The sequence below is a fragment of the Prionailurus bengalensis genome, chromosome B2, assembly GCF_016509475.1.
Source record: "Prionailurus bengalensis isolate Pbe53 chromosome B2, Fcat_Pben_1.1_paternal_pri, whole genome shotgun sequence".
NCBI lineage: Eukaryota > Metazoa > Chordata > Mammalia > Carnivora > Felidae > Prionailurus > Prionailurus bengalensis.
Genome location: NC_057349.1, coordinates 604,229 through 676,317, shown reverse-complemented (window position 1 = coordinate 676,317; position 72,089 = coordinate 604,229). Strand labels below are relative to the sequence as shown.

At 40.8% G+C, this 72,089-nt stretch overlaps 5 protein-coding genes across 5 annotated transcripts; 3 read left to right on the top strand and 2 right to left on the bottom strand.

The window, feature by feature from the left end:
- Positions 1-1,347: 1,347 nt before the first annotated feature.
- Positions 1,348-2,421, bottom strand: LOC122490567 (olfactory receptor 2W1-like). Its single transcript, XM_043593214.1, has one exon. The coding sequence runs from the start codon at positions 2,419-2,421 to the stop codon at positions 1,474-1,476; it is 948 nt and encodes a 315-aa protein (XP_043449149.1). The 3' UTR covers positions 1,348-1,473.
- Positions 2,422-27,379: 24,958 nt separating this feature from the next.
- LOC122490566 (putative olfactory receptor 2B8) lies at positions 27,380-28,568 on the top strand. The gene has a single exon (XM_043593213.1). It carries the CDS (start codon positions 27,473-27,475, stop codon positions 28,430-28,432), a length of 960 nt encoding a protein of 319 aa, XP_043449148.1. The 5' UTR covers positions 27,380-27,472; the 3' UTR covers positions 28,433-28,568.
- Positions 28,569-35,872: 7,304 nt separating this feature from the next.
- Positions 35,873-49,095, top strand: LOC122489064 (ferritin heavy chain-like). The gene is made up of 3 exons (XM_043590564.1): positions 35,873-35,879; positions 38,409-38,415; positions 48,187-49,095. The coding sequence occupies exon 3, from the start codon at positions 48,383-48,385 to the stop codon at positions 48,932-48,934; it is 552 nt and encodes a 183-aa protein (XP_043446499.1). The 5' UTR covers positions 35,873-35,879; positions 38,409-38,415; positions 48,187-48,382; the 3' UTR covers positions 48,935-49,095.
- LOC122490241 (olfactory receptor 10C1-like) lies at positions 44,337-45,296 on the top strand. The gene has a single exon (XM_043592839.1). It carries the CDS (start codon positions 44,337-44,339, stop codon positions 45,294-45,296), a length of 960 nt encoding a protein of 319 aa, XP_043448774.1.
- Positions 49,096-53,277: 4,182 nt separating the features above from the next.
- On the bottom strand, positions 53,278-57,832 carry LOC122489063 (olfactory receptor 2G3-like). The gene has a single exon (XM_043590563.1). The coding sequence runs from the start codon at positions 55,696-55,698 to the stop codon at positions 54,754-54,756; it is 945 nt and encodes a 314-aa protein (XP_043446498.1). The 5' UTR covers positions 55,699-57,832; the 3' UTR covers positions 53,278-54,753.
- Between the last annotated feature and the right edge of the window lie 14,257 nt (positions 57,833-72,089).

Below are 72,089 nucleotides of genomic sequence, written 5' to 3'. Positions count from 1 at the left end.
TATACTATATTCCTGGGAGATGCATACCTAGGTAAATCATCCATAAAACAAAGGAAGACATTGGAATTCACACATTGAGAATCATGGTTCTTCCAGGGGAGGAGGGCAGGATTATAGGCAGGTATTAGACATGGAATGAATTGTTATAGCCATCTTTTTTAACCTCTTTGGTGTGAATGGGATTTTGTGACAGATGTGAGGACCCTGACATGATCGGAAATGGAGCCAGAGGAAGTGATATTGGATACTGAACCAGAAATAAAGAGGAAGTCATCAAAAAGTCTTAGCCTCAAGCTTCAGTCTGATAATACAGCTCTCAACGGTCTCTACATATCAATATTTATCTTTCTTCTTAAATATGGAAAGGATTACAGTTTGACCAAAATGATGGAGAAAAAACTAAAAAACAAACAACATTGTAGCAAAAGGCAAATATGAGAGGTCACTTCAGTGGCCATGAATCACCTTCCCATGTGCTAGTTTTTCCCCAAGTTGAGAAAAGAGTATTTCTACTCTGCACACAGAGTAGGGAGTTAGTACAGTTCAAACAGGTGCTGTGGTAAGATCTCCATGCTGGCCCTAAAAATAATCAGTAAAAAAGACCAAGTGGGAAAGAGAAAAGTAATATCTTAACAACAGTCACTGGAATGTGACATAACATGTTTTTCTTTTTGTGCTCAAAGAATTGGGTTGTTTGTTGAGTAATTATATAGACAGAGGAAGATGTCAGAGGAAAGACATTTTCGGTGTAATTAGCATCACCTCACTTTTAAGATAAGTGGTAGCTGGAACTCATGGTCTTCTTGGTTTATTAGTGGTCTCACAGTTGTCCTCACACTGGAGATCACCCTATGTGGAGATATTCCTAGAATGCTGGAGGTGAAGACATCCCAAACATGGGGTGTGACGAGAACAGCTTTTAGCCCCCTTGACATCCTGACAATATTTACTTAGCATAATGAAGGGAGAAGATTAGAGTTAAATTGATGAATGTCAATATAGTTGGGACATGTGTCCTCTGAAAGAATCAGTGCATAATTTAAGCAATCTCTAGTGTTGGCATCTCAGTTTAAGAATTTATTTTAAATATGGACTTTGGGGGCAACTGGGTGGCTCAGTCAGTGAAGCAACGTACTCTGGATTTCAGGTTGGGTCATGATCCCAGGGTCATGAGATTGAGCCCTGCATCAGGCTCAGTGCTAACAGTGCAGATCCTGCTTGGGAGTCTCTTTCTCTCTCCCTCTCTCTGCCCCTACCCTGCTCATGCCTGTGCACATGCACACTCACTCTCTCTCAAAATAAACATTTTAACATAAATAAATATGGATTTCTGTACATTGGATTTTATCATAATTATTATCGTATGTATTTAGAGTACCCTCTGTCTCTCAGCTGATGACTACAAAATATCTTGTCTACATTTAATGGATGTCAGGTGAACATTTCCATATTGGAAATTGCTGGGAGTAAGAATCATTGTCCTGTTGTTTCCAAGGAACGTTTTTCTTTTCCAATCAGCCTCTTCATGGCCCCCTTGAACTCCTTATTCCTTAGTGTGTAGATCAGGGGGTTCAAGCTGGGAGTAACAATGGAATAAAAGATACTGAGAAGTTTACCTTCATCCTGAGATGGACTGTTTCCTGGCTGGATGTACATGTAGATAACAGTCCCATAGAAGATGGACACCACAATGAGGTGGGAGGAACAGGTCCCAAATGCTTTCTGTCTCCCTGCTGCAGATTTGATCTTCAACACAGCTATAGCAATGAAGCCATAAGAAACCAGAATGAGAAGAAGGGGAACAAGAACTATAATCAGGCACATAGCAAATGTGGTTTCCTCCATGGCTGTGGTGTCCACACACGCAATCTTGATCATTGCAGACATTTCACAAAAAAAGTGATCCAAATGGTGGTTCCCACATCGGGGAAGACTCATGGCATAGGGTGAAAGTATCATGCAGTTAGTAACACCAACTCCCCAGGTCATGGCCACCAGGGTTCGACAGAGTTGGGGGTTCATAATGGTCATGTAGTGCAGAGGCTTGCAGACAGCATTGAATCGGTCATAAGACATCACAGCCAGAAGGATACATTCCACTGAGCACAGTACCATATCAATGAAAAGTTGAAGGACACAGCCACCAAACGTAATTCTCTTGTCTTTGCCCCAGATATTGGCCAACATCTGTGGGACTATATTTGTGGTATAACAGAGATCCAAGATGGCCAAATTCCTAAGGAAGAAGTACATGGGGGTCTGGAGATGGTCATCTAGGAAAGAAAGCAGGACGATGGCCATATTTCCCATCAAGGCAATGGTGTAGAAGAGAAAGACAACCCCAGAGATGATCATCTCCAGCTGTGGCTGCCCCTGGAATCCAAGGAGTGTAAATCCACCAAAGTGGCTGTCATTGACCATTGTTTTCTTTTTTGTCAATAGCAATTCTAAAGATGGAATAATCAATAATGAGTATATTCAAAACCCTTATAGCCAGATTCAAATCAGGCATTACATTGATGATATGGATAAACGTTTTATTATAAAACATATCATTTTCATTGCTTCAGATAATGTAAATTTTTATTGGTTCAGATAATGTAAATTTTAAGCTCTGATGGACAATTGTATGGGCTATTGTATAGTTTTCTTTTTTGAACATCAAACAAAATTTCCAAATGTGAATTATAATACAAAAATTTACTGATAAAACTAGTAATCTGTATCTCTACCACTAGAGTATATAAAAGAGAACTTTGTTTGATTTAATGTCATTAAATGTCTTTTAATGTGGCTAGTTCTTTACTGGAGGAATTTTCTTTGTGTCAATAATAGCAGCAGTGTAACTGAAGAATTTAAATCAGTAACTTTATGTTTAATCCTTTAAAATAAAATTATTTTAATTTTGATTCCAGTAAGGAACAAAATCACATGAATATCAAATAGAACAGTAATTTCCAACCCTGTCTAAACAAAAAAGAATTTTTGGAGATATTTTCAAATAAAGAGATTCCTTGATGCAGTCACTATGGAAAATAGGATGGAAGTTCCTCAAAAAATTAAAAAAGAAAACAACAACCATACGATCCAGCAATTCCACTTTTGTGTATTTATCCAAAGTAAATGAAAATGCTCACTCATTCACTGCAGCACTATTCACAATAGTCAAGTCATAGAAGCAAACTAAGTGTCCATTGATGGAGGAATGGATAAAGACACTGGTGTATAGATGCAATGGAGTAAGTCAGTCCTAGAGAGGTAAGCATGGTGACTATAGTCCATAATGCTACACTGTATACTTGAAAATTGCTGAGAGAGTAGATCTTTAAAGTTCTCATCACAAGAAAAATACATAAAATACATTCTGTACAGAGATCTAATACTATTGGAAAAAATTCATAATCATCGACAGAGCCCTCCAGGTATTTGACTGTGGGTCTTGTTTGAGAATTGTATTTATCCTAGCATTAATTCTAAGTGGTCATATAATAACTAAACATTTATGATATTGGTTATGCCTTTAGTATGTCACAATTCTTATGGAGTCTGACATGAGAATTTTAAATTATAAATGCTTGAAATGAAAAAAAAAAAAGTGCCCAGGCACTGCCCAAAGTCCCATGTGGGGTAAGTTTCCCGAGTGGAGAACCATTGGTCTAACCTGTGGCTGGTGTGAGCCTGAATCCCCCTCTGTCTTCCCAGATTTTTATTCTCAAATTCTGCCATTTTCTTGTAAGAGTCAAATTTATCCCTTTGATTCAAATTTCTCTGTATTGCCACCTATCTTCTACCACTTATTTTTTCTCAGATCCAGAAATTGATTTATTTTATTATAAAAATTATTTGACCTCCTGTAGTATTGATTCCATTATTTACAGTCTCCTAAAGTCTGGTTATTCATACTTTTATGTCTTTCTTGATTTTATACAGGTTTTCTACCACTCACTTATACTTGGCTTTCGTCCATACAATGACTCACTCCTGGCACACTTCCAGTCAGAATTTTGAGCCACATGAAGCTGTGTTATTTCATAGCTGTATTCTCAGTGACTAACCCCAGGTTTAGGCACAGAGACTGGCAATACATAAAAGCCATAGTAACAGCAAATCTGTGTTCCTCACCCTTTGCCTTTATTAAACTCTGAAAGAGAAGTTTCTTCTTAAAATTACAAGCACAAACTTTCAAAAAAGCAATCTGGCTTCTCTCATATACCATATATTAAAAATATCATCTTAAAGACAAAGTGGCCCTAATTTTTTTAATGTTTCTTTATTTTTGAGAGAGTGAAACAGAGCGGGAGCCGGGGAGCAGCAGAGAGAGAGGGGGACACAGAATCCAAATCAAGCTCCAGGCTTTGAGCTGTCAGCACAGAGCCTGACATGGGCTCAAACCCACGAACTGGGAGATCATGACCTAAGCCAAAGTCTGAAACTTAATTGACTGAGCCACCCAGGCACCCACCAAAGTGGCCCTAATTTCTAAAACCAGTGTCTTTTCTCAATTATCTTAGCCACTTGGGTTTACCTTTGCCCTACAAAAACAGTAACCAAAACTTAACTTCTAAAATAACTCTACTCTCCTCCAAGATAGTACAACCCCTTTTCTTACCATTATCACTTTATCACTCTCTTTACCTCTTCCTCTCACTTCGTCTTCTCATCCATTTCTCCTTCCCTCCACCTGTGTTCACACCATCTTCTGCTTCTCTCCTGTTTCATGGATCTTCACTCCTGAGGTTTCACTTTCTCACTGGGGACTGATGATCGGCCATGGGTCTCTGCTTGCCCAGCTCCCCCCAGCAGCATCTGGACCACAGCCATACACAGGTTCACGTCATCACCAGGAGCAAATGTACAGCTAATGCCATGCATCATGGTTCTAACTGAGATCTTCATTTTCACTCTCCAACAAATCCACTGCCCCTTTCACTGCGGCACACACTTAGTTTATTAGACGTATGATCCCTAAGGTGCACCTAGTAGGCTCTTAATACATGCTTGTTAACATAGAAGGTGGTGTACAGACACAGGAGTAGAGAGGTAAAACCATTTCCACTTAACAGATAGTGACCTAGAGATTATTAGATGTCCTACATGGTAGAGAAAACTAGAACTAAAAGGTTCTATGCAAATTATTTTGATGTTGAGGAACTTCTAGTAACACTACCCAAGACAACCTAATTTCTTGCCCACTTACCCTAATTCAGTTGAGTAAACTTTTCAGTGCTGGTAATTCAGGCAAGAAAAACTCAGAAGAGAAACTTTCTTTTTCTGAAGTACAAGATGAATATTCTTCTTTATAACTAAATAGAGCAGATATATCCCTAGACTATCTCCACTTTTGCCCAATTATCACCATGACTTTTGTGCTGGAGGAAGGAGGCTGTGTTGCCTCTCACCACCCCATTCACTGGCCCATTAATGAGGCACGTTCATGTCCTCCTGTGGAAAAGAACCCAGCAAGGAGACACAGCTGTGCTATGAATGATAACTAAGTAGTTTTCCCCTAAGAGCAATGGTGTGACACCTGGGGATACTGAGTCTCTCCTAAGCAATTTGTATTGATAATTGCTCAGAAACACAAAGCCAAAACAAAAACAATTCTCCCTGAAGGGAAGTTATCAATGTCCAAATTCAGCTACTTTTCTTAATTTTAGACTGAGATTAAAATCATCATTACTATTATTTGTATTATATATGAGGCTAATATGAGTGAAAATAATTATAAGAGTTTTGTATTGTGCTTTGTTGTACACAATCTGTAATACGATATACTTCAATATACAATATACAACACATTTTTGTATATTACGTCTTAGTGATCCTTAAGGCCTTGAGTGGACATTATTACTCTTTTTATGTGGCTGCAAACTGCATATCATAGAAGTCTTGTGACAAGCCCAGAATGACGAGTAATAAACAAAACAGTGTGGTCTGCATCTTCTGACTCTACAATTTTTTTTAAAATTTATTTTTGGGACAGAGAGAGACAGAGCATGAACGGGGGAGGGGCAGAGAGAGAGGGAGACACAGAATCGGAAATAGGCTCCAGGCTCTGAGCCATCAGCCCAGAGCTCCACACGGGGCTCGAACTCACGGACCGCGAGATCGTGACCTGGCTGAAGTCGGACGCCCAACTGACTGCGCCACCCAGGCGCCCCTCTACAATTTTTAATTGAACATATCTTCTTATAAATGATCTCAAGTTTTGAAATAAATTTAATTGGCAAATGCATTTATAATTTCAGCATGGAACATAAGTTAATGCCCCCTCAGCCATCTACCAAAAGAGTAAGAGGAGAAAGAAATGTAATGGGTATAAAAGTAACATGGAGAGATGCCTGGGTGGCTTAGTTGGTTAAGCATCCAAGTTCAGCTCAGGTCATGATCTCACAGTTTGTGGGTTCAAGCCCCACATCAGGCTCTGTGCTGACGGCTCAGAGCCTGGAGCCTGCTTTGGATTCTGTGCCTCTTTCTTCCCCTCCCTGCTCGTGCTCTGTCTCTCTCAAAAATAAATAAAAGTTAAAAAAATTTTGTAACTAAATCCCAGCAGTAATGACTTGATAGATGTAAACCTAGAAACATAGCTTAGAGTTTAGAAATGTTGCCTCTTGATGCCTCTTGCACTGTTGGTGGGAATGCAAACTGGTGCAGCCGCTCTGGGGAAGAGTATGGAGGTTCCTCAAAAAGTTAAAAATAGAACTTCCCTAGGATCCAGCAATTGCACTACTAGGTATTCATAGAAAAGGATAGAAAAATGCTGATTCATAGGGGCACCTGCACCTCAATGTTTATAGCAGCACTATCAATAATCAAAATATGGAAAGAGCCCAAATGTCCATCGGCTGATGAATGGATAAAAAAAATGTGGTATACACATATATGCACGCGCATGCGCACACACACACACACACACACACACACACACACACACACACACTGGAATATTACTCAGTGATCAAAAAGAGTGAAATCTTGCCATTTGCAATGATGTGGATGAAGCTAGAGAGTATAATGCTAAGTGAAATAAGTCAGTCAGAGAAAGACAAATGCCATACAATTTCACTCATGTGGAATTTAAGAAACACAACAGATGAGTATATAGGAAGGGAGAAAAGAGAGAGGGAAATAAACCAAGACAGACTCTTAATGACAGATAACAGAGTTGATGGAGGGTGGGGGATGGGCTAGATGGGTGATGAGTATTAAGGAGGACACTTGTTGGGATGAGCACTGGGTGTTGTAGGTAAGTGACAAATTACTGTATTCTACTCCTGAATCCAATATTGCACAATACGTTAACCAAAATTTAAATAAAAGTTTGAAAATAAAAGGAAAAATAAATGTTGCAATTCATGTTATATAATGTAACCCCTTGTAACTACCACTAGACATGGGTTACAAAAAATATTTTGGCTAGTTTCCCTTGCTGGGAGATTTATTTTATAGGAACATAGAGCATCAGTCCAGTAATGATCTTGGAGATTGATCATCAATGACAGCAAACATTTCAATGTTCTTATGGTTGAATAAAATGCCTTCCCTGTTCCCCTCTCAGAAAGAGAGCCAAAACTAATAAGGAGAACAGAAGCACAATGATCTAAAATATACCTGAAAACCAGAACCATTAAATAATGGTCCCAGACACGAGAAGGACCAAAGCAAGGGCTTAAGATAGAGTATGTCCATCACTGCTGAGTTCAAAATGGACTGAAAAAGCCAGCTTCCTCCAAACAAGTGGCCGGCTTGAAGAAAAGACAGCCTCTTGTTTCAACAACAGGAATGGGGAATGAAGGTGGGCAATGTTAATCGTCCTGGATCTCTGTGTGGAGTCTCAGAACAGCAGAAATAGGAATCATGGAGATAGCTTACTTTTGATTCTACAAAGTACATTGCATAAAAAAATTAGGAGCCTGACTCTACAACAAGATAAACAGAGGCTTCCTTTTTTGTTATATTTTGAATTTTTAAATTCAGCATATCAATTTCTTAAAAAAAAACTTGCTGAGATTTTCATTATAAATTAGTATAAAAATCATGGACATCTTAACATCAAGTCTTCCAATAATGAGTATGGTAGGTCTTACCTTTTAGCCTTTGTCACTTTCCCTCCCCATCCCTTGTGGTCGTCAGTGTAGGGGTCTGTGGCTGGTCGAAAGGCAGTCCCCCAAGAACACTCACTGAGAACCTGCGAATGTGATCTTGGAGAGGGTGTCTTAGTGCGCCAGGGCTGCCATAAGAAAACACCACACACTGGATGGTTTAGACAACAGAAATGCACTTTCTCACGGCTCTGGAGGCTGGGGGTCCAAGACCAGGGTGCCAGGGGGTGGGGGGGTCAGTTTCTGATGGGAGTTCTCTTCCTGGCTTGCAGAGGGCCTCCTTCTCCCAGGGAGAGAGCTAACACTCTGGTGTTTCCTATAAAGACAAGAATCCTATGGAATCGGGGCCCCACCCTTATGACCTCATTTAACCTTGATTACCTCTGTAAAGGCTCTGTCTTCAAATACACTGGGGATTAGGGCGTCAGCATCTGACTTTGAGAGTGGAAATGATCACAAACATTCATTCCATAACTAAAGGGTTTTGCAGGTGTAATTATGCCAAGGGTCTAGAAATAAAATCGTCCTGGAATATCTGGGTGGGTCCTAAATCTGATGACAAGTGTCCTCATAAGAGAAAGGCACAGGGAGATTTGAGACCTGGAAGAGAAGGCCACGTGGAAAGGCAGGTGGAGAGACTTCTCTGTCGCAGCTGGGTCTGCCTGGGACAATGTGAGGGTCGTAGGGGAAGGAAGTGTTCTCCCCCTGCCTCAGAAGGAACATGGCCTATCAACACCTCAGTTTTGGACTTCTGGCCTCCCAAACTGTAAGAGAATACATTTCCGTTGGTTCAAGCCAGTAGATTTGTGGTAATTGTTTGGCAACCACAGAAACTCACATGGGGCCATGCACACCTTTCATTAGATATTTTTTGAGGAATTTGATCTTCTAGATAGTATTTAAGAAAGTTTCGTTTTCAGTGGTTCATTACGAACATATAGAAATACAGCTAACTTACATTAACTTGCATCCTGTGACTTTACTAGTTTCATTTTAAGTAAGACTTGTACTCTTTCCTTTCCAATCTTCATGGTTTATTTTTCTTTCCTTCTTACAAAATGCTAGGTGTAGGCTTTTCATGAATGCCATGTATCAGATAGAAGAAGTTTCCACCTGTCTCTACTTTTCAAGGATTTTGTTTGTTTTCAATCATAAAAAAATTTGCCTTTTCTGTAATTATTGAGATGCTCATCTGAATTTTTCTCCTTCATTCTGCTAATATGGTGTATTATAGTGATTTTCAAATAATAAACCAATCCTTCTTGTATTTCTGGGATGAACCCTACTTAATCATGGTCTATCACCCTCTTTAATCTGCAAGTAATGTATTTATTGATGTATAGTTGACACACAATGTGATGTTGGCTTCAGGCATACAACATAGGATTCAACAATTCTACACATGCAATGCTCACCATGGCAAGTTAATCACTGTCTGTCACCATACAACATTATTACAATATTATTCACTATGTTCTCTATGCTTCACTTTTCATTCCTGTGACTTATTTATTTTATAACTGGAAGTTTGTGCCTTTTAATATTCTTCACCTATTTTTCCCACCCCCGTCCCTACTCTTTTGGCAATTACCAGTTTTTTTCTCTGTATTTATGAGTCTGTTTCTGGTGGTAATGTTGTTGGTTCATTTGCTTTGTTTTGTTGTGTCTAGATTCCACATGTGAGTGAAATCATATGGTATTTGTCTTTCTCTGACTGACATATTTCACTTCGTATACACCTTCTAGGCCCATCCATGTTGTCATTAATGGCAAGAGCTCATCTGTGTTTATAGCTGAGTAATATTCCATTGTGTATCTATACCACATTTTTATCCACTCAATCTGTTAATATTTTGATGAGGATTTTGGCATTTGTGTTCATGAAAGACGCTGGTCTGTAATTTTCTTTTCATTGTATGTCACTGTCATGTTCTTCTATCAGGATTCTATTGACCTCACTAAATGAGTTAGCAAGCACTGTCTCTCTATATTTTTAAACAGCTTATTTGAGATTGGTATTATTTCCTTTATAATGTTTGGTGGGATTTACTGATGAAATCATCTGGGCTTGGAGGTTTCTTTGAGAAAGTTCATGGTGGACACTGTGATGATGTCCCTTGAGGAACAAAGGACTTATTTCTTCAGAGTCTGAGGATGTTTTCAGCTGTTATGTCTCAGCCTGCCCCACCAAGGGCTGCCTTAGCTGAAAACCTGCCTTCTCGGGGCCACATGCTCCTAGTGACTGGTTGGCTGGGGATAAAGCCCCTGCCCACCTGAGCCATCTCCGGAGAGTTCTGCAGACCAAGACTGTCTCCAGAACCTTCTGCAACGCCATGAAGGCCCCCTTTGACTCTGAGTCCTGGCTGTACTTCTTGCTGTCCCCAATCCCGCTTCCTTCCTTTCTGTTCCGTGGACATTGACCCCAAGGGCACTCTCTTCACAACCTGTAGCTCGTGTTCTTGTCTCATTGGCTTCCTGGAAAATCCAACCAGAGCAAGGTTTTGGGTAACAATTTCATTCCTTAGTATACACAGGGCTATTTAAACCTTGCTATTTCTTCTTAGGTGAATTCTGATAGTATTTTTTTTTAATGTTTTTTTGTTTGTTTGTTTGGAGAGAGCACAAGCAGGGGATGGGCAGAGAGGAAGATATATATATCTAGATATAGATAGATAGATAGATAGATAGATAGAGATATATTTCAATTAGTTCAAGTTGATGGACAGTGGTTTTCAGATACATTTTATACCATTATGATTTTTTTGTCTAGTTCTATTCATTATTGAGAGAGATGTGTTGATATATCCACCTGTGTTTGCACATTTTTCTATTTGCCCTTTAAGATGTCCAACTTTTGCTTCGTGAATTTGAGGCTCTGTTATCAGTTGCACACACATTTATGACTATTGTGGATTCATGTTTTGGTAGTTTAATCTCTGTGTAACGTCCCACATGTAGGACTTCTTGTCTTGAGATCTGCTTTGTCTGACGTCAATATCAGGCCAGCTTTCTGTCCTGTGTTTGCCAACACTTTTACTTTCCATTTATCTGTGACTTTATATTTAATGTGCATTTCTCTGAAAACAGGATATAGATGGGTCTGGTTCTTTATTAAACATAACAATCTCTTCCTTTAGTTTGGGGTGATTTTCCATTTAAAATTTTTTTTTCAACGTTTATTTATTTTTGGGACAGAGAGAGACAGAGCATGAACGGGGGAGGGGCAGAGAGAGAGGGAGACACAGAATCGGAAACAGGCTCCAGGCTCTGAGCCATCAGCCCAGAGCCTGACGCGGGGCTCAAACTCACGGACCGCAAGATCGTGACCTGGCTGAAGTCGGACGCTTAACCGACTGCGCCACCCAGACGCCCCTGATTTTCCATTTTAATATAAAGTAACTTACAGTGTGATTGGGTTTGAGCCTACAGTTTTATTGTTTTCTCTTTGCCCTGTCTATTCTGCTTTTGTTCAGTTCATCCTTTGCTGCCTTCTTTAACACTTCTTCTCCTTTACTAACTTCTTAAACTACTCTGTATGTTTTTTTTTGAAGTTGTTTTAGTAGTTAAAAGACATTTTAATCTATCAGAGGACATCATCAAACAATTTTTTTAACCAGAAACAAGGTAAGAAACCTACAGCAATAAATTCCATCTGTCCTGCTCCTTGCTGGCCCCTTACTGTCATTCAATACCAGCTGAACACTACACAACACACTCCCATTATTTTTGTTTTAAACAATCATCTTTGAGTCTGGAAGGCTTATTGAACTTTTCTTGTGGTGGTCTTCTCCCGTGGATGAATTTTTAATTTTAAAATATCTGAAACACCCTTAAATTCCCTTCACCTTGAAGAATATTTTCACTGAATATAATACTGTAGGTCGATAGCTTTTTCTATCATCTGAAAGACGATATTTTATTGTCAGTGTTTCTCATGGTAAAGTCACTCATCGTCATTATGACTACTACTCTCTACTCAGTGTTTACTTTTGCCTGGTTTCTTCTAGGCTTTTCTAATTGCCTTTGGTTTACCATCAATATGGTGGCTACATGTGATTTTATTTTTATTCATCTTGCTTTGGGTTTGGTGAGTTTTGTTTTTTTCTTCAGTTTGTGATGCTGTTGTTCATCAATTTTGTAAAAGTCCAAGATAATGGACTAAATCAAACAATCTCTCCAGCCCTTTACTTCTCTTGGCACATTTGGGGCTTCAATTATTCATATGCTGGAAGAGTTAGTACCCTATGGAATATGTATGCTCTGCTTTATGTTTTTTGATATTGCATTTTTCATATCTAACATTTTCACTTGCTTCTTTTGCATAATGCTTATCTCTCTGCTGAAGCTTCTCATTTGTTCATGGTCTTCCTTTACCACAAAAATTTTGAATGTAATCATTATAGCTTTTTAAAAGCCCATGTCTGATCATTCTAATGGCAAGGACATCTGTGGGTGTGCCTCTTTTGGGTGGTTCCCCTGATTACTTTTCTTGCTTGCTAATGTGACTTATAATTTGAAACTTTATTTTATGCTGGGCATTATGTCAGCTTGGGATACTATCACAAAATACTACATAATGGGTGGCTTAAACAACAAACATTTATTTCTAGAGGTTTTGGGGACTGGGAAGCCGAAGATCAGGGTCCTGGCAGATTCAGTGCCTGCCTCCTGGCTTGGGGCGGCTGTCTTCTGCTGTGTCCTCACATGGCAGAGAGAGAGGGCTGTAGACTTCGCTTCTTACAAGGACACTAATGCCGTCATGGGGCCTCACCCTCAGGACCTTATCTAAAGCTAATTACCCCCCCCCCACACACACACACACACTTCCTAATACAATCCCTTTGGGGGTTAGAATTTTAGTTAACAGCCAATTAACAGGCCCAGAGGTCATTGGATGAAAAAAACCTCAGTCTCCTTGAGGAAAGACTAGAGACATTATCATAATTATGTATACAACTCTACCTTTAGCCTTGGCATTTTACAGGATACAATGGGAAAAGGGAAACATACTCATCGAATATAGACTATTGCAGAAAGAGAGGTAAGAGGTAAGAGGTGCCCCCTCTCCACCACTTCTAAATAATAAACTGAAGCTCCAGGGCAATCACAGACATTGCTACCATTAAAGGTTGGAAAATTCAGACAGTAATTCCTATCACATTACCATTCAATCCACCTTTTCCATTTCTTACAGCTTCCTTCAGTTTGTTTTTCATCAATATCTTAATGTTTTTCCATGCACAGACCTTTCATCTCTTTGGTTGAATTTATTCCTAAATATTTTACTGTTTGTGGGGCTGTTGTAAGTGGGATTGCTCTGTTAATTTCTCTCTCATATAGTTCTTGTTAGTGTTGAGAAATATAGCTGATTTCTGTATGTTGACTTTGTATTCTGCAACTTTGCTGAATTCATTTATTAGTGCTAACAGATTGTTTTATGGAGTCTTTAGTGTATACTATATATATATATATATGTGTATATATGTGTATACTATATATATACATATATATATATATATATATATATATATATATATATATCATACTATCTGCAAACAGAGACAATTTCACTTCTTCCTTTCCTGTTTTGAATCCTTTTATTTATTTTTCTTGCCTAATTGCTCTGGCTAATACTTTACATACTATGTTGAATACAAGTGGTGAGAGAGGTACCCTTGTCTTGTTTCTGATCTTAAAGGAAACACTTTTAGCTTTCATCACAGAGTACGAGGTTAGCTGTAGGCTTGGCATATATGGTCTTTATTACGATGAGGTATGTCCCTCCATATCTAACTGGATGAGAGTTTTTAATCATGAAAGGATGTCAAATTTTGCTAAATGCTTTTTCTGTATCTAATGAGATGAACAGAGGAATTTTAGCCTCCATTCTGTTACTGTGGTGCACCACCTCTATGGATTTGTGTGTGCTGAAGCATCCTTGCACTGCACAGATAAATCCCATTTGACCATTGATCCCAATTGATCCTTTTACAGCAGTTTCCCTTAATCTGTGGTTTTGCCTTGTGCAGTTTCACTTACCTGTAGGCAACCATGGTGTGAAAGCAGGTGATCTTCCTCTGATGTATATCGTCAGAAGGTCAGTAGTAGCCTAACGCTACATCACAGAGCCTGTGTCCTTCACCTCCTTCATCTCATGTTGTGGGCATTTTATCATGTCACTGCATCACAAAGAGAAGGGTGAGTACAGCACAATAAGATATACTGAGAGAGAAGGATCACATTCACATAACTTTAGTTACAGTATATTACTATTATTGTTCTATGTTATTATTACTCATTATTGTTAATCTCCTACTGTGCCTAATTTATAAAATGACTTTATCATAGGTATGTATCAGAAAAACATACTATATATAAGATTTTATACTATCTGGGATTCCAGGCATCTCCTGGGGGTCTTGGAATGTATCTCCTGTATATAGGGGGATACTGTTAGAATTTTGAAATCACTAATTAATTTGATATTGTTCATAGTTTCCCATAATTCACATTGGCTTCATTACTACAGTGCTTTTATTTTCTTCTTTCTTTCTCCTCTTTTTTTTATATGAAATTTATTGTCAAATTGGTTTCCATACAACACCCAGGCTCATCCCAACAGGTGCCCTCCTATGCCCATCACATACTTCCCCCCCCCTTATCAACCCTCAGTTTGTTCTCAGTTTTTAAGAGTCTCTTATGGTTTGCCTCCTTCCCTCTATTTATTTTTCCCCCTTCCCCTCCCCATGGTCTTCTGTTAAGTTTATCAGGATCCACAGAAGAGTGAAAACATATGGTATCTGTCTTTCTCTGTATGACTTATCTCACTTAGCATAACACTCTCCAGTTCCATCCTCGTTGCTACAAAAGGCCATATTTCATTTTTTCTCATTGCCACGTAGTATTCCATTGTGTATATAAACCACAACTTCTTTATCCATTCATCAGTTGATGGACATTTAGGCTCTTTCCATATTTTGGCTATTGTTGAAAGTGCTGCTATAAACATTGGGGTACAAGTGCCTCTATGCATCAGCACTCCTGTATCCCTTGGGTAAATTCCTAGAAGTGCTATTCCTGGGTCATAGAGTACATCTATTTTTAATTTTTGAGGAACATCCACACTGTTTTCCAGAGCAGCTGCACCCGTTTGCATTCCCACCAACAGTGCAGGAGGGTTCCTATTTCTCCACATCCTCTCCAGCATCTATAGTCTCCTGATTTGTTCATTTTAGCCACTCTGCCTGGAGTGAGGTGGTATCTGAGTGTGGTTTTGATTTGTATTTCCCTGATGAAGAGTGATGTTGAGCATCTTTTCATGAGCCTGTTGGCCATCTGGAAGTCTTCATTAGAGAAGTGTCTATTCATGTCTTCTACCCATTTCTTCACTGGATTATTTGTTTTCAGATGTGGAGTTTGGTGAGCTCTTTATAGATTTTGGATACTAGCCCTTTGTCCAGTAAGTCATTTGCAAATATCTTTTCCCATTCCATCGGTTGCCTTTTAGTTTTGTTGATTGTTTCCTTTGCTGTGCAGAAGCTTTTTATCTTCATGAGGTCCCAGTAGTTCATTTTTGCTTTTAATTCCCTTGCCTCTGGGGATGTGTCAAGTAAGAAATTGTGGCAGCTGAGGTCAGAGAGGTCTTTTCCTGCTTTCTCCTCTAGGGTTTTGATGGTTTCCTGTCTCACATTCAGGTCCTTTATCCATTTTGAGTTTATTTTTGTGAATTGTGTGAGAAAGTGGTCTAGTTTCAACCTTCTGCATGTTGCTGTCCAGTTCTCCCAGCACCATTTGTTAAAGAGACTGTCTTTTTCCATTGGATGTTCTTTCCTGCTTTGTCAAAGATTAGTTGGCCATACTTTTGTGGGTCCAATTCTGGAGTCTCTATTTTATTCCATTGGTCTATGTGTCTGTTTTTGTGCCAATACCATACTGTCTTGATGATTACAGCTTTGTAATAGAGACTAAAGTCTGGATTGTGATGCCTCCCGCTTTGGTCTTCTTCACTATTACTTTGGCTATTCAGGGTCTATTGTGGTTTCATACAAATTTTAGGATTGCTTGTTCTAGTTTCGAGAAGAATGCTGGTGCAATTCTGATTGGGATTGCATTGAATATGTAGATTGATTTGGGTAGTATTGACATTTTAACAATATTTCTTCTTCTAATCCATGAGCACAGAATATTTTTTTTCCATTTCTTTAAATCTTCTTCAATTTCCTTCATAAGCTTTCTATAGTTTTCAGCATACAGATCTTTTACATCTTTGGTTAGGTTTATTCCTAGGTATTTTATGCTTCTTGGTGCAACTGTGAATGGGATCAGTTTCTTTATTTGTCTTTCTGTTGCTTCATTATTAGTGTATAAGAATGCAACTGATTTCTGTACATTGATTTTGTATCCTGCAACTTTGCTGAACTCATGTATCAGTTCTAGCAGACTTTTGATGGAGTCTATCGGGTTTTCCTTGTAGAGTATCATGTCATCTGCAAAAAGTGAAAGCTTGACTTCATCTTTGCCAATTTGGATGCCATTGATTTCCTTTTGTTGTCTGATTGCTGATGCTAGCACTTCCAACACTATCTTAAACAACAGCGGTGAGAGTGGACATCCCTGTCATGTTCCTGATCTCAGAGGGAAGCTCTGAGTTTTTCCCCATTGAGGATGATATTAGCTGTGGGCTTTTGATAAATGGCTTTTATGATGTTTAAGTATGTTCTTTCTATCCTGACTTTCTCGAGGGTTTTTATTAAGAAAGTATGCTGAGTTGTGTCAAATGCTTTTTCTGCATTGATTGAAAGGATCACACGGTTCTTATCTTTTCTTTTATTAATGTGATGCATCACATTGATTGATTTGCAAATATTGAACCAGCCCTGCATGCCAGGAATGAATCTCACCTGATCATGGTGAATAATTCTTTTTACATGCTGTTGAATTCGATTTGCTAGTATCTTGTTGATAATTTTTGCATCCATATTCATCAGGGATATTGGCCTGTAGTTCTCTTTTTTTGCTGGGTCTCTGTCTGGTTTGGGAATCAAAGTAATGCTGGCTTCATAGAATGAGTCTGGAAGTTTTCCTTCCCTTTCTATTTTTTGGAATAGCTTGAGAAGGATAGGTATTATCTCTGCTTTAAATGTCTGGTAGAACTCCCCTGGGAAGCCATCTGTTACTGGACTCTTATTTGTTGGGAGATTTTTGATAACTGATTCAATTTCTTTGCTTGTTATGGGTCTGTTCAAGTTTTCTATTTCTTCCTGTTTCAGTTTTGGAAGTGTGTGGGTGCTTAGGAATTTGTCCATTTCTTCCAGGTTGTCCAGTTTCTTGGCATATAATTTTTCATAGTATTCCCTGATAACTGCTTGTATTTCTGAGGGATTGGTTGTAATAATTCCATTTTCATTCATGATTTTATCTATATGGGTCATGTCTCTTTTTTTTTTGAGAAGCCTGGCTACAGGTTTATCAATTTTGTTTATTTTTTCAAAAAACCAACTCTTGGTTTCATTGATCTGCTCTACAGTTTTTGTAGATTCTATATTATTTATTTCTGCTCTGATCTTGATTTTTTCTCTTCTTCTGCTGGGTTTGGGGTATCTTTGCTGTTCTGCTTCTAGTTCCTTTAGGTGTGCTGTTAGATTTTGTATTTGGGATTTTTCTTGTTTCTGGAGATAATCCTGGATTGTAATGTATTTTCCTCTCAGGACTGCCTTCGCTGCATCCCAAAGCGTTTGGATTGTTGCATTTTCATTTTCATTTCCTTCCATATATTTTTTAATTTCTTCTCTAATTGTCTGGTTGACCCATTCACTCTTTAGTAGGGTGTTCTTTAACCTCCATGCTTTTGGAGGTTTTCCAGATTTTTTCCTGTGGTTGATTTCAAGCTTCATAGCATTGTGGTCTGAAAGTGTGCATGGTATGACCTCAATTCTTTTATACTTATGAAGGGTTGTTTTGTGACCCAGTATGTGATCTATCTTGGAGAATGTTCCATGTGCACTCAAGAAAAAAGTATAATCTGTTGCTTTGGGATGCAGAGTTCTAAATATATCTGTCAAGTCCATCTGATCCAATGTATCATTCAGGGCCCTTGTTTCTTTATTGACCGTGTGTCTAGATGATCTATCCATTATTGTAAATGGGGTATTAAAGTCGCCTGTAATTACCACATTCTTATCAATAAGGTTGCTTATGTTTGTGATTGTTTTATATATTTGGGGGCTCCGGTATTCAGCACATAGACATTTATAATTGTTAGCTCTTCCTGATGGATAGACCTTGTAATTATGATATAATGCCCTTCTTCATCCCTTGTTACAGCCTTTAAATTAAAGTCTAGTTTGTCTGATATAAGTATGGCTACCCCAGGTTTTTTTTTAATTCCAGTAGCATGATAGATAGTTCTCCATCCCCTCACTTTCAATCTGAAGGTGTCCTCTGGTCTAAAATGAGTCTCTTGCAGACAGCAAATGGATGTGTCTTGTTTTTTTATCCATTCTGATACCCTATGTCTTTTGATTGGTGCATTTAGTCCATTTACATTCAGTGTTATTATTGAAAGAATAGGGTTTAGAGTCATTGTGTATGTGTAGGTTTCATGCTTATAGTGATGTCTCTGGTATTTTGTGGTCCTTGCAACATTTCACTTACAGAATCCCCCTTGGGATCTCTTGTAGGGCTGGTTTAGTGGTGATGAATTCCTTAAGTTTTTGTTTGTTTGGGAAAATCTCTATCTCTCCTTCTATTCTGAATAACAGACTTGCTAGATAAAGGATTCTCGGCTGCATATTTTTTTCTGTTCATCACACTGAAAATTTCCCATTCCTTTCTGGCCTGTCAAGTTTCAGTAGATAGGTCTGCTATTACCCTTATGTGTCTACCTTTGTATGTTAGGGACCATTTATCCCTAGCTGCTTTCAGAATTCTCTCTTTATCCTTGTATTTTGCCAGTTTCACTATGATATGTCATGCAGAAGATCAATTCAAGTTATGTCTTAAGGGAATTCTCTGTGTCTCTTGGATTTCAATGCCTTTTTCCTTCCTCAGATCAGGGAAGTTCTCGGCTATGATTTGTTCAAATACACCTTCAGCCCCTTTCTCTCTCTTCTTCTTCTGGAATTCTTATGATATGGATATTATTCCATTTGATTACATCACTTAGTTCTCTAATTCTCCCCTCATACTCCTGGATTTTTTTATCTCTCTTTTTCTCAGCTTCCTATTTTTCCATAATTTTATCTTCTAATTCACCTATTCTCCCCTCTGCCTCTTGAATCTGTGCTGTAGTCACCTCCATTTTATTTTGCATCTCATTTATAGCATTTTAAAATTCCTCATGACTATTTTTTAGTCCCTTGATCTCTGTAGCAATAGATTCTCTTCTGTCCTCTCTGCTTTTTTCAAGCCCAGCGTTTAATATTATGACTATTATTCTAAATTCTTCTTCCATTATATTGCTTAAATCGGTTTTGATCATTTCGTTAGCTGTCGCTACTTCCTAGAGTTTATTTTGAGGAGAATTCTTCCCTTTCATCACTTTGGGTAGTCCCTGTGGTAGCTCCAAACTGCAGGGCACTTCCCCTGGGCTCTCCAGAATAACTTGTGTTGGTGGCCGGAGCCGCAGGTAGACCCAATGTCTGCCCCAGCCCACCACTGCGACAACATTCAGACTGGTGTGTACCTTATCTTCCCCTCTCCCAGGGGCAGAACTCACTGTGGAGTGGTTGGCCCCTATCTGGGCTGCTTGCACACTGCCAGTCTTGTGGTACTGCTTCAGTGGGATCTGGCCAGGGTGTATTAGAGGGGTGGATCTGCAAGGTGCACTGGGGCGGGCGTGGGGGCGGGGGCAGGGGAGAGGTGGGGAGAGGCAGGCTTAGGCTTAGCTCGCTTTGCCATGGGTGGTCCACTGCAGGAGGGGCCCTGCAGCACTGGGAGGGAGGCAGTCCCATGAGAAGGATGGATCTACAGAAGCACAGCGTTGGGCATTTGTGCAGTGCAAGCAAGTTCAGTGGCAGGAACTCGTTCCCACTGGAATTTTGGCTGGGATATGGGAGGGGGAGATGGCGCTTGCCAGTGCCTTTGTTCCCCTGCCAAGCTCTGTCTTTCCAGGACTCAACCACTCTCTGTCCCAGCGTCCTCTTGCCCTCCTCGCTCTCCGAGAGCAGAGCTGTTGACTTTTAACATTCCAAATGTTAAGTACCGCTGGCTGTGGGAACTCACGAAGTCTACCCCTCCACTTTTTGCAAGCCAGACTCAGGGGCTCTACCTTGCTGGGCAGGCTGCCCCTCCACCATCCTGGGTCCCTCCCACCAGTCTGTGTAGCGCATACCACCTCTCTGCCCTTCCCACCCTCTTCCCTGGGCCTCTTGTCTATGCTTGGTTCCAGAGAGTCCGTTCTGCTGGTCTTCTGGCAGTTTTCTGGGTTATTTAGGCAGATGTGGGTGGAATCTAATCGATCAGCAGGACACGCGAGCCTAGCGTCCTCCTATGCTGCCATCTTCCTCTCTTTTTCTTTCTTTCTTCTTTCTCTTTTTCTTTCTTTCTCCTTTCCTGACTGGTTTTTTCATATGATCTGTCTTACAGCATATAGATTTTTTTTCTTCTGCTTGATCATTTCTGCTATTACTTTTTTCATTTCATTAATTGTAATACTCAGCTTCAGCAATTTTATTTGGTTCTTTTTTATGATTTCTGTCTCTGTTGAATCTCTCATTTTGTTCATGTATTTTTTCCAATTTCATTGCATTGTTTAACTCTGTTCTCTTGTAGCTCACTGAGCTTCCTTAAAACAATTATTTTGAATACTCTGTCAGGCAGTTCATATATCTCCACTTCTTTGAGGTTGGTCACTGGAAAATTGGTGTCATGATCCTTTGGTGGTGTCATGATCCTTTGATGTTTCCTACTGCTTAAAGTCTGGTGTTTCTGTCTTTGCATTTGAAGAAGCAGTCACTTCCTCCAGTCCTTACTCACTGGCTTTGAGAGAGAGAGACCTTCATTGGTCAATCTAGCCAGGTATTATGAGGCTCTCAGAACATTTCTGTGGATGCTTCCACTCTTTACTTCCTGTTCTCCCTTGGCAGGTAGAAAATTATTAAGATTGTATGTCTTCTTTTTGTGGTCAATCCCACAAAAGCATGCTGAGTGCTGATAACCTCCTGTTTGTTTTCCCTGGGCTGGTGCCCTGAAATGCTCATGGTTGTGAACCTTCTCCCAAATCAACAGAGTCAGGCTGGCTTTCTGTGCTTCCTTGCTAGCCATCTGCAAAGGTCACACTCATCATCCATGGGAGTGTGATCTGGGAGTTGGCCACAGGGTGTGCAAGGGCTGTGCTTGAGGTATATAGAGCATTAGGGATATCCAGGGGTCAGTTTGGGGTCTCTGCAGATGAGGAAAGATGAATACTGAAATATACACACATGAAATAAATGATGTTTGGCATTTGTTCAAAAATAAGTATTGACGTGGTTAAGGGTTATAAATTAGACAAATTGGGCCATCTATTGATACTTGTTAGAAGCTCTCTTATGGATACATCAGATCTATTCTGATTATTCTCTTATATTTGCTTATCTTTAAAAATTCCCAGTAAAAGTTAAGACAACTCTATTAAAAGAGTAAAAATATTAGTTACAGAATTGGAGAAAATATTTCTAGTGCATTTATTTTGTAAGTACATGTATCTAGAATATATAAAGAGCTCCTAGAAATCAGTAAGACAAAGATAAAATCTTATAGAAAAAAATGGATAAAAGAACAGACATTTTACAAAAGAGGGTATATAAATGGCTAATTTGAAAAGTTGTTCATCCTTTCAGTCATTTGGGAAATGAACATTAAATCAAAATAAGATACCCCTTTCATGCCAAATAGAAAGGATACTGTTTTCAAAAGCTGATGTTACCAATTAAAGAGGCTACGAATGGTAGAAATTAATGTTTATAAATGCTGGTGGGAGAATAAATTATCTTGACTACTTCAGAAACTAGTCAGCAGTTTGTACTAAAAATAAATAATCTCAATACCATCTAAGCCAGAAATTTTACTCCTAGGTATATACCCAAAGAAATGTATAAATTTGTTCACTGAAAGACATGTACAACTGGATATATCCATATTGTAATACCTACCAATACAACTTTCCAAATATAGTAAGAATAAATAGATTGTATCATATTCATAAATATAGAAGCATACAGTAATATGAATCAATGAACTAATGGTACATGTAAAAATATAGGTGAATCTTGCAAACACAATGTTGAGATACAAAATAGTATATACCAGATGAATTCAATTATGTAAATTTCAAAACAAAGCAAATATGACTTATAATTTCAATAATAAAATCATGTTGGAGGGGCTAGTGACTTGGATGAGCCACACAGGGAACTTTTGACTTGGTAGATATATTCTCTCTTGGCTCTGTGTGTACTTACAGGAGTCTTTATACTCTCAAAATTCATTGATCAAAATTCATTGAGCTACACTTAGGAGTTTTACATTTTTCTGCATGTATAATTCAATGGGAAAAATGTAACAAGAAAGGTCAAACCACCCATGACAACCAAAAAAATTCCTTTTATATTGTTGCCAAAGGGCCAACCCCCTAATGTATAAAGAGCTCCCTAAAATCAAGAAGAAAAATATTTACAAGCTAATAGTGAAATGGGCAGCAGCATCTTCAAGTATGGGCAGATATTTCACAAATGGTTAAATGGCCTTCAAATATATAAAAAGAATATCAGTCTCATTCAAAATAAAAAATGCAAAATAAAATGGCAATAAGATACCATTTCTCAACTATCAGTTTGAAAAAGAAATCCAATTAACTAAAAATAAATGAATAAAAATAAAGACACTTATATCTTTAAAAAAATAAAAGAGTATTTACAGCCCAGAAAAGAAAGAAAGAAAGAGAAACAAAATCCCAAAAGTTGACAATATACTATATTGGTGAGGCTCTAGGGAGAAGTAAATGATGTATTTCATCTTAAGCTCTAATGAAAAAATGACTCGCACAAAGTAAACACTAAATATTCACTTTAAGATTTACAAGTTAGGTATGTATAACTACCAAGAGGGACTATGGATTTAAAATTCAATCCAGAGAATATATTTTTTCCTACAATTCTCAGCCCTCAAGGAAGCATTGATTCCTTGTGGGAAAAAATAACTATTTCAATAAAATGACCCTAAGAAAGTTATAGTTGGATCTGAAATTTTCCTTGAAGCTGGAAAGTAGCTTAAGTGTTCATAAATATAGAGGTAGAAAAAAATCTGGGGAAGAGCTAACTCTGAAATGCAGGATTTATTCTACAGGAAGGAGAACCAAATGGCAGAATTCAGGAGGATTCATTTGCTTTGCAAACCACTTCTGATACTACTTTTTAATATTTTCCCCATGGCCCAAACTCCTTTCTCCATGAGTTTTGCTTAATTGCAAATGGGAGATTGGTTCCCTAATGTCAAAATTTCTAGCCCCAATCCTATAGTCACATTTCCTGAGGATTAAAAGACAGGGAGACCCCAGGTACCCCTGTAATATTTCAAACGGTGGAGAAGACAAGGAGATTTCGGGGAGTGAAACATGACTTTGGACAATGCCACAAACCCAAGAGGTAAGGGCACGAGGAACATCAGAGACACTTTCAGAGCACAAGGAGCCTCAGTTCTGAGAGAGGGAAATTACTTTTACTGATTATGCTCTCTCCTTGACCTTAGAGACTGAAATTTTTCCTTACTGGAGGTCATTTCGACAACAATGGGTTTGTCTTAGGGAAACAGGCTACAGAGTACAGCAGAGGGGAGGGATGATCATGGCATGTGGATTAAAAATAATTTAGGAATAAAACTTATTTAGAGTAAAAGAAAAAGAATAGTGATATTCAAATATTTAAGTAACAAGAGTAAAGTAAGGTGCTGAGTTTAAGTTGGACAATTTTTTTTTTTTAATTTTGGGATTGTTACTTATGGGAAGGTCTAACGACAGTTGTGGGAAATTATGCTGGGCAATTCTCTGGAAGCATGAGTGATCTCTTCCCCCAAAACAATGTAGACTTGGTAAGATGTCTGCTTAGAGGTTTGGGAAATGACCTCAGTAATCAAGTGGATGAACCCCTATTTACCAAGGAACGATATTACTGCATGTACATGATTAGCAACCTGGAAATGATTACCAGTGGTTTAGGGACACTACAAACTCATTTTAGTGACACAATAGTCCAGGAAGTTTGCTGGCATGCACGGTATTATTACACCCATTAGGCATCATAAATGATACAAAGAGATACACTTTTTTTTCAGGACCATTTTAATTATGCCTCTTGGTCACCACTCCTATTCTACTAAAGATAAGGAAAGAAAAAACATTTCACACTCTTTGACACTAAGAAATTATGCACTTAAAAATATACTTTATACTAAGACAGCTTGAGGAAAATTCATTTCAAACGATTGTTGTGAGGTATTTATTTAATGTAATTTAGATGAATTAGGATGTAAACATATTTCTGAATACATCTTCGTGATTCTTAGTCTTTGAAATCTGTCTCTTGTATTATTATAAAAGTTCTTTTTAACAATTATTGTTTCCAGGAAATGTCATTAAAATCAAAATTTTCCTTTTCCTTCCTTTCTTCCTTCCTCCCTGTCTCTCCTTCTCTTTCTTTCTTTCAAAAAGAGTAGTGAATAATATCCTTTGAAGGTGTGGACATTACAACTGGCTCAGACTAAATTTTGAATTGGGTGAAACTTCAATTCAAGTTTGGAGACTTCATTTCTATTTTCACTGCCTTTCTTCCTTCAGGTCAACTTGTCTGGGTCTCAAAACTTCTCCTCACCATCTGAAGGTAGGACCCCGGCCCATACTCAGAAGCTTTTATAGGCTATGCGATAACTTCTCTTTTCCCTCATATCAAACAAATCACAATATGAGTGGTGAATGATGTATCTATGGGAACAGTGTACATTTTATCAGGATAATAATTTAACCCAAAGTACCTAAACTTTCATTATTCCTTCCTGCCTATAAAATAATTCTGCATATTTGTACTATGGATATGATTAATTATAAATAAATTGATGACTAAAGTATTTTAGTGGTCATGGGGAGATACGTGCCACAATAAAAACAATTAGGATTTAAATCCTTTATTCTATCCACCTCTGTGCTGTTTTACATCAACTCATTGAATCTAACAACCCTCATGTGAAAATTACCTGAGTCAATTGTTCAAGGACAGTAAACTAATAGTATAAAAATAGAATATATGTGGCCTCTACTCTCAGTGACTGCCTCTTTGAATGACTTAATCAATACTCTGGAGTGAGAACATTTAAAGCACAAAATCAGTAGATTGTATAGCAGTAAAAAAATTAATAACAAGCACCAGGAGTTCTAACATATACAATAGCAAGACCATGGCATATAGCTCGGCAAGGACTATTCAGTATTACCAGAACAAAGTAGGATTACACAGGGCTGCTCCTTGGGCCAGATGTCTTGTTTAACATCCAGTGTTTACTGGCTAAGTATAAAAAGAACGCCTAATCACTGAATAAAATTTGGAAATGCAGAACACAATTATATAATGAAAACTATTAATAATCCCAAAGTCACAGATCATCTAAATTATCATTCTTGTAGTGTGTTTTCCAATGCTTTTGTATGCTTACATTTTCATATATTTCAGCAATATTTGGAAAATATTTCATATTTTATATTAGGCCTGCCCATATACTAAGACACTGGAAGCATCATGAATAGGTATTACATATTTAAAATTAATTTTATTGACTATGTAATAATCTAATCAATGGATACATGATCTTTGACATTTCTCTGTTCTGAAACATCAAGCTTATTTTTTCTAATTTTCCCATAATGTACATATGGCAATGATGTTTATCCTAGCATGTAAATATTTTTGTGCATTTAATCATACATCTAGAATGTTTTCTTAAGGAGGGGCTCTTGGGTGGCTCATTGGTTAAGCGTCTGATTTTGGCACAGGTCATGATCTCATGGTTTGTGGGTTCGAGCCCTGTTGTCAGGCTCTGTGCTGACAGCTCAGAGCCTGGAGCCTGCTTCAGATTCTGTGTCTCCCTCTCTCTCCCCCTCCCCTGTTTGCACTCTCTTTCTCTCAAGAATAAATAAATATTAAAAAATTAAAAAAAAAAGAAGTTACCTTCTCTAAAAATTAAAGTGTTTATAAAAGCCCTTCACTCATGGAATCACTTCTTGACTGACAATTATTATCTTAATAGTAATACTTATATTTATGTGATGCATTGTACGTTGCTCAAAGTTTGAGTATAACATTCCTGAATTATATATTTGCTTGACACATAAGGAAAATGAAGCACATGCCCAGTATGTGTGTGTGTGTGTGTATGTGCAAGGTCATATATTTGGTAATTATCACATCCAGGACTCACACTGGAGAATCTATATAATGTTCTTCACAGCTCTGTCCATTGTGTAATCACAGTTTCCAGAAAACAGAAGATTATATTATACTGAAGCTTTATTACAGAACAGCCTGTTTTGAAAATCTTTGTACTTGGAGGTGTGGCTTAATGGAAGGAACAGTGAGGCCATCCATGAATACCACACTTTTTTTTAGTTCATGATATTTGATACAAATACAAAAGTGTTTTTGACATAAGTAAACTAAGTGAAAATGTTTGTGCTATTAGTCCTAGCTGTGTTACCTCCTACTAATTACCCTTTGGCTAAATATCATGATAAATTAATTCCATGAGTGCATTACCTTGGGTCCTTGGGGTTTTAGCCATATTGACTTAATTACCAGAAGAAAGGAGAATTTACCTTCACTGATAGTGACTTTCAAGAGTGGTAATTTTACATGCTATAATAGAAATCCATTAAAAATCAGCAAGAAAAATGAATTGAAAGGAATTAAGTTAGAAAAAATTGAGTAAATTAGAGATCTATTGAAGCTCCAATGTCTCGGTTTCTCCCAATCCTAACAGATATGATACCTTCTTTCTGTAACAAATAATTAGTAATGCCTCTTTACTATCTTGATCTTTGCAATACTCCCACTTAGCAAACTAAATGAAGGTCAAGGATTAAAACATGGTTGTTAAAAAAAAACAAAAACAAAACAAAACAAAAAACAAAACAAAACATGGTTGTTAAGATACAGATATGTAATTGTTAATTCTCATTATTCTTGCTGAAGTTATAAAATGCAGTATGTTAATTATTTTCTCTGTTTCACATCCCCTGCCCAGCTTCTGTGTTGCTTGTAAGTCCACAAGCCAGCATCAGGTTCTAACCACAGGATAACAAAGCTCCCAGGATTCTGACTGTGTTGTTTCTGGCAAGTAGTGTTCCAGAAATGGGAAGATTCAACAACACCTTTTCTCACCCCGATGGCTTTGTTCTGGTGGGCTTCTCTGAATGGCCCAGACTAGAAATGGTTCTTTTTGTGGCTGTCTCCACCTTCTACATAATGACCCTCCTCGGAAATTCAGCCATCATTTTCTTGTCACACCTTGATCCCAGACTCCACACACCCATGTATTTCTTTCTGGCTAATCTCTCTTTCTTGGACCTCTGCTACACTACCTCCACTGTCCCGCAGATGCTGGTCAACATACAGAGCCACCGGAGAAACATCAGCTACACGGGATGCATAGCTCAGCTTTTCGTCTTCCTTGGCTTAGGATCCACTGAATGCATACTTCTCTCAATAATGGCCTTTGATCGTTATGTCGCTATCTGCCGGCCTCTCCATTACATAGTTATCATGAACTCGCGGCTTTGCCAACAAATGGCAGCGGTGGCTTGGGGAACAGGTTTCAGTAACTCCTTGGTGCAAACAGTGTTAACTTTCTTGTTACCTCGCTGTGGTCAATATCGGGTAGAGAATTTCTTCTGTGAGGTACCTGCCATGCTTCAATTATCATGTGTTGATACACGGACCAACGAAGTCGAGATGTACGCAGCTGTGGTCATCATAAAAGTTATCCCCGTTGGATTAATTCTGTTCTCTTACATCAACATTGTCAGAGCAGTGGTTGGGATCCAATCTACTGAGGGTCGCAAGAAGGCCTTCAACACATGTGGGTCTCATCTGCTGGTGGTCGTTATGTTCTATGGCTCAGCTATCAGTGGTTATGCATATATGGCGCCCAAGAGCAATTCAGCCAAACTGAAGGGCAAGCTTCTTGCTCTCTTTTATGGACTTGTAACTCCAATGCTTAACCCTCTTATCTACACCTTGAGAAACAGGGATGTGAAGGGAGCAGTAAAGAAGCTACTGGGGAGAGAAGAGCAGGGGTGGAGCACGGCTTAGGAGAAGGTGGTTCCTTGCAATTCGTGTTCCTCACTCCCAGAATGCCTGCCATGGACGCCATCACCACGGTCCCAATAGCAGTGGCTGCCTGTTATTCCTATTACCTTTGTATTTCAGAGGAAATAAAATGCTGACTATTCTCCCCCTAAAATAATGAAAGAGCTCTAAAAATAGATCATGAATATTCATAGCTTTTAGTAAAGTATTGCATTAGTTGCCATGCTGTCTTTTCCAATGAAGTTTTAAAATTAATAACCAAGTAAGTTTTCTTATCACACGGCACATTAAAACTGATGATTAAGGGGCTAATCTTGAGACTTGTTTAAAAAACAGGAAGAGGACTGTCTGAAATAACTACATTATGCCACAAAATTAGAAGAATGCCCTTATACTCAAGAGGGAACTTCATTTCCTCCACCCATATTTTCTTGTGTTGTCAGTACAGCTGTTGTACCTCTGACCTCATTTTAGTCAATATTAGAATGAAGCATCCTCAAGAGAGCCACGTCCATGCTATGAGCATTGACACAGTTCTGGAAAAAAAGGCGTGGATGTATAGAGAGCTCTCTGCAAGACCTCTGCCTGTTTGTTCATTTATCTGACCCTTCTAGCAGCCTCTTTTAGCATATTTTAAAAATTCAACATGTTCTCATATGGAAGTTTTTCCTCATGGCCAATATACAGACAACATGTATATCTCTCAGCAATGGCTTTTGATCTGAAAACACTTGTTTCCCAATCAGTATAAATTTTATTTTTGGTGCTCAATCATCTTTATCAGCATTCTCAGCAGGCAAAATAAAAAAATAGACATTTTTCTCCAAAATGAAAAGCAAGAAAGCATATAAGTTCTGCACACAGAATAGATATCCCCAACGCCATGTGTTTAAGGATTTTTTTTTAATTCTGGTTAGCTAACGTACAGTGTAATAATAGTTCCAGGTGTAGAATCTAGTGATAGAACACTTCCATACATCACCCAGTGCCCATCACGACACATGCCCTCCTTAATCCCCATCACCTGTTTCCCCCATCCCCCACCCAAAGTTCCCTCTGGTCACCAGAAGTTTGTTCTCTATAGTTGAGAGTCTGTTTCTTGGTTTGCCTCTCTCTCCCCAGTTCCGGTTTCATAGATTCTACATTTTATGTAACCATTGCTGGATGAAAGGCCTACCTCGAGGCAAGGATGTGTAGGCTTGACACAACCAAATATCTACTATGAAAACAGCCCAAACATCGAAAGAACATTCCTACTCTCAATACGTCTTATTAAATTTTAATTACTTCTCTTCCTATCTTCTTGTGCAAGTTATGGTTTCACATTTGGAACAGAGGGAAAAAAATGACCACATCTTCATCTGGGTAAATTTACAGCAGAAGAATATGAGAAAACATCTACTCTCAAAGACTGTAATGTACAAGTTATTTTATTAGTGGTGACACACAGTGGTCCTTTCTACCTATGTCTGAGCAGTGGGTATATAGTTCAATTCTCCTGAAGAGTAATGAAAATGAGCTGTTTGAAGATGTGACAAAATTTCTGACATCTTTTTCTATCAAAGACTTCATTTTTGGAGGAGTAGATTTAGATCTACAGCAAAACTGAGAGATTCAGAGAGACCCCCCCCCCATGCCCCTGCCCCTCTGCACACAGCCTTCCCCACTATCTACACCAGAGGGGACACTTGTTATAATTGATGGACCCACACTGACACATCGTTATCACCCAAAGTCCATTATTTACATGAGGGTTCACTCTCAGTGTCCATTCTGTGGGTTTAAGATAAATACACAATGACATGTACCCACCATTATAGTATCATACAGAGTGTTTTCACTGCCCGAAACGTCCTCCGTGCTCCACCTGTTCATCCCTCCCTCTCCCAATGCCAGGCAAACACTGAACTCTTTACTGTCTCCATAGTTTTGCCTTTTCCAGAATGTCATACAGTTGGAATCATTATGGTATATAGCCTTTTCAGGCCAGCTTTTTTCACTGAATATGCATTTAAGTTCCTCAATGTCTTTTTACGGATGGATAGCTCATTTCTTTTTAAAAAGTGATGAATCATATTCCACTGTGTGGATGGACCACACTTTATTTATTGATTCACCTACTGAAGCACATCTTGGTCCTTGCTTCCATGATTTTTCAATTACAAATCCAGCTATGATAAACATCCATGAGCAGGTTTTTGTGAGAACATACGTTTTCAACCACTTTGGATAAATACTAAGGAGTGTGACTGCTGGACCACATGGTAAGAGTATGTTTAGTTTTGTGAGAAACCACCAAACTGTCTCCCAAAGTGGCTGCGCCATTTTGCATACCCACCAGGAATGAATGAGCGTTCCTATTGCTCCACATCGTCACACACACTTGGTGTTGTTTGTGTTCTGGATTTGGGTCATGCTAATTGGTATATAGTAGTATGTCACTGCTGCCTTAATTTGCATTTACATAATGACGTATGATGTGGAGCATCTGTTCATACGCTGATCTACCATCTGTTCCTTGCTGAGGTTAAGGTTGTTGGTGCACTTGCTAATGAGGTTGTTCGTTTTCTTAATGTTGAGTTTTAATGGCTTTTTGTATATGTTGGATACCAGTCCTTTATCAGATATGTCTTTTGCAAACATTTTCTCCCAGTCTGTGGCTTGCCTTCTCATTCTCTTGGTCTGTCATTCCTCTTCTATCCCAATATAAATTTCCTCATTTTTTCTAATATGTATATGCTTGTGTGTGTGCCCTATGTACAGGTGTTGTATTTCAGAAGTGTATACAGGATGAGAAATCACGTTTCAGACATTACAGACATTGTATTCCCAATCCTCTCTAAGGGATCATTACTATCCACCCTCCCTAAGCATTTACGTATCTTATGTTGTTTGTGACTTGATAGAGGGGGTAGGGAGTAGGTTTTGTGATTGAGTCTTGGTTTTTCAAATACACTGATCTTTTCTGGATTCTATCTTTATGTAAATAAAGTTGGTATTCAAGTTGTTTGGCAGAATTAAAAAGAAAAGTTAGTGGGTTTTACCCCCATTTACAGGCCTGATATGTATCACATGCAGAAAGGTAAGGGCTACCGAGCAGTGTCTAGTCTGATAGTCTGTTGTGACCTCAGGGTGTAAGAGGTGCAGGATGGAGTATTTCAAAGGATCTTGTGTGTGCATGGTCCCGAACTTTTAGGCTTCATTTCTTGGTCACATATGGTAACTATAACCCTGGGAAATTTCCATTAAAATGGTTGGTTCTTCAATTTTTTGAATTTTTTTAAGCATAAAGGACCTTCCCTTCTTCTGAGACTTTTACAGCTACCCTTTATCAGATTAAGAAAGTTCTCTTCTATTGTTGGTAATGCTAGGTGTGTCTTTATGTTAACATAAATGGATGCTGTATTTTATACAGCTTTTACTGTCTAAAGAGAAAAAAAAGACTTCTACATCTATTGAAATGATTATATAATTTTCCCTTGTTATTTTTTCTAATGTAATATATTCTGTTAACTGACTTTTTAACATTAAAAAGAACTCTGAATTCCTAAAATAAAATCAACTCTGTTATAGTCTGTTTTCCTTTTTATAAATTGCTAGATTAAAAATGCTAATTATTAGCTGGAATTTGAGATTATGCTCATGAGGGAGACAGGCTTGCAACTTTACCTTCTAATCGAAGTCAGAGGATTTGGATTACTTGATATGAAGATTTATTATAAAGAGACAGCAATTATGGTCTCTTATGGGTGTAGGAATACACACAGAAAACAGTGAAGTACAGTAGAGGATCTAGAAACAGACCCACATGAACCTGGACGTTAGGTTTATAAAGAACTTGGCAGTGGAGAGGGGGCATGGCAATATTTAATAAGATAAATAGTACTTTGTCTATCCATATAAAATAAATATTGACACTTTGCCTCAGAAACTACTTCCCCATAGAGTTTAGATATTATAAATTTGAATGGCAAAATATTAAACCATCTTGGAAAATAACCCTGAAGAATATGATCATGATCTTGGGGTCGGCAAAAGTTTAAAAAAACCTAATGCATAAGTAGCACTAACTATAAAGGCAGTGACTGATAAATTAGACTACATTAATTCTAGAAATGTCTGCTAATCACAAGATACCGTTAAGAAAGTGAAAAGGCAAACCACAGAGTGAGAGAAGATGTTTATAATACAACTTCAAAAGCTAGACCAGAATATATAAATAGTTATAAATCAAGAAGAAAAAGACAAATGACCTAATGAAAAATGTCCTGAAGTGCTTCACAAAAAATGAAATGACCGATCAATATACAAAAAGATATTCACCTACATTAGTCACCAAGGAAATGCAAATTAAACTCACAGTTCAATACCACCGCATGCTTACAGGGTTACCTAAACTAAAACAGACTGATAGTTCCAAGTGTTGGCAAAACGTGAATAGATGGAATTCTCATCCATGGCTGGTGGGAGTCTAACTGGCTCGTCCATCTTGGAAACCAGTAGGCAGTGCACCTACTAAAGCCTAGCGTATGCATATCTTAGCACCCAGGAATTCTGCTGCTACAGATACTCAGAAAATAGCTCAACTAAAATGCTTATGCAAACAGTATTAATAACAAAACCAAACAGAAATTGCCAACTATTCATCAGTAGTAAAGTAGATCGATAAAATTGTAATATATCCATACATATAATACTATACAGCAACGAAACAAAGCCTCACTACCTGCAACATCCCAGGTGAATCTCAGAAACAAGTCAGATGGAAAGATTAGTACTACATGTTTGGACGCACGAAAATTTCAAAAACAGGTAAAACAAACTTTGTAGACATCTGGATGATGATTACCTTTGGGGAGGAACGTGGAAACAGCAAATGGGATGGATATGAGGGGGTCTGGAGGTGGGGTAACATTCTAGATTTCCATTTGGAAGTGGTTGAATGTGTTTTGTTCCCACTTTGTGGTAATTCAGTTAGGTTTAGTGTTTTCTTCATTATGTATGTTATACTTTATAAAACAATTAAGAATCCATGTCAAATGGGATAAGCTGATAGTATACTGTTACTTGTAAAACAAACAGGACGCCTTTGCATTTCAAGAGGAATATTTTCATTATCTCCCTCTTTATGAAGACAAGGAATACTGATCTGTTTGCTAAAAAAAAACTCTTATTTATAAAAATGGAAAATTGTATCAACTCTTGTGCACATTAGATCCATAAAATAGAACATGATTTAAAATAGAAACCAAAGCGTTCATGTACAACAAAGGAAATAAAGACGTGCCACTAAATATCATTAGATCACTCCAGAATGCTCACTGATGAGAAATCCTAGTAGTGAACTGATTCCCTTTGAACGTGGTGAGATATCCTTCTGTGCTCATGTCCCTTAACATAGTGACATTGGTTTCCATCAGTTTTTTATTAAAAGATGAGCTGGCTTAAGGTTTGGGAAATACTAAATGTTGATTTACACAGCTACACAAAACCCTCATTTTCCCGAATCAATTTGTCCAATTTGCAATGACTTGACTTATCTTACGTAAGGAGGCGTGAAGGAGCACTGATTCCAACTCTTTCATCATTTAAAGACTTTAGCAAACCAAAGAAGGCTGAATGTGAGAGACCGGGGATTCAGTTTCTTTTCATTTTTGTTAACACCAATACAATTTTGTTACAATACAATACAATTTTGTTAACACCAAAAATATCTGTTGGAGAACCTGGGATGCTACGATACACTTTGGCACACAAACTCCATTTTGCACACCGACAATTATTGGGCCTGCCCTGAATCTACATTTAAAAAGTCAGAGTGTTGGGGGGAGGAACAGAGTCCTGAGCTTCAGGCTGGGAACACACAGGCTGAGCTTCAGGCTGGGACACGTTGTGTCGTACAGACACAACGCACAGAGAAGATTCAGCAAAAGTCAGAGAGACAGAAGACTAAACCTCTCACCCTGGGACTCCCGGGCCAGAAAACAGCCCTGCTAGACAGACAAGAGTCCTCACACAAGTAAGCACACGCACTTACACGAATCAGATTCACCCTTCGCCTGGCTGCGGCCGAATTCCCAAGATCTGTCACTGGACAGAAATCACTTAACACTCGAAATGTAAAGGTCACGACTGAAAATCCGGTATGCTGGCACCACTGCGGACACGACTGGCTGTGCACCATCAAAACATCAACGGAACGCTAACTTGGCAAAGACTCAGGTGTACATGCAAGACCTAAAACAGCTCAACCGGGAAACTCACCAGAACAGACTCGAGAGGGTGGCTGCAGCCGAGGAGGTTCCCTGCAGACCACCTGTTTCCGTTGGTCCAGCGTGGGGTCCTGGGGCGTGGCATCGCAGGGACCTCCAGGGATGCACTGCTAATTAGCTCAAAGACGTCCAGCTAATCAACGGCACACTATTTATACCGGAGATCAATCAGGGGACTGATTTAACTCGGCAAGGCCAACACTTACAGAAGAGAAAGGGCTGAGACCCGAGCAGGTTGACTGGGGACATTCTGGACTGGTCACATCTGCACTGCAGGTCAACAACTGGCTGGCAGGTGACACAGGTGTGTGTCAGGAGACGCAGCAGAGAGAGACGGCAGGAAGCAGTGTCGGCTGCCTGTGGGTCTGGTCCTGCAGCCGGCAGCCAAGGACCTCTGATTCGGGCTCCCTGTGCCCAGTCTTCAGCGCGAACCTGGCCAGGTCTGTGCCCTGCGACAAGCCAGCGTCAGGACGCGGTCGACCCGCATTGAGACGGGAGGTTGGGTGTGCGCGCATGCGTGTACGTGCGCGTGCGTCCTGTGTGTCCTTGTGCGTGCGCGCGAGTCCTGTGAGTGCGTGAGCACGTGTGCGCGCGTCCTGTGAGTGTGCGTGCGTCGTGTGCATGCGTGTGCGCGTGTCTGTGTGCGTGGGCGAGAGTGTCACGTGTGTGTTGTGTGTCGTACGTGGGGGAGCCGTGCACAGTCAGGAGGAGGGTAAGGATACAAAACTCACTGCATGTGGTGACATATGGACATATACAAGTGGGGATTAATTATTGCCCAGTTCTTCCAGCTTGTGTCGTCTTTTTCCTGGAGATCCACCCTGTTTCGTCAAGGGCATCTTGTAAGATTATGAGTAAAATAAAGAGATTTTGCCTAAACAAACATCTTCGCCCCCCTTCTAGCAGTCGTCCACAGAAACTAGCAAATCAGGGTCAGGCAGTTTTTGAAAAAGATCCACATAATTATTCAGTACCCTACCCTGACACGTGCATTTGTCAACATCGTGCTAACGCAGGCTTCACGGAAACAGCGTAATACTGGTTTCAGGTGTACTATGTAGTGACCCATCACCTACAACCCCTGATGCTCCGCCCGGTGTCCTCCTCCATCCCCATCAGCCATTTCCCCATCCACCCCTGCCCTCTGGTGGCCGCCAGGGTGCTCTCTAGAGTTCAGAGTCTGTTTTATGGTTTGCCCTCTCTCTTTTTTTCCCTCTATGTTTATCTGCTTGCTTCTTAAATTCCACACATGACTGAAATCATTTCGCTTAGCCTAACACCCTCTGGCTCCATCCAAATGGATATGTTTTGAATAAACTGATAACCTTCACTCATTCTACTAAACTGCTTTCCTCTCCATTTCTCCTTCCCTCATAAAATTGTTTATTTGAAACATATATTTAAGCATAAAGCTATATAATTACATATAACAATGCTAATTAAAAAGCCAAATATGGGGGCGCCTGGGTGGCGCAGTCGGTTAAGCGTCCGACATCAGCCAGGTCACGATCTCGCGGTCTGTGAGTTCGAGCCCCGCGTCGGGCTCTGGGCTGATGGCTCAGAGCCTGGAACCTGTTTCCGATTCTGTGTCTCCCTCTCTCTCTGCCCCTCCCCCGTTCATGCTCTGTCTCTCTCTGTCCCAAAAATAAATAAACGTTGAAAAAAAAATTTAAAAAAAAAAGCCAAATATGAACAAATACAAACTAAGTAACTAATAGTGTGTATTACTATTACTGGAATAAGTATCTTTTTTCTTTGGAGAGCATATTACTTGGGACACTTTAAGGATTTGAATGCGTTATGTTAGAGGCTCTGCTGCTACGTACAACTCCTACTTAGCAGTGCACACACCCGCGTATTTTAGGGGAAAGACCATGCTAGCACTTCTCCCAGACAGGCTGTGCACCTGTGCCAAAACATTCTGTAGCTCTGAACACCTGCCTTTATTTTCTTCTCTCGTCCCTTCACTTCCAGCCAGGTCTCCTTCCACAAAACTTTCCCTTTTAACTCAACTTGCTACTAACTTCCTTAGCATTCTTCCAGTGCTAAGGCCATTTAATGATACTTAAAGTAATGTCCTTCGATTAGAAAGCTCTAACAAGCACATTTGCTCCTTCGTGCTGACAGATGGAGAGGGGCAAAGTCCTGTGTCCAGGATAGAAAGTCCACAGAATCCCAGCAGCTTTCCTCACCTTACCCGAACCACCTGCTTGAGAGGTTACCACTGAATCTGGGGCACATAGCGAAAGATTCCCAAACACCTGTGCCTTCTTAACAAATACAAGTTTATACATCTCACACAATGAAGTCCACTTTGTCCAGAATTCGCGTCTCTCTGGCCTTCTATTCCAACGTCCCCCAGCTTTGGAGTTGTGTGCAAGGTGTAAGCCAGGCTGAAGCGGACGTCACACTGGGCTCCCGGGCCACAGGATGGACAGAGAGGGGCAAAGCAGGGCAGTCTCCCTCCCTTTCAGGAAACCTCTTGGTCATACCAACCTGCCTCTGTTCGCATCTTCTCGGCCAGAGTTAGGTGTGGGTGCAACTCGCTGCAAGAGAAGCTGAGAAAAGTTCCTGAACTAGAGCATTTGCCACAAATAAAGTCTGTATTCTGTTGCTAAGGGGGAGAATGTTGGAGAGGACAGCTGTCTCATCCTGTATGGATAAACCTAATAAAAACCCCTTGGCTCTGTGTTCGAATTAGGGAGTGATAACTGTGGGAGAACTACATTTTAATCACATTCAAGCTGTCAGGTTCTAATTCAGGAGGACTTAAAGCAAGAAGTACATACCAGGATGTGTACTTGGGACAGTAAGCTCTTGTGTGGGGTTCCCATGAACACGTTCTCACTTCACCTGAGAGGGCTCCAACCAGGAGAACTTTCTACCGAAATGACACTTTCTCCTTTCCTATGTCTCCTTGCCTTTGTATTGTGACAATAATAGGGACGTAGCACCTTACCCACTTTTCTGTAGCATTTAAACAAGAAGCATTCAGTACCTTACAGTTTTTCCTGTAAAACTGTATTTACAGCTTTATTTATCTATCCTAATATATATCCTTTGACTTTTGATGATTTTATTATTACCTTTGATAGAAAAAAGTAGACACTTTGTCAAACTCATGTGTAACAAGATTACTATTATTTATTAATTAGAGTTTTTTATAATAGTTGGAATAAATATTATCTGCATCGATGTAATATGACATGAATGTTACTTATGTAGTTTTCGTAATTGTTTTTCATGAGTTTTGTTCAATCAGACAAAAAATTGAAATCTTAATATTTTATACTAATAGAGTTGTCAAAGATTTGGTTGCAACAGTGCATTTCATGGAATTCATGTCATGCTTTGTACACAGACTGGGGTAGCAGTTACCCATAATATAGCTTTCATTATAACTATTGATTTTTTTTTTGTCTTTCACTTTTACTTCTTTAGCATTTACCTGTTAGCATTTACCTGTTAGCTTTTACCAACAGTTAGAGGAATTGCCCGTGACCATTCCTGAGAGGCAGAATCACACTGCTCCCTGAGAGTCTCCAGTGAAAAGAAATCTGCCTCCTTGGGGAGGAAGAAGGCTAAGGATCCAGAGCCAGAAGAATCCAAATATAACTGTTCAAGCTCTGTTGTTTTCCAGGAAGGAGGAAGGCTCAACTATATCATCACGTAATTGGCACAGCCTTGTGCGCATTCATAGGGGGCAGCGGGAGCGTGGAGGGCATTGCTGGAGGGACATGATCCCATGAGACACAGAGGTGTCCTGAGAGCCGGGAGGTACTGAGCACAACCCAAGCCTCTAGATGAACAGTCTTAGAGGATCCACAGACTTACAGCCTCTGGATTTTGAGAGGTTGTAAGGGGAGGGTGCAGAGGAAACCAGGCAGTGGCCATAACCACCTAGTGTTTCCCCAAACGTTATGATTAAAGGAATGTGGCATAAGTGGATGTTTCCAGAAGAGAGGCTGGAGACAGTGGGTTAAAGTGTGGAAACAGACAGCCAGCACCTGCAGCATTTTCCTTCTGAGCACTATTTAATCAGCTGTTTCCTCCATCTCCAGAGAGTGGAACAGTCTACCCAATTTGCCAGTATTCCTGCCATAAAATTGCTGTGAGTTGTTCTAAATTAAATCCTTCACAGGAAATGGAAATACCTTATTGTTGGGGAATGAACTACCTAGATTGTCCTGTCCACGTTAACCCAATCAAATGACAAAATAGTTTCTGCTGCGTTATGGTAAGGCATCACCTCAGGTCCTAGAAGAAGCGACTACGGGGAAATTGTGGAAAGCAATGGGTAACCACCTCCGTAACCCATAACGAGCCATTTACGTAGGTTGTATCTACTACGCAGACATTTTAGAAATGGAAAACTTCATTATAAGGAACATTAATACTTCTGAGTGTTTCTTGCATGCCAGGCACTGTGCTGTTTCAGATACAGTGTCTAATGATGTATAACAAGTTTTCCTTTGGTTGATTGGAAACAAGAAATCTTTTGTTATGAAAATGGAGATTAATAAGAGAATGAGTCAGTCAAGGGATGTTTCTCATTGTGTGGAGATGACCCAATCATCTTGTGCTGGGTTATTTCCAAAGCAGAGGTGTATAGAGAGTGTTTGTCTTGGCTTTTAGGACTGGGCATGAAAATCGCCTTATTTCCCTCCTACTTCTCATGCATCCACCTATCGCTGAAAGTCCATGTCGAAGTGTAAACCTTCAGAATCTTGCCAGTGTCCAAGGGCCACTTAATCTGATCACAAGGAATAGGAATCTGTAAGTAGAATTTATCACGGGGCATGACACTTGGATATCTTTAGGTTATATGACGTTACTATCTGCTTGATCACACCCTTCATAAGTTACTCTTATAGACTGATAATAATATAGTTATATATTATATGGCATATATTTATTTTGTATATGTTATAATTTAACAATAGAGAATAATGATAACAACAGAAAATACTCCATGCAGTGTCCTAGGAGCTCATTCATTGTTTTAGAAGACAAGAGATTTTAATGCTGATTAATTGCATTTTCATGGCCATTTCTTACTTTTTATTCATGGTCTGCCTCCACAGTGTTTGCATTTTTAACTCAAAACAACTTAGCAAGAAAGCTAGGAAGGCTTCATCATCCTGCCTTTACGTGAAAATGATGAGTCAGAAACTTTAAGTCAAGAAAAGGTGTCAGGTGAGAGCAGAAGCGACGTGCAAACTCGGCTGCTGTACTAGCTGGAGGCCCTTTCTGCTTCTAGTTCTTCACTGTCTGCACAGCAGTGATCGGTGTACGTAAGGCTGGTCTCCACCACATGGGCCTCAGGTCCCCAAACTAAGGCCAACACAGTAAATCCTGAAAACAGCAGGATTTGTGATTTAAACAATCGGATTTTACCTGCTTCAGTATCAGGCCAAGTGACAGAGAGGGAGGGAAAAGAGACTGCATTTGGTTGTACCCTCACCTCCAGAGAGTCCTGTACATTCATTGTTATATGATTTAGTATTTATTTCCAGGAAGAGTGCCATTCTTTGTTCAACAGTTAGAAACGCTCACAGACCTTTGCTGCCTCTGTTATCCTGTTTCTCCAACTGTCCCTGAACTTGTGAGGTTTTAAAATGTCCTTATCATAGGATGACTTTTTTGTTCATACTGGGAGTCCAAAGCACCACAGCTGCCATAGCACACATTAGGCCGTGTGAGCGGCCCCACTGCGTGCCGTCCACCCCCAGCATTGCCCGACTCCTAGCCCCAAAACAGGCCCAGCATTTCCTGTCCGCTGTCCAAACGGGGTGGGACATTTAGGAAAGGAGACCGTCAGGATGTCACTGCTTGAGAAGGAGTCAGACGTTGTCCTTCTCTGCTGGGGACTTTCCGCCTGGTCCCTCTATCGGCACCACTCAGGAAACTGCTGTCTTCCCAATATGAGGGAAGATGTGCAGGGTAAGAGGCCTGTGCATGTGTCTAACTGACAAATGGACTGACACCTTCCCCACAGGCAGAGTTTTCTGCCTATAGACCCTGACTGAAGAGTCAGGAAATTCAAGAAAATGTTTTGGGTAAAAACAAACAAAGATAAGTACGTCATTGTCTGTTTTTGTTGCCTCAGGCTTCACTGAGTTGTGTGCTTTCATGGGAAACATAGATGTTAAAAACAATTTCAATGCAGGAAAAAGGTTTATAAATGCTTTAATATCTGTGTAAGTACCTTATAATAGACTACTTGATGTGGGAGCCCCTGTCATTAGACAGAGTTGTTATTTCTTATTTCCCAGTTTTGGATCAGATCACTTGTTCCCATCCTTAGCTTTGGGCCTTTTGCATAGCTCCGTGGACACCCAAATTAGTAGATTGAAACGATCCACAACATAACTGTCTTTTTCAGGACATAACACTCAGGAGGCATCTTTATGTGTGTATGGGTGTGTGTGTGTTTTCTGCTGTTCCTCTTTCCATCACGGCAGGTGCACAGCAAAACATGACATGGGGATGAAGAAGAGGCAGGAGAAATGACCAGGGATGGATGAAAATCCCACAAGAGGGAGTGTGTGTGAAGGTAAATCTATGGTGACGAACACCACAGTGCACCTGGACTCAGCCGCTGCCATGGCTGATGCTCACTGCGCATTGAACCACTTTCTAGGTGCTTTCGTGGGAATTAAACTCAATCTCATAGCAACCCCATTAGGGACATACCACTGTCACCTCCTTTTCCAAATGGGAAAATTGAGGAACAGATAGTTCCAGGAAATGTTGACTTTGACCCAGCCCTAGATGGCTGCATTAGGATTTGAACCCAGATAGAATAGCTCCAAAACACTCGTGATTACTATGCTACTCGGTGTGGATTGGAATGTGTGTTTCTGTGTGTGGGTGTACGTGTGTATGCAAGAATGCACATTTTTGTGCTAGGTTTTCGTGAGTGCACCTCATGTACTTGTCTATCCACAATAACGTGCAACCTCAGGAAGCGCTTTTGTGTTACGTGTGCCGGCATCACACGTTACTGTGCGATAAACAGTGATGTGTTATGAACAAATGCACAAACAGGATCTCAGGTGACGCTAGAGCAGATAGAGTCCAGGCCGACAGGCATGCGACCTCCCTGCTCTCCCACCCCTGGGACGGCAGACCTGGCTTGGAGCTTTGACTCAATGACGTTTTCAAAGAACAACCCAGAGTTCAGGACGTCCACAAATGGAACGAGGGCTATTTTGCCGGGAGTCGATGTTCCTAGATTGAGAGAAAGGTGACGGTCACATTTGGGACATTTGAAGGAGATGAGATTTATCATAGCTAGCCTCAGAAAACAGACTCAGCACCCGTGGGCAGAAAAGTAAAGCTGAGCGTTCAAGCTTTTCCTCGTTACACGAGAACTCATTCATTAGTAAGTGTGGTGCGTGTAAGAGGTAAGTAAATACAATTAGTTTCTTTTAAATGTTTATTTATTTATTTGAGACAGAGAGAGAGGAGGGGGGGGCAGAGAAAGACAGAGAATCCTAAGCAGGATCTGCACTGTGCAGAGCCCAACGCAGAGCTCGAACTCACGAACTGTGAGATCATGACCTGAGCCTAAATCAAGGGTCAGACACTTAACCGACTGAGCCACCCAGGCGTCCTGATAAATACAATTCTGCACTCCGTGTCTGTGTCCAAGGCTCCGCTCAGGAAGAAATGAGCAGTTGCCTTGGAGGAGTGTGAGTTACCAGGTGGTGGGAACACACGCAGGGACATGTCCACACCCGCTGTGGGGACAGGGCAGAGCAGGAGTGAGGAAGAAGTTTCCAGAGAGGAGAAGATGCATCCTGCAGCCTGAATGCAGTGGGCAGTCCACTTCACTGACTGTCCACTTCACTGAGTGGACAGTCAGGGCGGCAGAGGTCAAGTCCCTGCGAGAAAATCAGCACAAAGGAAACACGTGCAAGAAAGGCACACTCTAAAAGGTGCGAGTGCGTGTGGTTCGATAGGACAGTCACAGGAGGCCTCTGGTTAAAGGGCAAACGTCTCTGTCATAGTCACTGAGCCAATCCATGGGTTTGCATGAATGACGTTAATAAGACATCTGAATTGTAACTTGAAGGCAGTGGTCATTTAGCAAAGAATCCTGTGACAGGGAAAGCCTGGCAGATGAGAAGAATCACCAGGAGAGTAGTCTGTTTCTTCAATGCAGTGAACACAGCATGCAGTGTAGACGTGGTGTGAGAGTGGGTACGGGCTCTTGCTGTTCCCACAGAGCTCCCAGGACACACTGGCTTTAATTCTCTGCAGTACAGCAGTTATTTATTTACTGGAAAGCTATTTAATCTCTACTTTCTTTCACTGAATAAGTCCCATTTGGGAAGAAATGGGTTGTTGTTTTTCATTGTTGAATCTCAGGACTTGCAGCAGGAAAGGCAGAATCTCTGTGCTCAGTAAACACGTGCTGAGTAAGTGTGTGAAGGACTCAGTGACAACAGAAATGGGGAAAAGGAAGGATCGGTACAGAGGACCTTTGGTGGTATCTGAAGACTGATTAACAGACTGGATGAAGACAGAAATGAGCTGGAGTTAATTTTTTTTCCAACATCATGCTTGGTGACCAAGTGTATTTTTTTTTTTTACCAGAAATAACCTTTTATTCAATAGGATACAATAAAATGTATAAGAACATTGGAAACCACTCACCTGCCTCTGGCCCCATAAAATACTTATGATAAAGCTCAGTGATTAAATGTATGGGAACTCCATGAATAAAACAGAAGGAAATTTGTGCTGTGCTCTTGGACGGCCAGAGAAGATTCTGCTAAGAGCAAATCTTCACTAATTAGTTTATGAGTTAGACTTTTTTTTTAAAATAGTTTATTTTTAAATTTACATCCAAGTTAGTTAGCATATAGTGCAACATTGATTTCAGGAGTAGATTCCTTAGTGCCCCTTACCCATTTAGCCCATCCTCCCTTCCACACCCTCTCCCGTAACCGTTTGTTCTCCATATTTGAGTCTCTTATGTTTTTGTCCCCCTCCCTGTTTTTATATTATTTTTGCTTCTCTTCCTTTATGTTCATCTGTTTTGTCTCTTAAAGTCCTCATATGAGTGAAGTCATATGATTTTTGTCTTTCTCTAATTTCACTTAGCATAATACCCTCCAGTTCCATCCATGTAGTTGCAAATGGCAAGATTTCATTCTTTTTGATTGCCAGGAAATACTCCATTGTATATATATACCACATCTTCTTTACCCATTCATCCATCGATGGACATTCGGGCTCTTTCCATACTTTGGCTATTGTCAATAGGGCTGCTTATAAACATTGGGGTGCATGTGCACCTTCAAACAGCACACCTGTACCCCTTGGATAAATACCTATTAGTGCAATTCCTGGCTCAGACTAGATGAAGACGGAAATGAGCTGGAGTTAATGTTTGTTTTCAATGTCATGCTTGGTGACCAGGTGTATTTTTGAGCAGATCAGCTGGTATGGTGAACACAGAGTAGGATTTGGTTCATAAAGGCATGAGGCGAGTGTAACTTCCAAATTTTTTGAGTTTTGCATTTGCAGGTAAGAAATGTACCTACCTGGCGTACTAGTGCTCTTTATAGGTAGATTTGCATTTATATTGAACGAATCCTTGCCTGCTGACCCCTTCCCAGGTCATGAACCTCAGCTGTTCCCAGTGGCAGGACAACAGCGAGTCCGTCAAGCACTTTGCATTCGCCAAGTTCTCTGCCGCTGCCGAGCAGTGCTTGCTTCTATTCACCCTCATCCTGCTCATGTTCCTCGCCTCCCTGACGGGCAATGCTCTCATAGCCCTGGCCATCTGCACCAACCCCACCCTCCACACGCCCATGTACTTCTTCCTGGCCAACCTGTCTCTCTTGGAGATTGGCTACACGTGTTCGGTCATACCCAAGATGCTTCAGAGCCTTGTGAGTGAGGCCCGGGGCATCTCCCTCGAGGGGTGTGCCACACAGATGTTCTTCTTCACGCTGTTCGCCATCAGTGAGTGCTGTCTTCTGGCGGCCATGGCTTTTGATCGCTACATGGCCATATGCTCCCCACTACACTACGCGACACGAATGAGCCGTGGGCTATGTGCCCAGCTGGCCGTGGTTTCCTGGGCAGTGGGTTGCGTGGTAGGCTTGGGCCAGACCAACTATATTTTCTCCTTGAACTTCTGTGGCCCCTGTGAAATAGACCACTTCTTCTGCGACCTCCCCCCTATCCTGGCTCTTGCCTGCGGGGATACATCCAGTAACGAGGCCGCGGTCTTTGTTGTAGCCGTTCTTTGCATTTCCAGCCCATTTCTACTGATCGTCGCTTCCTATGGCAGAATCCTAGCTGCCGTTCTGATCATGCCCTCACCTGAAGGCCGCCGGAAAGCTCTGTCCACCTGCTCTTCCCACCTGCTTGTAGTGACGCTCTTCTACGGCTCAGGGTCTGTCACCTACCTGAGGCCCAAGGCCAGCCATTCGCCAGGAACAGATAAGCTCCTAGCTCTCTTCTACACAGTGGTAACCTCCATGCTCAACCCCATCATCTACAGTTTGCGGAACAAGGAGGTCAAGGCAGCTCTCTGGAGAACCCTCTGGAAAAAACCTTTAACTCGCGGGTAGGTACCAAAGGACTGTGCAGATCTGCTCTTTGAAAAGATGCACACACAACCCAAGAGGAAAGAAAGAAACATACACTGTGAGCCCTGCAGCCTGTGTAAGGACCTTCTGTGATAACACTCTGAGCCCTGCAGCCTGTGTAAGGACCTTCTGTGATAACACTGTGAGCCCTGCAGCCTGTGTTAGGACCTTCTGTGATAACAGTGGCTGCAATTTTGGAGACACCTCTGTACTCACAGCCTAAGTTCTGATTGCCAAATTCTGGAAGGAAGTTGGCTACCAAAAATTTTTAATATGTGAGTCCAACACTAGACAGGTTTTCCAAAATATGTTAGTCTAGACTTAGTGTATAAATTGCCAGATTATATCTCAGAAGTCTGGCAAATTCTCATTCTGCAGTCTTAGTCATTTTCCAGTCCCCGAGGGTCCCATCTGACTCTCTGCCCTAGTCCCTGGGGAAAGTGTTCCCACATATGTCTGCCCCACATGACTCTCAAATCCCTAATAACTCCATGAAACACATTATTTCCTTCCATAAAAAATGTTTTAAGCACTCCAACTGTAATTATTATTACATGACATGGAATTAATTCTTTCTGTGAGTTGCGTGTACTATAAAATACGTAAGCATGCAAAAAAAGAAAGCAAACACGTTTCAGAACATTAAAAGAAAAAAGTGGGAAATTTTTATCAGTCTCCATGGTGAAAATGCTTTCAAAAAGAGAATCATATTTAAATTATAGGATAGAAAGATAAAAATGAACTAAACATAATTAACATAAACAATTTAAAAGATTTTTATATAATTTACAAAATTTGCATATGTACAGATGAATTCTGGCTCCTTATGCTTGGAAATGAGCCACACACTATCTCTCAAGGGAAATGAACATGGTCACAACACAGTAGCTACAGGCGCCTGGAGAGGCATTGCCTGAGGCACCAACACCCAGCCCTCACAGGTGCTGGGATGCAGGAGGGTTTGCTAACAACTCAGGCAGCAGCTGTCATAGGACCAAGCGTAGCTGTGTGACCCAATCACTGTGCACGATGACTAGTCCTGGGTGTGATGTAAGTGTGGTCCCTGGTTAGCAGCACTGTATTGTACACTTGACATGTGCAGAGAGGGCAAATCTGAAGTGCTCTCACCACACACACAATCTCTATTTGAGGTGATGGGTGTGTCAATAACTCAGTTGTGCTAATACTTCATCGCCTTGTGCACCTTAAATACATGCAGTTTTGCTTGTCAGTTAGTGGTAAAAGAAAAAAAGAATGTGCTAATGTGATAATTCTATCAGGGGACAATAGTCACGTCCACTAATGACCAAGATGTGTTTTCCAGATATCCCTACTTTACCAAAAACTGTCCAATTCATTCACACATAACGCATTGTGGTTCATATTTAGACATGTGCATAGTAATTGACAATAGGAATAATCAGAACAAGCAAAACTAACTGGGGAACAATTATGCTATGGAATAGGCAGAAATTATAGGCAGGCATTAGAAATGATGATCAATCCAGAAAAAAGAGTGATTATTAAAGCAAGTTAAAAACGATTTGTATACCATGACCATTTTTGTTTAGTTTTATAAATCTGAACGGATTACAATGGGATGTTCACAGTAGAATCTCCAGGCGTTCATATTGCAGATGTTTTTCTTATCCTTGTTTCTAAGGTTTCTTCAATAAATATGTAATGTATGTATAATACAGATACTAAAATATTTAAATGTAGACCTTTTGTTAAAACAAATATAATACATGCTTTTCAGAGCAAATTTATAAAATATATAAAAGTGTAAAATTGAAAATTTAATCCATTTATCTTCCTTGAATCCAGCCAATGTAAACATTTGGCTTATTTTATTTTAGCCTTTTTCTTTCCACTAATCACACACACACACACACACACACACACACTCAAGTCCCTTCCCATGAAAGATTATGTTATGAAAACATATGTGTTGTTTTGAAAGCAGTTGAATATATAAAAAGTACCAAAAAATGCATCTTCTAGAACATTTAATGTTTGTTTTAAATATCTACATGGTCACGAATTAACTTACCCTCAGTATTTTCTCTACTGCATGTTCCTGAATATTAGTTATAGGGAGGCATTCTTTACTAACTCTGCTCCTCCAAGCCTGTGCCATGTGGTGTTGGGGAGACTCTGGAGTGCACTTTCCTCTGCACCAGCACAGACAGCGCCACCAACCATAATGACAACCACGTTTACCGAATTCTGAGTGTATAAAAGGGCAGTTTAAGCTCACTCCATGTGACCTTAAAAACCATCCTTGTGCTACTGTCCTCAGTCTACACACCTGGAGGCCAGGGGCAGAGGCTGGAACCTCTCATCTCCAAAGCGAGCAAGGACCAGTGTGGGGCACCAGCCATGACTTCCAGGAGGGTTCATTCCCATTAGTTCTGATTCCCTGCATTCTCTGTCCCTGAGATAAATAAAGTGAAAGTGAAAAGACCAAACAATACCAGAGGATCCACTGGGAAGGGACAAATATGGTGTTCAGGTTTCTTTCTAATTTGTGAGATTTTTTCAGAGGGGTAATTTTGTTTTTCTTTGTGAAAGCCTCTCCTTTGGTTTGAATCAGCGTATGTGATGTAAACAGTAACTTTTGATTTATATTTAAGAGTAACCCCTATACCCTATGACCCAGCAATCACACTACTAGGTATTTACCCAAAGGGTACAAAAGTGCTGATTTGAAGGGGCACATACATCCCAGTGTTTATAGCAGCATTATCAACAATAGCCAAATTACAGAAAGAGACCAAATGTCCAATGACTGATGAATGAATAAAGAACATATGGTATACGAACACAATGGAATATTACTAGGCGATCAAAAAGCATGAAATCTTGACAGTCTGCCGAGAGTCGCCGCGGTTTCCTGCTTCAACAGTGCTTGGACGGAACCCGGCGCTCGACCACCCCCCTCCGGCCGGCCGCCCAGAGCCAGCCCTCCGCCATCCCCTCACAGCGCCCTCGGACCGCCCCAAGGCTCCCGCCGCCGCTCCAGCGCCGCCACCGCCCGCCGCCGCCGCCTCTCCTCAGCCGCCGCCATGACGACCGCGTCCCCCTCGCAGGTGCGCCAGAACTACCACCAGGACTCGGAGGCCGCCATCAACCGCCAGATCAACCTGGAGCTCTACGCCTCCTACGTCTACCTGTCCATGTCTTACTATTTTGACCGTGATGATGTGGCTTTGAAGAACTTTGCCAAATATTTTCTTCACCAATCTCATGAGGAGAGGGAACATGCTGAGAAGCTGATGAAGCTGCAGAACCAGCGAGGTGGCCGAATCTTCCTTCAGGATATCAAGAAACCAGACGGTGACGATTGGGAGAACGGGCTGAACGCGATGGAGTGTGCGTTACACTTGGAAAAGAGTGTGAATCAGTCACTACTGGAACTGCACAAACTGGCCACTGACAAAAACGACCCCCATTTGTGTGACTTCATTGAGACGCATTATCTGAATGAGCAGGTGAAGTCCATCAAAGAACTGGGTGACCACGTAACCAACCTGCGCAAGATGGGGGCTCCCGAATCTGGCATGGCAGAGTATCTCTTTGACAAGCACACCTTGGGAAACAGTGATAATGAGAGCTAAGCCTTAGGCTGTCTTCCCATCGCCACACGGGTGACTTCCCTGGTCACCGAGGCAGTGCATGCGTGTTGGGGTTACCTTTCCCTTTTCTAGAAGTTGTACCAAAACATCTACTTAACTTCTTTCATTTGTACCATTCCTTCAAATAAAGTAATTTGGTACCCCCCCAAAATAAATAAATAAATAAATAAATAAATAAATAAAAGCATGAAATCTTGCCATTTGAAACGATGTGGATGGAACTAGAGGGCATTACGCTAAGTGAAGTAAGTCAGAGAAAGAGAGATACCATATGATTTCACTCATGTGGAATTTGAGAAACAAAACAGATGAAGATATGGAAGAAAATAAAGAAGAGAGGGAAACAAACTACAAGAGACTCGTAATGATACAGAACAAATTGAGGGTTGCTAGAGGGGAGGTGGGGGGAGATGGGCTAGATGGTGACGCGTACTAAGGAGGGCACTTGCTGGGATGAGCACTGGGCGTTGTATGTAAGTGAGGAATCACTGAATTCTACTCCTGAAGTTAATATTGCACTGTATGTTAACTAACCAAAATTTAAATAAAAAGACAAAAAAAAGAGAGAGAGAGAAAGAGAGATTCCCAAACACCTATGCTTGTTATCTTTAAATCACACACATAAATTGTTTACCTCCTATTTACATAAAAACACAGTCAGCAGCATGTTCTGAGAGCAAAATTCTCAAATAGATTTTTAGAATGAGCTACAGTTTATCTCATCCAATAATAGACGAACCAGCAGAAGATAAGACAGGTAGCCCAGGGCTTAATGACAAGGAAATCTAGGCAGAGAGACAGTTTGAAAAGGAATTTATTAATTGTCTCACTCTTGGAGTTATTGTCTATACCAAGTTACAAAATCAGAGCATGTCATCACCTCTTCTAGGTTAACCTGTCTCCTTGCAGAATGCAAAGCACAGGTCGGTTTGCAAACTCTAAACATTGGGCCAAATCTGCCTACTGCCTATTTGTGTACATGAGGCTCAGTGGAGACCCCCCCCCCCAGCCCCCTCACCAACACGCGGTTCAGGGGCCGTACCTGCAGAGTTCAGTGTTTGCAGATGCCAGGTACCTGCCCTCCGCCGGAAATGTCCGTACATGAGAAACACCAACAAAATGCAAGGGGTGGAAGTTTTTTGGATCCTGATTGGAACAAACCAAAGACAAAAACCATTTCAGAAAATCTGAACACGGGCTGACAGATTATGGTAAGCAAATACTGTTCATTTTCTTTCTATATTATTGTTTGCAATAATACAATGCCTGAGATTTACTTTTAAAAACTACAGCAAAACAAAATGAAAAAAAACAAAAACTGTGGGAGGAAATATTTGAAACAAAATTGGCGTGATGTTGATAATTGCGAATGTTGACTTGGATGTTGGTGGGTTATCTTATCCTCTCCTACCTCCGTGTACTATGTTTGAAATGTTCATATGTGAAAAACAGTAATCCTTTGTCCAGTATGTGTTACTGATTTCTATCTTGATTTCATATGTCTCAAAATAAATGCTCATGTGCTTTTAAGCTTGTGGAATGTGTTCAGACTTGCTGTATTATTCAATATTTGGTCAACATGTTGTGAATGGTCTGTGTATGCTTCAAAAACGCTCGTATAAACTCATTGGCTTGAGTGTCCTCTCTGCACGTCTGAGGTGATTTTTGTTATGTTAACTATATTCCCTGTGTATCACTCATGTTTGTGTGTCTTTCTACCAGTGATTCACCCAACTCCGCTGTGGATTTCTCTCATTCCTTTGCTACTTGTCCGATTTGGCTTCATACCTTGAAGCTATGTTACAGGAGGTATATGAATCTTGGAGTGTTATAATTTCCAGGCTGATTAAATATTTTAGCATGATGAAAAGTCCTTCCTTATTACTGGTAATCACTCTTCCCTTAAAGTTTCTGTCATGTGATATTAGCATGTTTCAACTTCCTACTGTCTACCGTCACAGGGTATGTCTTTTTTTAACCTTTACCCTGCATCTTATATGTAGTTTTTATCTTAGTCTCTAAAAAAAATGCACTCTGGTGGCATTTGGCTGGCTCAGTGGGTGGACCATCTGACTCTTGACCTCAGGGTCATGAGTTCAAGCCCCATGTTGGGCATGGAGCCTACTTAAAAAATTTTTTTAGTTAAAAAACAGTACTCTGAAAATATTTTTATTTATTTGGACAGTTTGGGCCATTTACATTTATATAATTTATACATATAGTTTATATAATGTACTTTATATACAAATTTATATAATTGATACCCATAATTTAAATAATATAACTTATATAATTGCTGGAGTTGGTGGCTACTATTTTTCTATGCAGCTTCTATTCGTCCAATTTATTGCTTGCCTTTTCTTCTACTGCGTTTATGTTTTTATAATTAATCAGTTTTATTAGAACACTTGCCTCACCTTCAAGCTTGTTGGCATTACATTAAAATCTTATTCTTTTAGTGGCTTAGACATTACAAGATACATCTTTGATCTGTCATAGGCTGAATTAAGTTATTATTTTTACCAATTTGTTTTCCCCATGAAACGATTTTGAGTGATTTCTCATTTATGCTATTAAGTTAAAACAACAAGCCTTAAGATAGAGCCAAATCTTTCAGAGCTACCAGGTGAAAATGACAAACCAATGATTCTAAAGGATTTTTCTCAGGTTATGTTTACTGATGCCATATAGTAAAATAAGAAATCAATAACAAAGTGATAGTTAAAAAAATAAAATAGATAGCATTAACAAAATCATAGTCAACATCCCATGAGTTTAGAGTCCAAAAACCACATTCCTAAATTCAAGTTACAAAAGAAATAAAAATTAAAATTAAAAGGCATTTATAGCTAAATTTCAAAATATGTATAGAAACGTGTGTATTGCAGCAGTACTCAAAGAGAATTTATGGATTTAAATGCATTTATTGATAAATTGGAAGAACAGAGGCTAAACATTCAAAATACCAAATTAAGGGAAGAACAACAAAATAAACCCAAAGAAAATAGAATAAAGGAGATAATAAAGATAAAAGGAGAAATGAATGAAGTAGAACACTAATACAACAATTAAATAGATTTGACCAAAATAATAAGCTGGTTCTTTGATAAAACTAATAAAATGGTAAACCTCTGGCTATTTACATGAGTAAGTATCATTAAGATAAAAAATGACACAGTATAAAACGGATTTAATGCCACAACACATCATTTCAGGAAGAATGTTGAGCCGATAACTTAAAAATCTAAATGTAATGAATAATTTTCTACAGAAAAATATAAATTGTCAAAATTCCCAGGAGGGAAAAAGCCTGAGTAGAACAGTGTATTTTTTTTAATGAGCTCAGGATTACTAATGTCCAACAGTGTACCCTCAGCATCACAAGGCTGGATCTGTTCTGTGTGACTTCTAGAAAACTCAAAAAACCATTAATTCCAGGTTTATTTAATCTCTTCCAAATTTAATAAGAAATAGAAAGTTGCCCCACTGATTTTATGAGACTAGTAAAATTTTTGTGCATAAACAGAACACAGGTGACATAAGAAAATGATATTATTGGCCAATCTCCATTATAAACTCAAATACAGTTTTACATTTTACATAATTTTTATAAAAATTCTCAAAAGACATTTTGAATATAGAAGGAATATTCTAAAAACAATACATCACAGACAAAGCCAGCTTATTCCAGGAACACAGATATTATTTCAAGGTAGAAAATCTATTGACACAGGAAGTATGTAATAGATTATAATAGGAGAAAAACAATGCAATCTTCTCAACAGTTGCATGCAGAAACAATGGGTACTTTCAGCATTTTAGCTGGGCACAGTTTCTGGCGTTCAAATCTGACTACATCATGGGTTGAATGGAGGATAAGCAATGAGGTTCTCATACAGTCAAGGTGGGGTTGTGAATCAATATGGTTACCTGCGGAAATCTGTGCCACATCAGTGGATTTCTGTAGTTTCTAATGGGCATCTCCTTTACCTGAAGGCTTCCACATGTAGTTACTGACCACACAGAATCATTCCCACAAAAGTAGGTAAAAGCTGGCATCTACACACAAGAATGTTTATTGCAGCATGGTTGGAAAGAGTAAAAAACTTGAGACAATATAAATATTCTTAATAAAATGAGATACATGCATACGATTAAATAATCTGAATATCTTTGTAATTAGTTCTTAAACTAGTGTAAGTGATACATGTAGTTTAATATTATTTATGTAAATTTAAAACCATTAATATCTATATATTTTTACTTTAAAGTATTTTTAAATGTTTTTGGATAAATGTACACAAACTGATAATCATGGATACCTCTAGGTATGACTACTAAAAATGTAGAAAATATATAGAAAATATTAAATTTTTTAGTCTTATTGGGGACATAAGGATACCATTTTTATTAGTGCTTTCATTTATTGTCTATTTGAAATTATAACATTTTAAATGATTTGGGTAATCATACTGCTGATTAGGTATTTGGCTGTCCTAATCCATCTATAAAAATATTTTATTTAACTCTGACCACAATTAATCCAATTTCCATCAAATGTCAATCAAATTGTATCATATAAACAGAGAAATAGAAGCACTAGTTTGTATAAACAACACCTAAGGCACCTTGTCAATGTCTTCTTAGTAGATCATGTTTTTTTTTCCTCCAATGAGGTCATTTTTTTTTAAATCATTCCATTCAACTTACTATATTCAGCTAGAGTTACTTATCTGTATTAAAATAATTGCTTAGGATTAATCTCTGTTAAAAGCATTTGTTTTTTTATAAAACCACATTTATAAAACAATAACACATTGTAAGTATGTTGAAGTAGTCTCTAGAATTAAAGCCAATAAAGATTTTGATAATATTTTATAAATCGATAACTATTATGAATATAGGGAAAGCATGGCCAATATTTTCACACTTTAAAAATTACCCAGATTTTCAGCTGTGTTATCAGAACAGATAAAAACTTCATATTCAATATGAAGAAAAACATTTTATAAATTCTATGAAATTACAATATCTGTGAAAGGGAATGTTATAATGGCAAAGACAAACACTTTTATTTATAAATAAATCTGCCTACTTTTGGGAGATTTAAATATTCACACTTAATGACAATACTTCAAATTGTGTTTATTTGCCCTCAATTCAGGTATAGCACTAAGGGGTCAATCAAGAGATTGGGGGCTGCTCTGTAGTAACAAGAGACGTGTAGTAGAGAAACAGTCACGTTGGTCGTTCTCCTTGGAGACTTTCTCTGTGGCTGGGAGAGATCAGAATGGTCCCGGGTGCATGGAATCCCAGACGCCCTGCTGAATATGTGAGAATCAACAACCCCTGATAAGACAAACCGTCAGGTAGCTGTGGGTGTGCAGGGCCCTAACCGGCCGGCGAGCTGCAGACGCAGCCCCTGCTGCAGAGCCCTGTCCTCAGCTAGACCCACCTCAGTTAGACCCACCTCATGACCAGCACGAGCTGGAGCTGGCTTCTGTCTGCTCATGGCGATAGTTCATTACCAGAGCAATAACTCCGGGATTCCTGGAAGTATGATTCATGTGCACATGCTCCTGTCTCTAAACGTGTTCATGTATACAGAGAATCTTTACAAATTAGCCAGAAAAAGACACATAACAGTTCGGGAAAGGAGGATGAAAATAAGGGCTTAGGGTAGCAACTTCAGGACGCCATTGAAAGGAAATGTCACACCTGTTTTACTGCGGAGCTGAAGCTGTGACCCTTAGATGCGGGATGTGTAAGTCCTTGGCACCTGGGGAATGGCTGAGTACGTGTCACGGTTCTCCCTGATGTGGGTCCCTCCACAGAAGTCTCCTCAGAGCCCACTTAACCTCCTTGTTTCTCAGCGTGTAGATGAGAGGATTAAGCGAGGGCGTCACTACAGTATAGAAGAGGGTGAGAAATTTACTGTGGTTCTGCGTGTACTCGCTCTTGGGTTGGATGTAGACAGAAATTATAGTCCCGAAGAACAAAATCACAACCAGCAGGTGGGACCCGCAGGTCCCAAACGCTTTCCTCCTGCCTTCCGTGGACCTGATTCTCAGCACGCTCCTGGCGATGCAGCCGTAGGAGACAAGAATCAGCCCCAGCGGTATGACCACATAGAGGACGATGGCTATGGAGAGCTCGTTCTCCAGGAAGGTGGTGTTCACACAGGCAATTTTAATCAAGGCGGGCTCCTCACACATGAAATCATCCACCCTGTGGTGGTTGCAGAGAGGCAGCTGGAAGACAAGGATGGTCTGAAGCGTGGACTCCACAAAACCACTGCTCCAGGCCACAGCTGCAAGCTGCCGGAGCAGCCTGGGGTGCATGATGACGCCGTAGTGCAGGGGGCGGCAGATGGCATTGAAGCGGTCATAAGCCATCACCGTCAGGAGGATGCACTCAGTGGAGCCCAGCCCCAGCGCCACATAGAGCTGGAGCACACAGCCCGTGTAGCTGATGGTCTTCTCCGGGCCCCTGAGATTCACCAGCATCTGCGGGACAATGCTCGTTGTAAAGCAGAGGTCCAGGAAGGACAGATTCGACAGGAAGAAGTACATGGGCGTGTGCAGCTTGGGGTTCAAGAAGGAGACCAGGATGATGGCTGTGTTCCCCACCAGTGTCAGTACATATATGATGGAGATGGCCACAAGGAGGACCTTCTCCAGCCGGGGCTGCTCAGAGAAGCCCAGCAAGATAAACCCTGCTGGGTTGCTAGAATTTGTCCCTCTCATTCCTCCCTACCTGAGAGTCACTTTCTTTGTCATTCCTGTTTTATTCCTGTGGGAAGAAAATCAGGTCTCGTAACCACTGGAAAAATAACAAAGTGAGTGAAATGAGCATTTGGACACTGGAATTAGAGAAACAACAGACAAAGATAAAATTATGCAAACAAATATAATAGGTTGACTTGTTATCCGGAAAGAAAGACAAATATATTCAGTCATGAAAATACTAAATGCATTGAAAGGAAATATACAAACATAGGAGAGACATTAGAATCATATACTGAACCAGATTTGAGATTTATATACCAAACCACCTGAGGATTAAAATACACAGGCCATCAATGCACACACTGTGAAAAAGCAGAGAAATTGAAAAGGTGATTGGTTCATATAGACATGTGCTAGACATTATATATAACAGATAAGTTGAAAGATCCATGTAGTGAGCAAGGGTCTGAGAGAAGGTACACAGAGTTGGAGACACATAGAATTTTTATACAGGAGCAGTGAGACATGGTTATCATTCATATTCATTGTGTTTCTATGAAGCAAATAATTACTGACCTGATAATAAAAAAAGCATTAAGCAAAACTTCTGTGATCTCCCTATTTGAGTCATAGGTCTACTGTCTTCATGAATATTGCTGTCTAGGAAAGTCTAATTCACAGTCCCCAACAAGCACACTCTCTCCCCAGTGGGTCCTAAGTCCACACACTTTAATATGCTTTCACTACGAGAGCATATGAATTCAGTCATCTAATGCAATCCACTGACATTTCATAGAGTAAATGGTATAAAATGCATCAGTGTCCTTCATGCTATAAGCCTGCAGAGATTAGGAAGTGCAGTTAGGAACATCCGTCCCTCTGAATGCTCGGTCCTAGCGTTTCCAAATGACTGGGCAGATGGATTACCTGTGGGTCAAACCTAAACAGGTTTCTTACAATAAAAAAACAAAAATATCCAATGAAAATTCTCTTCAATATCCTGACCAGAAAATATAACTGTATTTCTAAGAGCCCTTGGCCATTATAGCTGATCTTAGGCAATCGTCATATAATCCACTTTAAGAGAATACGTTGTTTATTTTCCTCAGTATCCATGGCAATAATCAGCTGCAGTTTGAACTCTGGTTGAGTGAAACTGCTGTGTTTTGGGTGAGTTCAACCCTCCTTCCAGAATTGAAACAAAGGAAGGAAACTAATTGAAACAAAGGAAGTAGTCACTGTGTTTACCATATGTCCCTGTGACCGCGTGGTTTGGTGGTAAAGTAAAACCCTGAATTGTGTGGTACAGAATTGACTTTGGTTTAGCTGCTAGGTTTCCTCCCCCAAACTGTGAAGAGGGAAAGCTTGGGGCTGCTGGGTCTACAAGAAACACAGTGCGTGGGGGGCCCACTTGGCCCGATGCAACTCTACATCACCACAATTTTGTCCTGGGGTATTTCTGCTCCAAGAATAACCCACATTTTCCCAGGTGAGTCCATACTGAAACTCTCTTTTCACATTTCTGTGAACCAAGATGCCAATGACGGGATTTATGTCTGCAAAGAGAAGGAGAGAGTCAATTTTCCTGACTAAAAATATAGTGGATGTTGGGACACATGAAAACCTCATCCTGTTCCCTGCTAAAGGGAACCAGCTCTGGATGGCCTGGACTTTTAAAATAAACTTCCTTTATCTTTTTCCACACATGAGAAAAACAGCCCTACCTTCCAGTAAGAATGTCAATCCAGAAGCTGTTGGAGGCTGTGATGAAAAGTTCAATCTTGATCAGAGTTCTGGGACAGGCAGCAGGGAATCTGCGTGTGGGCAGCCTATAAGCTGTGATCTCTTGGCTCAATCACCCTGCAGGTGGATGGAGGTTGGTGAGTTCACTCCTCACACATTGCTGGAGCTCCTTCCCAGGCAGCGCCCCGTCTATATCACAGGGAGACTCCCATCTCTGGAGAGAGAAGGGCCTTAGAGGCTTGCACTTCTGTGTCATTGGGAGGCAATCCAATCAATCCTATGCCACTTTCTGAACATACACACATGCATGTACGCATGCACTTTGCTGTGAAAGTGTCTGTAACCAGCCCTCTGCTATCATTGTAGCCTCCCGTAATGAGCTCTGGGATGGAGGGGCAGTGAGAAGAGTCTTCCACTCTAGGCATCGTGGAGTTTGCCAGCCAGAAAGGCCACGCACCTGCTTCCATCATGTGAGGTGCTGTCTCCTTGCTTCCAACAGTAAGATGCAAGAGGAGAGACATAAACTGGAGGTGAAGGAATCAGAACTTGAAGATTTGGATAATCCTCATTCATCTCAGAAGAAGACAGGATTACACCAGCAGCGACACTGATAAATTGGACCAACGGGCACAGAGATGAAAAAAAGAAGGCAAGGTTGTCAGACTCCTGGGTTTCTACAGGCTGGGAAATGGGGCAGTGTGGCTGTGAACGTGTTTTCTCCTTCAAGAAAAGTGAAGAATGACCCTGAAGACAAATCAGGGCTCGGGGGGCTGCCCGGAGGAGGGGGACACAGCTGTCCCCTGTGCAGCCTCAAAGGGTGGGAGCAGCTCCGTGGTGGACGCTGCCCAGTCAGGGGTCAGCCCGGAAGACACAGGGCCAGCATGATGCTCTGTGGACATGGAGGTCAGAGCTCATGACAAAGAGGATTACTGCAGAGCCTTAAAATTGAAAGGAGTGTGTCTCCTGTTTTCTGGGCACTCGGGCTCTGCAAAAGGTGCACATAAACCATCTTCGAGGCCACAGAGAAACTGGTATCAGGGAACTGTCTCCTTAGCCAGAAATGGTGTTGCTCCTGGTGACGGGGTTGATTTATAATGGCATTTGGAACATGTGGATTCTGTTCATGCCATGATTCCATGGACATGATTGTTATTAAAAATAAATCTTAAACATTTGACCAAAATAATAATGATAAAAGTACATAAACTATGCTACTCTCTGGAGGTGATGGAAATACCCGCTTTGTGCTCGCCCTGGGTCTTAGTACTTATTGAAATGGTTGAAATAAGAGTTCTAGGGGCGCCTGGGTGGCGCAGTCGGTTGAGCGTCCGACTTCAGCCAGGTCACGATCTCGTGGTCCGGGAGTTCGAGCCCCACGTCGGGCTCTGGGCTGATGGCTCAGAGCCTGGATCCTGTTTCCGATTCTGTGTCTCCCTCTCTCTTTGCCCCTCCCTCGTTCATGCTCTGTCTCTCTCTGTCCCAAAAATAAATAAACGTTGAAAAAAAAATTGAAATAAGAGTTCTAATCATCAAAAGTGAAAACATCAATCTGGGAGAAATTGGCATTTCATGTTAAACATTATTAGGAATATACAGAATATGAGAATATTCCAGCCAAGACCCGCCTTCCCTGGCCAGTGCCCTAGACGGCCCAGCCCAGACCTGCCTCCTTTGGCCTGTGCCCTGGATGGCCCAGCTCCACTGTGCAGGGCGGTGTTGACTGAGCAGCCTGGGCTCTGCACGATGTGACTCTGTGTGAAGGCCAGCATGTCCAGCCGCCTGACCCTGGAGGCGCTTTCGTGCCCGAGTGCCCCAAGCCAGTCAGGGTGCTCACCTGCACTACTGTGGTGACAGTGGCTGCTAATTTACAAGCTGTTGTGACAAGGAAATGTGACATTAGCCCAAGGCCACTTGCATATTAATAGAACCGCCAGTAAGAATTCTACCTGTAACCACACACATGCTTCCAAACCTCTGGGCACTTAGACCTTCGTCACCCATTTAACATTCAACCTCAGGCTTTCAATCATGTCTAAGGCCACTCTTCCTGCTAATTCCCCCAGCCCTGGATAACCTCTGCACGGTGCGGGGAGGGGGCGCACAGGCCCCACACATGCACGGGGTCCCAGCAGCACCCCTCACCCTCCTCACCTGTCGTCGCCCTAATTCACATGCTCTCTCTGCTCTAACGCAACTGGTGAAGGCCTGGCTTGGGCTGCAGTCAGATGGGCAGTGTGGTCTGAAGGTCAGAGGTCATGACCTCTGCTGTGCCATGGTCCTTCAGCTTTACGGCAGAGCCCACCCACCCACCCCAGGAGCTTGGCAGTCACCCTCCAGCCCAGGATCACAGCCACACTTCTAAAGTCTCCAAGCTGTTTCTTTCAGATCTTATTTTTTCTCCATGATAAGTCTGATTATTCTGTAAGAATTATTTTCCATACATGACCCCACTACTCTCACTGAAATGGCCCCTAATGATTAACAAATAAAGTTCCAGGTTCTCCACCATTTTTTCCTAATTTATCTCTCCTACAACATGCCCTATTTATCCTATGATCAGCTTGTTCAATTAATATTTAAACACTCAGAAGTTTCTGAATATCTTTTCCTTTTATTGAGGTTATGAACCACACACCACATCTAGTTCTCAAAATCTCACCAAACCTCATCCTTGGATGAAAAAGCTTGGAGACTTTAGAAGTGTGGCCTTGATCCTGGGCTGATTGCCCATGACCTCATCCTCTGAACTGCCCAGTCATCTTTCATGTGCTAATCAGTGGATTTGTGAGAAGAAAGAATCTTCCAAGGAACTCAAGGTCTCAGTTATAGCTAGGGGAGAGACTCTGGGAAGTGGCAGGAAGTTCCTAGGGGATGAAAGGACCCATTACAAAAGGACTCCTGTGATTCTTGTTGCAATTGTGAATGGGATCAGTTTGTCTTTCTGTTGCTTCATTATTGGTGTATAAAAATGCAACTGATTTCTGTACATTAATTTTGTATCCTGCGACTTTGCTGAATTCATGTATCAGTTCTAGCAGACTTTTGATGGAGTCTATCGGGTTTTCCATGTATAATATCATGTCATCTGAAAAAAGTGAAAGCTTGACTTCATCTTTGCCAATTTGGATGCCTTTGATTCCCTTTTGTTGTCTGATTGCTGATGCTAGCACTTCCAACACTATGTTAAACAACAGCGGTGAGAGTGGATATCCCTGTCGTGTTCCTCATCTCAAGGGGAAAGCTCTCAGTTTTTCCCCATTGAGGATGATAATAGCTGTGGGCTTTTGATAAATGGCTTTTATGATGTTTAAGTATGTTCCTTCTATCCCGACGTTCTTGAGGGTTTTTATTAAGAAAGATGCCGGATTTTGTCAAAAGCTTTTTCTGCATTGATTGAAAGGATCATCTGGTTCTTTTCTTTTATTAATGTGATGTATCATGTTGATTGATTTGCAAATATTGAACCAGCCCTGCAGCCCCGGAATGAATCCCACTTGATCATGGTGAATAATTCTTTTTATATGCTGTTGAATTCGATTTGCTAGTATCTTGTTGAGAATTTTTGCATCCATATTCATCTAGGAATAAACCTAACCAAAGATGTAAAAGACCTGTATGCAGAAAACTATAGAAAGCTTATGAAGGAAACTGAAGATACAAAGAAATGGAAAAGCATTCCCTGCTTATGGATTAGAAGAATAAATATTGTTAAAATGTCAATAGTATCCAAAGCAATCTACACATTCAATGCAATCCCAATCAAAATTGCACCAGCATTCTTCTAGAAGCTAGAAAGCAATCCTAAAATTTGTATGGAACCACAAAAGACACCAAATAGCCAAAGTAATTTTGAAGAAGAACACCAAAGTGGGAGGCATCACAATCCCAGACTTTAGCCTCTACTATAAAGCTCTAATCATCAAGACAGCATGGTATTGGCACAAAAACAGACACATAGAACAACTGGAATAGAATAGACACTTCAGAATTGGACCCACAAAAGTATGGCCAACTAATCTTTGACAAAGCAGGAAAGAATATACAATGGGAAAAAAGACAGTCTCTTTAACAAATGGTGCTGGGAGAACTGGGCAGCAACATGCAAAAGAATGAAACTAGACCACCGTCTTACACCATTCACAAAAATAAACTCAAAATGGATAAAGGACCTGAATGTGAGACAGGAAACCATCAAAACCCTACAGGAGAAAGCAGGAAAAGACCTCTCTGGCCTCAGTCGCAGCAATTTCTCACTTGACACATCTCCAAAGACAAGGGAATTAAAAGCAAAAATGAACTATTGGAACCTCGTGAAGATAGAAACCTTCTGCACTGCAAAGGAAACAATCAACAAAACTAAAAGGCAACCAATGGAATGGGAAAAGATATTTGCAAATGACATATCAGACAAAGGGCTAGTATCCAAAATCTATAAAGAACTCACCAAACTCCACTCCTGAAAAACAAAGAACCCAGTGAAGAAATGGGCAGAAAACATGAATAGACACTTCTCTAAAGAAGACATCCAGATGGCCAACAGACACATGAAAAGATGCTCAACGTCGCTCCTCATCAGGGAAATACAAATCAAAACCACACTCAGATATCACCTTGCACCAGTCAGAGTGGCCAAAATGAACAAATCAGGAGACTATAGATGCTGGCGAGGATGTGGAGAAACGGGAACCCTCCTGCACTGTTGGTGGGAATGCAAATTGGTGCAGCCACTCTGGAAAACAGTGTGGATGTTCCTCAAAAAATTAACAATAGATCTACCCTATGACCCAGCAATAGCACTGCTAGGAATTTACCCAAGGGATACAGGAGTGCTGATGCATAGGGGCACTTGTACCCCAATGTTTGTAGCAGCACTCTCAACAGTAGCCAAATTATGGAAAGAGCCTAAATGTCCTTCAACTGATGAATGGATAAAGAAGCTGTGGTTTACATATACAATGGAATACTACTTGGCAATGAGAAAGAATGAAATCTGTTCATTTGTAGCAACATGGATGGAACTGGAGAGTGTGATGCTAAGTGAGATAAGTCAGACAGAGAAAGACAGATACCATATGTTTTCACTCTTATGTGGATCCTGAGAAACTTAACAGAAGACCATAGGGGAGGGGAAGGAAAAAAAAAGTTAGGGAGGGAGGGAGCCAAACCATAAGAGACTCTTAAAAACTGAGAATAAACTGAGGGTTGATGGGGGGCGGGAGGGAGGGAAAAGTAGGTGATGGGCATTGAGGAGGGTACCTGTTGGGATGAGAACTGGGTGTTGTATGGAAACCAATGTGACAATAAATTTCATGTTTAAAAAAAAAAGAAGAAGAAGGACTCCTGTGCTTTGTGAAGGAGGTTAGACTCTCCTGTGAACTCTGACGGCACATCTTGTATTTTGTAAGATCACAGACTCTGGAGCCAGATCAGCGTAGGTTCCAGAACCTGGGCAAGATAGTTCTCCTCTAGAAGATAAGGTTTCCTCATCTTTATTGAGTGGAACAATAGTGCCAGTGAGCGATACGTGAAATGATGTGTGTAACGTGCTTGGTGGGGAGCCTGGCACCCAGCAGAGCTCAATCCACACTTACCTGCTGATTTGGTGAAGGTGAGAGCAGTGTGTGGGTGCGATGAAAACAGGTCTTAGTGCCTCACCCTTCCTGCCTGCCATGTGCTGGCTCTCTCCCCCCTGGACTCCGTCTTTACAATGTCCCATGATCTTTCTGGTCATTTTTAAGTGGTAAAAATGCCCACGTTTAAGTAATAAATATTCTCATGTCTGTGATTGAAGTGTCTGCCATCAGGCCTGGTCCAGCTCGAGAACCTGCAGGGGAACTGAGAGCTATGAGGGTCTCTGTCTCCACCTTGTGTGTGCTACTCTCGCCTTAGGCACGGGCTGTGACCTTGCCAGTGGAAAACCGCGGAGGGAAAAGGACACGGGTGACAGCAAAGTTTACTCCATAGCTAAAGGCTGTTTCATTCAGCTTCTCACATTTATGTATTTTGGGGCAATTACTATAAATCCATTCATCATGTTCACTGAACAGTCAATATCTACCGCTTTCTCCCACTCCGTTAATTCCAGGCCAGAATGCTTGGCTTCCCCTGAAAGTCCTTCTGGAGCTTTCCTCTCCCTCTGCCAGCCTGTCAGGGGTGTGGACACCAGTCAGGCTGTGACCCTGAGAGACACAGATGGCAGAGCCCCTCACTGAACTTAAGAGACATATGAATGGGGCGCGAGGGGGGCTCAGTCGGTTAGGCGTCCAACTTCAGCTCAGGTTGTGATCTCGCGGTCCGTGAGTTTGAGCCCCGCGTTGGGGCTGACAGCTCAGATCCTGGACCCTGCCTCGGGTTCTGTGTCTCCAACTCTCTCTACCCCTTCCCCACTCACGCTCTGTCTCTCTCTCTCAAAAATAAACATTAAAGGGGGCGCCTGGGTGGCTCAGTCGGTTAAGCGTCTGACTTCAGCTCAGGCCATGATCTCGCGGTCTGTGGGTTCGAGCCCTGCGTCAGGCTCTGGGCTGATGGCTCAGAGCCTGGAGCCTGTTTCCGATTCTGTGTCTCCCTCTCTCTCTGCCCCTCCCCTGTTCATGCTCTGTCTCTCTCTGTCCCAAAAATAAATAAAAAATGTTGAAAAAAAATAAAAAAATAAAATAAAAAAATAAACATTAAAGAAATTTTTAAAAAGGAAGAATGAGTATAGTATGTATAGATGGGAACTGACAGTGAAAGGGGATGGGCAGAGGTATGAGCGTGCCCATGTGTTTGTGCTCAGCGGTATGTATGTGAGTTACTGGGGGTGCATTTATTAGAATTAGAAAGTATACATGTAAACTAGTGTGTTGCTTGGGGCCCTTTTATATTGTTATAGTATCACTTCCTTTCACTCTTTTGAAAGACCATTCTGCACCTGTGCTGCTGTTGGATGCCCAGACCCAGATCTGCAAGTATATTGTCACATGCTATGTTACATGAACATAAAGGTCAATCATTGACAATGACTTAATATATTTTACTTTCATGATTATTTTTCACAAGTAACAAAACAATTTCAAGATGTGCAGTTATTATGAGGGAAGAATTGTGAAGCCTGAGGACATGTGCCCATTTGTCTTAAACATGACACACAGTGATGGTCTTTGGAAACATGCTTTGTCTCAGTGAGTGTATTTTAAACATTTTCATTTACAACTGGACTTTCAAAAGCCCATTACAAATCTCGGCCTCTTTAATCTTCTAGAAGGTAAAAACATCTATGCCGAGGCCACTAACTTACACGCCACCAGGGAACCTCCTCTCCCTGACCCTTATCCCCATGTTGAGATTCAGCTACCCGGTCATCAACATGCAGGCCCAGAAGCTGACTCCTTCCTCAACACCATGCACCAGAACAGGCCAGGAGGTTGGTTTTTTTTTTTTTACTTTGAACATGTTAAGATATTTTTATTATTTATTTACTTGAGTATATTTGACACACAATGCTGCACTGGTGTCAGGCGTACAAGTGATTGGACAAGCTAATACGTTATACTGTGCTGCCCCAATGCATCACGGTTACAGCATCACTGTATGTTCTAAATGCAAATACCATACGATTTCACTCATGCATGGAATTTAAGAAACCCAACAAATAAACAGAGAGGGGAAAGAGAGAGAGAGAGAGGCAAACCAAGAAACAGACTCTTACCCACGGAGAACACACTGATGGGAGGTGGGAGGATGGGGGAACAGGTGATGGGGATGAAGAGGGCACTGGTCCTGAGGAGCACCAGGTGCTGCATGTGTGAAATCACTGTGTGCTACACCTGAAACTAGCGCTACACGCATGTTAACTGACATTTTTAAAAATCTTGGAAGAAGAAAATAAATGCATCACGTGAATTTATATTAATAAGCTAGTGGACTAGAAGAGTTAACTAGTCCGTGAAAGAAATACTTTTGAAATTATGTGTGCATAATGATTAAACATTTAGAACACAGATATAAATGATTAAACATTTAGAACACAGATATAAATGATTAAACATTTAGAACATAGATATAAATGTTTATTACTTCCAAGAGCCAAATGTTTGCCATTTTGTAGGAAAAAGAACCACTAAAATCTCCAGAAGCTGACTGTCGTTTATATAACAAATATTCTTGGGGAAAGGGGTTCTGCCGGCAGCTCAGTGGGTTGAGTGTCAGACTCTGGGTTTCAGCTCAGGTCACGATCTCACGGTTCTGGGACCAGGCCGCCCCCCGCCCCCCGTGGGGCTCAGAGCGTTCAGCTTGGGATGGATTCTCTGTCTCCTCGCTCTCTGCCCCGCCCCCACACTCGCGCTGTCTCTCAAAATAAATAAACTTAAAAAAAAAAATCCTTGAGGAAAAAAATCACTTCAAAATTATGGTTGAGGAGCTGAAACGGTATTTACGTACATGAAACATCAATGTCGCTGAATCCTCCTCATTTACACGGTTTCTCATAAGCCACAGACTGAGCGCATTGTATCCTTCTAACAGTTCTTTCTCCCTTATTTACCTTTTTGTGTGATAGATTTTACCTCGGCTCCTGACACTCACGTCTCAGGAAAACTGCTTCCCAGCGAGCCTCCGGAGCCCTTCTGGTCCACCCGCTCTGGCTTCTGCGGGACCCCGCGGTCCCCCTCCACTGTGACTTCAAGGCAGACGGCCGTCCCTCCTGCCCGCAGCTGCACCTGTTCCGGCACGTGCCCAACGTGCCCAACGTGCCCAACGACCCCTCCCAGCTGCGCCTGCTTTCCACCCTCCCCACCAATACGCCAACAATCCCTGACCACCACCGTCTCTAACAACAGTCTCCTCTTTATCACAGGAAAAGCTTTCGTTCACCTTGTGGTGCCCTGTAGACAGACTGGATCAGAGAATCTGGGTTTTAACTGCAAGGCTTCCTTTCTGAGCCTGTGGGATTTTTATTGAAGTGGTTTTATTTTGTTTTTTTTTGTTTTTTTGTCTGAGTCCACTCGTGCGCAGGAAAAGAATCAAGGTGAAAAGGGGTGGAGTTTGTGTGGTCAGCCGCCGGAGGCCCCACTTCCCAGGCTCCTTTGTTTGCAGATCCTGATTGACTTCGGTAAACGAGACCGTTTGGGGCATCATGTCCTTCTGATGCTGCACTTTTAACTCCACTCCTGTTTTCACCGAAAGAGAGCAAACCCGTGACAGTCCAGACCCCCCTCCTTCAGTAAACGCAGAGCCCAGGCCCGCTCTCTCGGGGACAGCGAGGGACAGTGACTTGTTCCTGTTGGCCGTGGCTACAGGCATCTTGCGATCAGAGGAACCACAAGGCCCCTTCCGACCACAATATTGGTTATTGATAGGCTGAGACCAGCACAAAACAATAGGAAAAGGACCTGGAAAACAGTGATCAGTAAATATCACTTAACAGCTCTTCAGTCTTGTACTCTCCTCTTATTTGGATCCAATATGTGCTTATTATTATTTTTTTTTTAATTTTTTTTTCAACGTTTATTTATTTTTGGGACAGAGAGAGACAGAGCATGAACGGGGGAGGGGCAGAGAGAGAGGGAGACACAGAATCGGAAACAGGCTCCAGGCTCTGAGCCATCAGCCCAGAGCCTGACGCGGGGCTCGAACTCACGGACCGCGAGATCGTGACCTGAGCTGAAGTCGGAGGCTTAACCGACTGCGCCACCCAGGCGCCCCTGCTTATTATTTTCAATTGTTCTAACACAAATTCTTACCTAGTCAGTAATTAGATGCCCACTTATGCTTACATCTGAATGGAAAATCAATCACCCGAAAATATGGGTAAATTAATCCTTTTTTGGGTCTTTATAATATAGAAAAAACGTATGACTTATTTTTTCTCTGCATACTTATAGAAAGTGTGACACATCTTTTTTTTTTTTTAATGCTTATTTGTTTTGAGAGAGACTGTGAGTGGGGGAGGAGCAGAGAGGAGAGAATCCCAAGCAGGCTCCACGCTCATCAAGGAGCCTGACCCAGGGCTCGAACACACAACCCTGGGATCATGACCTGAGCCAAAATCAAGAGTCTGATGCTCAACCGACTGAGCGACCGGGTGCCCCTATTTTTTTTTTTCTTTTTGACACAAGGCTTTAATGGTGGTAACTGAGCTGAAGCTGTCATTGCCAAAAGGCATCTAGTCTATTCATTGTGTTTGGAATTACTCTCTACAGGAAACTGTGCTACTATTAACCTGGCCAACAATGAATTTAAAGTAGTTGACCTATGAAATAAAAATATCCTCCCCAATGTGTCCTGAATAAATACAAGCTGAAATGTAGCCATTGGCAAATGGCTATCACTGTTTGCAAGCAACATAAAATATTCTTATAAAATACATTTCTTCATTTGTGAAATAGTTAAAAGGTCATAATAGATACAAAATAAAACAAGAAGGCAAGTACACTGAATGCCTGTGTGTTTGAGAGATTCATAACAAAGCATAGACCTCCTGACCAGTGCCTAACACTTGGAAGAAAGACATAAAACTGCAAATACAAGGAATAAAAGAATCACTTTTCAGGCAAAAATGACCTGGACACACTGAGGACCAGACCAGACAGCATCATCTCTGAATGATGGATATCAGGTCACTGGCTCCCAGCGATATACATCAGGAATAAAAATGATACTACATACTACGTTTTTATAACTGTACAAATCTTTATTGAATAAAAAGTTGAGATGCATTTTTTGAACTTAGCATACATTTTTCTATTGTTTTATCCTCATAAGCAGCAACATAAACAGATTTTTAAAACAGAGTTCTGATTAGGCACAGTAAATTGAACAAAAATGTTGATTCCCATTCCTTTCTAAACACCATAAAAGTTACATTACATAAAAGCTGATGTGAATCTATAAGGACAAGCAGGCTGGAGAGGGACCGACAGCCAAGAACAGATGGATAAACTTTTGGAAGATGTGAGATGACAAGGATGGGAGGAAGCCAAGGAAGGGGGGAGAAGCTGCTCTCAGAGGACTGGCGAGGCAGCTGGTAGGAGCCAGAACTGGAGCCTCAGGGCAGCCTGGGGAGCAGGCAGGTGTCAGCAGGACGATCAAGACAGAAGGGTTTAGAAATGTGCCCTAAGGTTTATAGCAGCACTTTCAACAATAGCCAAATTATGGAAAGAGCCTGAATGTCCATCAACTGACGAATGGATAAAGAAGATGTGGTTTATATATACAATGGAATACTACTTGGCAATGAGAAAGAATGAAGTCTTGCCATTTTCAGCAATGTGGATGGAACTGGAAAGTATCATGCTGAGTGAAATAAGTCAGTCAGAGAAGGACAGATATCATATGTTTTCACTCATATGTGGAAGTTGAGAAACTTGACAGAAGACCGTGGGGGAGGGGAAGGGGAAAAAATAGTTTCAAACAGAGAGGGAGGCAAACCATAAGAGACTCTTAAATACAGAGAACATACTGAGGGTTAATGGGAGGGTGGGCGAGAAGGGAAAGTGGGTGATGGGCATTGAGGAGGGCACCTATTGGGATGAGCACTGGGTGTTGTATGGAAGCCACTTGGCAATAAATTATATTAAATAAAGATATAAAGAAATGTGCCCAGCAGGCGGCTCGTGACAGGATAGAGAAGACAGAGGCTGACAGGTGTCCTGTGTGGACAATCACATCGTTTCACTCCCACTGTGCCTTCTGCTGCCCCAAAGGTGTGATAGAAGGAGAAATAAAGGCTAACGTAAAGGAGATAGGAGCAAAAATCTATGCTGAATGTTCATTTTGGTGGCTCGCCCTGAGGAGTATAGATTGGCAATGCTCAGTAGCTTGGAAGAAGAAAATCTAGATCAAATTTGGGAGCATTTGTCTTGCTCCCTGTCTACGTGGCTATGATCTTGGGCACGTTCTTTGATTTTTCTGAGTTTGGGGACTGCCATCAGCTAAATAGCAATAGTTCAAATGTGCTTCCCTAATTTATACAGTGGCTATGATTACCAAATGAATTAATAAATATCTTATGTTTATTAAATACCTTGTATGATAAATATGAGTTAGAATGAAGAGCCATTATGGGAGAGAAACATGTAAAAATCATTTTAGAAAGATGAATTTTGTGACTGAATGAAGTTCTTATTTTTCTCAGAATAGTGAGCATATGTAAGGAGTAATTTTACCTAATTCATAATCAATATTATAAAAATCATCTGAACAACTACTAAGACCAAGTCTTATTGGAATGGATTTAATTTCCTCTGAGGTGACTTTCTGAACTTGCCCAAAGTTTGTACTTGGTTGGAAACTTTATCTTGGTTGCTTCTGAGGTTGTCTCACTTGCTGGCCCTCTGGCTCTTCTGTCCCGGGCATGTTGGTGGCAGACGTTAATTATGCTGAGTCTCAGAGGCTTACATGGAATCACAGCATGCAGACTCAGGGGAAAGCGCTGCGGGGGGCTGCGGGGCCTGGGGATGGCCATAACTGGGAGCCGGTGCCTTGACCCTTCAGTAGGTGAGGGGAGCGGGGTTGATGCTGCACAGAGCCCAAAGGAAATCCAGACAGCAGACCAGGGTCTGGGAGTCACGTCTGAGCCTGAGGTCAGTCTTCCCCAACAGCCCCTCTCTGTCCCAAGCAAACAACCTGATAGATTTTACAGCCCAGCACCAGGTCAACAACGCAACGGTTTGGGGAGGGAAGGAGAGTCAAAATCAGAGGGAACCTTCCTTTGCTGCTCCATACAGTTGGGGAAGGAAGCATTCAGGAATAGAACTGTAGAGTAAAAAAATAAATAATTAAAAAATATTGATTTCACGGCCACTGACATTTTTGTTTGCGAAAACAATGGAATTAAGAAAAGTGTATTGGGGTGCCTGGGTGGCTGAGTCGCTTGAGCCTCCAACTTCGGCTCAGGTCATGATCTCGCAGTTCATGAGTTCGAGCCCGTGTCGGGCTCTGTGCTGACAGCTCAGAGCCTGGAGCCTGTTTCAGATTCTGTGTCTCCCTCTCTCTCTCTGCCCTCCCCCACTCCTGCGCTCTCTCTCTCTCTCTCTCTCTCTCAAAAATGAATAAACATTAAAAAAAAGAAGAAAGAAAAGTGTACTGATGTAGGATTCAAATCATACATTTTCAAATCTTTGCTTCTAAATTTACCAGATTTATGTGCTTGGGCAAGTCCTGTAGCCTCTTGGTGCCTGAGTTTTCTCTGTTTTATCATTTAGAAAAGTATTCTTACTTTAGGGGATTATTATGAGAACAAATGAAACATACATGCGAGGAGGGCTCATTATATGCACAAAATCGATTATATATATATACACAAAACTTATATGCATTTATATATTATGGAAAGTTAGATACGAACATTCTGGTATTTGCAGATCCTTGTTATACATTATTATAAGGAAAGCTATGGAGAAATGCAATTGTTTCCTATTAGTGTCGTTTACCTTTGGGACCTTGTATTTTCATTTAAATATCCTAAGATGTGCCTTTTCCCCACTCCTCTAGACTGAAATTGTGATTTACGTTACAAAGTTTGTAGATAATAAGGTACTGACTTCGTGTGGGAACCAATTGAGATCTGAAAGACCCACCATTCAAACAAATCCAAGACTGTTTAGAACAAGGGAATCCAGTACATGGCATCCAGGCATGGCATCAGGCCGTAGGGACGATTCGTAGACATCACATTAAAAAGAAATATCTGAAGTGAATCACAGGAGAAATGAACACCAAAATATGGCAATAAAACACTTAGAATGTTTGCATTACGAGTAATGTGGGCATATTTCACTCTGCCCTGGCTTCTTGGTCAGGGAGTAGAGAAGCAGCTGGTGTATCTAGTTCTGCGGTGACGAAATATCAGCGAGACCCACCGAGGCCATGAGTGAAAGGAAATCATAACGTCAAGATGCTGGAGTGATCTAACCCACCACAACCCCAGAGGGAAGCATTTCAGAGCTTCAGGCTTTAACTGAATTCCAATTAATTAGAAGGTGGAAAATACCCATCGTCTAAACTTGCGTCTAGAAGTCACACCCTTACTCTTAGAGAGTATGTATTAAGTCCAGTCGGAAAAGGGGCCAGGTACTAAAACAAGGATATAAGTATATACACCCCCATATATATAGGTATATGCACATAAAATAAAATGTATTGTGTGTCACAGGAGAATTACAAATACACTGTTCTGGAGGGTCAGTAAAGAGGGTGGGGCATACTTAGGAACCTTTTTAACCTGAAATGATGCTCACAGGACAGAAAGCAGTGGGTGTTCCCACAAAGTGGGAAGGAGAAGTGGGCTGGATTGTGGGTACGTCCGGATGGCTGGAGCCCTCGAGTCTAAGGCTGTGTTGTGATATAGTGTGTGGAGACTCACTGAAGAATTCTGAGCTGTGTGTGCACGGTCAGGTCTGAACTAAGGAAAGACTTCTCCAAACGTGCTGGGTCTCTATGAAGATGAGAACTTGTAAGTGGGGAGACCAGCTGGACAGCTAGAGACTATGGAACATGGAACTATATTCTGTGTCTGCTGAGGTATGTTTGAGTAGATACAGATTTCATGGATCGATGTGACAGACAGTGTGAAGGAAGAACTGGTCCCACTTGACAGCCTGGGACACAGACAATTGCAATTCACAGATAAGGGTTCTGCTCTGGGCACTGAAAGAATTGTGGTTCTGTCCGTAAAAAACAGACGCTGT

Coding starts and splice junctions, on each gene's coding strand:
- LOC122490566 (XM_043593213.1), top strand. CDS start 27,473: ATGGGAAGATTCAACAACACCTTTTCTCACCCCGATGGCTTTGTTCTG.
- LOC122490567 (XM_043593214.1), bottom strand. CDS start 2,421: ATGGTCAATGACAGCCACTTTGGTGGATTTACACTCCTTGGATTCCAG.
- LOC122490241 (XM_043592839.1), top strand. CDS start 44,337: ATGAACCTCAGCTGTTCCCAGTGGCAGGACAACAGCGAGTCCGTCAAG.
- LOC122489064 (XM_043590564.1), top strand. CDS start 48,383: ATGACGACCGCGTCCCCCTCGCAGGTGCGCCAGAACTACCACCAGGAC.
- LOC122489063 (XM_043590563.1), bottom strand. CDS start 55,698: ATGAGAGGGACAAATTCTAGCAACCCAGCAGGGTTTATCTTGCTGGGC.